The sequence below is a fragment of the Hyposmocoma kahamanoa genome, unplaced genomic scaffold, assembly GCF_003589595.1.
Source record: "Hyposmocoma kahamanoa isolate Upper Pololo Valley unplaced genomic scaffold, ASM358959v1 100021, whole genome shotgun sequence".
In the NCBI taxonomy this organism is placed as follows: domain Eukaryota; kingdom Metazoa; phylum Arthropoda; class Insecta; order Lepidoptera; family Cosmopterigidae; genus Hyposmocoma; species Hyposmocoma kahamanoa.
Genome location: NW_020653200.1, coordinates 4124099 through 4178061, shown reverse-complemented (window position 1 = coordinate 4178061; position 53963 = coordinate 4124099). Strand labels below are relative to the sequence as shown.

General features: G+C 35.5%; 1 protein-coding gene and 1 pseudogene across 1 annotated transcript in view; one reads left to right on the top strand and one right to left on the bottom strand.

Annotated features, from left to right (window-relative positions):
- Positions 1-32295: 32295 nt before the first annotated feature.
- LOC113237438 lies at positions 32296-34133 on the bottom strand (annotated as a pseudogene).
- A 9860-nt stretch (positions 34134-43993) lies between these two features.
- LOC113237518 (toll-like receptor 6) overlaps positions 43994-53963 on the top strand; it is a 59610-nt gene continuing 49640 nt past the window's right edge. Inside the window, exon 1 of the mRNA XM_026474072.1 lies at positions 43994-44153. Coding sequence (XP_026329857.1) covers positions 44104-44153 — 50 coding nt within the window. The 5' untranslated portion in view covers positions 43994-44103. The remainder of the gene's footprint in view (positions 44154-53963) is intronic.

The window sequence follows — 53963 nt, the reverse complement described above, 5'->3', positions numbered from 1 at the left end:
TTAAAAAGTAAACGTATTCTAGTTCATGCCACAGACGATTATGGAGTACTACGGGTGATCTGCCGTAGTCCGATATGGTTAAGAATGTATAAAATCTAAAAATCTAAATACAATATAAATAACACAATGCATAAAGCACAAATAAAAATAAATTATCCTGGCATTTCTAGTAAATCATTCATTTGACCATTTTCATCTCAATGTCGACAAAGATTGAAACGCATTAGGATCATCACACCTGGAACAGCAATGATAATGGCATAAATGGTGTGGAATGTTAAGTATTGGCCAGTTAGGCCATCGGCTACAGATTTCCATGCTACGCCATAATAAGGATGTATCTAGTTGGATAAAGCTCAAGTGAAGCCGCAGTTAATTTTCACTTAGGGCTATTAATTTCCGTGAGTTCGCGACAAGTTAAGCCCTCGCTGCCCGATAGTCGCCTACGAGACTTAATCACTTCTAAACTTTAAGTGTAAATTGTTGAGGTTAATCTTAGCCAGGTTGCAGTTAGTAAGATTATTATAATAGACCATAATGAAAATCCTCATGAACAAGCGAAATGAAGGATGTAATCCATATAGATTTCTAAGCATTATTATCCTGAAGCTTTAATTATTTTTCCTGCCTATGATGGCATTTTGAGATATACTTTTTATTTCTTCATTTACCTACTTTATGTCTTACCCTTACATTTTAACTATAAAACGAAGTAATTGCATATAAAGGAACAACGTGCACAATGCTATTTGCTGATTAAAGAAAGAAGATAGGATACCTATTCGAATAGTAATTAAGAATTATGGAGAAGAAAAAGTAATATACTAATGAACACGGTCCCGGAACACCTTTTTGTTAAATGGATTGCTTTCTTTATAAATGTGATTAACTTTTATAACATAGAGAGTTAGTTACCTCTTCGTAGACCTGCCTAGGTTTGGTATATACGTATACTTAAACCATCTAATCCTTAACAAGGCAATTGATTTACTTTATTACATTCATATACTTGTATGTATCAAAATCAGCAGTATTCACATCTTTTGTAAATTACTCTAATAGGTAAAATTGTCAAATATATTGTATATTGTAAAATCTAATTGCTCGGCGAGCTATACAAAACTTCACATTTCTTTTAATCCAAACTAATATTATAAATGCGAAAGTTACTCTGTGTCTATTACGTAATCATACCTAACCCGCTGAACCATATTTGATGAATTTTGGTATAGCGATAGATGGAACCTAGGAGAAGGACATAGGTTTTTGACTTTTTGTCACAAAAATAAATCTTAAAGGGGGCGAAATAGGATATGAAAGTTTGCGTGAAGTACCAATCATTTCGCTAGTAAGTAGTACACTCGAAGTATTTATTCTACGCAGATGAAGTCGCGGTCACCAGCTAGTTAATTATATGAATCGCCATCAAGCGAACACTATGATGTTCTACATACGAGTTCTAACAACAGTCAATTGTAGCCAGTACATAACCAGATTGTAGCACTATATGACTATAGAGCCATACAGTCGTGTGAAAACTTATCGTCCTGAAATTGAATAAAATGCGAAGCTAAACTTTATTTTATATTTTCTACTTTGATGACTTTATTCTACGGCTTACCTGCGCAGTCCACGTTCTGTGTCGGTCATTCCTTTTACGAAGGAATTAAATTGGAGTTTTTAGGGATTGCATCAGGAAATAACGTTATTCGTTTAATATAAAATTGATACAATATTTCACAGTATTGCGACCTGGGGTCTCTGGCTTTGTGCCTGCTGGCGTTCACACCACCTACAGCTGCCAGAAACCGCGAGACAATTGACACGGTGACGATTTTCCGACATCTTGCCAGGACAGAGTTCAGTTATAAAAACATCAAAATAGAAAATTTATAATGAATTCACAACCGGGCGTGCAGAGCCAACCCTTAATAAAAGCGTATTCTGCCAGCTGGACTCACCCTTAGTTTAATTTGTTCAAAGCATGAAGTTTCGGAAAGTGGAAATTTAAAACCAGGGAATTACTTGCACAAAGTACATTTTGGTGTACCTGCATAACCTGAACCAGTGTTTATTTTCATTGTCAGTCGTGACGTGAGTTATACGGAAAGGTATAAATACCTATTGGTCTAATTTGGGTCATCTTTCATAGCCCAAGTTCATTTACCTAAATAGGTACTCTATTTACTTCTTTTCAACTTTTTGTAGTTTTTTACTTGAACACTCCAGTAGTATCTACTGTGTAATAAATGGATACTCACCTCACTTAAATCGTTAGTAGTTTTTCACATCGTTTCAGTATGAAATAGGTTGTGTAAGCATGACAGATAGTGAACTCGACCGAAGTCCTAATCTAACAGCTTTGTCAAAGCGTACTTGAGTGGCTTAACCTTCCTCTCACCCATCCGTCTCAAGAAGGGGCCTTAACTCATCGGTACATAGAGTCGATCATATTAAGAGTTAGCGATTTTTATATAAGATCCGCAAAATAACCGATTCTATTTTTAGGGCAAGGTACAGTGCATTAAACCAAAACAACCTTTGTTATGAAGACATATCTGAAATGTAAAAAAAAAACATCTTTTGCTGTCTCTTTGGATAAAGATGTTGTATGGTTTTTTTTGTTAACTATTACATAATAGAAGTATTTATACCACTTTCATGAAAAAGATAGGATGTCAAATGCTTTAGACGAATATTCGTGATCAATATAACTGTCATGACATTCTATCGACAGCGATTAGTAGCGACAAAATTTGTTTGTTCTCTATATTTCTGTTCTCATTCTTACGAAAGACGATTTTACAAGTCACGAAGTTGGCATTAACGATATAAATTGAGTCTTCATTTGCTTCAAGAATTCGATTATTGAGAGATACGAAGGAGAAGCCATGCTGCTCGGTGTGTGGTAATGTTACCAAATTATGGTATGGTGACTAAACCTTGAGGATGGAAAAAACAGATATATGGTTTGACAGCAATATAACACTTACTATACAGAAAAAATATAGAATATAAATTACGAGAAAACTTTCTATATATTGAAAAGATCTTTAACGGGCCATTTATTCCAAATTTTTTTCTGTATATTGTGTAGGCATAAGAGTTATAATGTCAAAACAGATCTCTGAGAAACTGCGACATCAAGAACCCTTTGATCAGATGTGTAGTCATCCAAGACCGATTGGTCACTCAGGAAATCAGTAATCCGATTACAATGTTCAGGAGGGGTTCCATGCTGGAGAATTTTTCACGTAAGGCTGATACACCAGGCAATTGCATTACCGTGTTCCTTGATGGTCACAGTCCGTGGCACAAGCTGGTCTCCTGTAGACCGCACTCGGCTAAACTTTTTGAGAAAGTTATTGTCTTTGAGGTACGCGAGGTGGTATTTGTTTATTGACTATAATTTCCATAGTCTTGCAGAGTAGGGACACTTCCCAACTGTGCAAGGTTGGTCTTTAAGTGACAGTGACACCGATTGCTTTTCTTGGGCACAACGGGCACATTAGCAAGGTCCCATGGTATTAGATCAATAAGGTGGAGATATAAGAATATTAAAATCGGAGACAAATTAAGCTCGTTACGTATCAGTGTCATAGATCTAGGTTATTCAGAACCGGAAAATCTTGCAGTCGGTAGGTAGGTATTTCATATTTGTAAACGGTTGCCATAATGCAATCAACATGATGATGAAGTGGGTTACGTGGAGATTTGCCTTCAGTGTCCAGATGCTAACTCTCTGCAAATACAAAGGGCGAAGGGTCGAGTTCGTCTAATTTAACGCCTTTGGTAAGTATACCATCTGGTTTCAACAATACTGGTAAAGTAATTTAATTCATCTGCATTGGCAAGGGACCAGAATGTTCTACTACCACACTGGGTACTAGGCCAAGTTGGACTCAATCCAATGTATTTAAAACGAGCCCTACGTAACACTTTTTTTCGTGAACTTGGAGGTTTTCTTAAAAGTTCTCTCCCGTTGTTGACCGTGTCCCTTCGAGCGTCTCTGAACATCGATTGTTTTTGGTTAGCAGCGCGGTTTCCAAGGACCAGGTTGTTTTTCCTGTAGGAAGGTCAGAGTTTGGTATAAAATACTTCATATCCTAACATAAAATTTCCTTACTGCAATAGCGCAGATTAACGAGTATTCAGAAAATAGCAAAGATCAGATTGGGAGTAGTCATATGCAGCTTTTAGCTGAGGTACGGTAGGTTCTGCGTCTGAGTAAAGAAAACCTGCTAAGGCATGTCTGTCTCTAGATTATTTTTGATTTTGATTTTGATCTGTAAGACTAAATCGGCAAAACAATGGTGATTTAACAAGATGATTCTTCACTGCCGCACCTAAGGATAGAGAGACCGCGGGTATGCCCGAAAACCTTTTTTCTAGTACATATTTAGCAATAGAGCATTTCGCCATGTGTCGCTACCTCTAGCAGTGTACAGTAAAAGCGGCGTTTAGATCCTGTCGAGCAGTCTAGACCTATTCTCCCAAACAATGTACCGAAACATGGCGTAACCAGCTACAGCCGATCAACGTTAGTTTACTGATATTTTCTACTACCCGGGAGCCGTTTGTAGACTTAAGAGGATAAGCCTACAACCGTTGTAAATGTTTTGATTACGATACTAGTAAAGTAGATTAGGAAACTTATGTACCTTTCTAGTAATTCCAAAGCCTAATAAAAATGTACTACTACCTTTCCCTGGGTAATTATATTACGTTAGGTTCTATAAGAGATCAGCTCGTCTCACGATCATTCTTAACACAGAGTATTGTTTAATAAAGTTTTCCAATCAGCATCGAAATTCTGTGAGTCCAAATTTAATGCTTATGACCTACATAGCTCACAGAGAGTTGTATATTTAATTAATTCATTAAGTCCCTGCAAAATACGGGGTTACTAGAAATAGCTGTGATTTATTTAATCAAGCGCAAAGTAACGGCTGTCCAATGTAACGGCTCTAGTTGTCCCTTTTCTCAGGGGATCGCACGGAGTAAGTTCGGCATGACACAATGATCCCCTGGGTCGAAGTGTCGCGAGTTAGGCTTGTACTAATGGCAAAATTGATTACCCACCGACAGTTATGACAAATTCGCTGTCGATGACCTCAAATTAGCTGCGTAGGTAGGTACTCATATGTAATAAGTTTTTTTGTTTATTGATTTATATTATGTGTGTAAGACGGATGTGTTACTACGCTCTTTCTGTCTCGTAATCCATATACATTTGTTAGTACGACAATCTCATATACAAAACCATGTCTATATAAGATAATTATTAGAGTAGTATTTTTTGTACGAAGTAAAATCCCTACATCTATTTGAGTAAACGTAGATGCTTCTGTGTTCTATAAAGAAAATATAATTTGAATTGGATTTCACATCATTAAAGCTCTGTCCTATGAGGACTTCATTAATATAATTCTAAATTTTTCTTGGAAATTATTTATTGTATAATTAATTAGTATGTGATTTGCAAGGAAGATTATGTCACGATTAGAATAACTTCATACTTAAGTTGTGGATAGTACCTATTACAATATTTTTAGTTTTGGGATTTGTTACCTCTGCTAAGTAGATCCCAAACAATTGTGTTCACATTAAATTGTACATTGAAAATAGATAAATTTATTAAATAATTACAAAGCAGATACTATTATAATATTGAAACTGTTAGTAAGGGACCCAGAGGAGAATGTTTAATTTTCCGTTTTTGGAGAGGTGTATTTTTGTGCCAAGGCAATTGAAATGTGTACATACATGTTTGTTTTTTTCTAACAGGTGTATTCATTGTATCTTCGCATTTATAAAAGATCAGGCACGATCTTTTAATAGTGTTTTCTTTCCTGCAAGTTTTGTACTACTGTCCCTTTATGTCCTCAGAGCTTCAAAACGCAAAGATTTCAGGAGCACTGCTACTGCGCACTTCAACCTGAGACATGAGTTGAAAAGTCCCATATGCCTGTGCCTTATACCACCACCCTTCGAAACTCTTCAAAACTTAACCTGAAATTGTAATGAATGAAGAAGCAAAAGGAAAATAGTTATGTTGGCAGTACTTTCCTGGACGAACTCAATCACAAGGAGCTCTACTGCTACTATCTTTAATTGAAATTGCACAATGCCGGTTTCTTAATTCATTCCACTTTCAGGTTAAGTTTCTCTTTTTATTTTACGCTTTCATCTTCAGTGTTGAAGAAAAATAAAAGAATAGATCGTATTACATAATAATCTAAAATCTAGTGGTAGGTATTATATGTATATTTTTGCCGTATTTAATATTTTTTGTTACTCGTATTACGTATTCACGCGTAGAATGTAACCTTTTCGTAGAATCTTGGGTTCAACGATTAATGTATCTCAATCTATATATTCAGTTCCCTTTTGTAGGTTGTAGTCTTTAGCGGCTTATTTCCGTACCTACTTACTTTCAGTCCTTCGTTTATTTGTGCTTATTTCTCCCAAAGTCAAGACCTGGATTTTTAATTGGGAAACTTTAGAATTTACCAAGTAATTTTGTTTATTCAGCCCCCGTAGCATGGCTGCGCATATTAGTCGCGTCTCGCGCGATAAAATTGAAATAAGCGCGCGCTATTGTCTGTCTCAATCAGATCTAATTTGGATAGCGCGCTTTTGCGCGCTTATTTCAATTTTATCACGTTCTTCACGACTATCATGCGTAGTTATGCTACGGGGGCTGGTGTTTATAAATGTTACATCGTAGGTGTAGGTTGATTCAAGAATATAATTAATTATCTATCTCTTTAAAAAATACGTTGTGTACGGTGTAAAAGACTACACTAAAGTTTGCATGTCAAACTGTAACAATTACCGATACCTACTAAAATAAATAAGTGATACATTTGCAGAATGTGTTAGGTTTAATTCCCACAAATGTGTTTGCGGCATTAGCCGCTCTTATTAAATAGTAGGGACTGTCCAATGGGAACCGTATCCCAAAAATGTAGTGTGCTGATTATTTTTGTATTAATTTAGACAAACTGTTTAAGACTTTACTATGTTTTTGTTAATGTTTTATTAATATGTGAGAAAATAAGTTTGGGGTACATTAGACATTGGCCGACTTTCGGTCCTCGGTGCAAAGTCGGTAATTAAGAAAGAGGGGAGGGGTTAGAAGTACGAATGATGGAGGGAGGTCGATTTTCAATTTGCATTTGAATCGGGCGCTGAGGCCCATGCTGCCAACAAAGGCCACAGATTAATTTATATGCAATAGAAATACGCACACATACAAACATGGGAACATTTTTCGGTATCGCGTCTTTCTATCTAGTAATTATTATTCCATCAATAAATTTGCCGGCGTGTTTTGGTCTAGAACATAAGAGCTCTGTACAGTTTTTCAATTATGTTCCGTTATTGGTAGTTTAATTTTAGTTTTTTTAAATGTACGCAAATTAATAATCATGCCTGTATAAAAGAGCGGCAACTCGTATTTACCCGATCCTCGTAATAGTTCACTTTGTATAATCTAAAATCTTACAATTTATGCTATTCTAGTCGCTAACATTAGCAATGTTCGTCCGAGACTATAGTACGAGCGAAATATTTAGGATTTCGACCGAAACTTTCATATGCTACATAATTAGCTCTGATGTGGTGGTTGAGACAATAATGCCACAGAACAGACATTCATTTTCTTCGTTACCAATTTGACCGTACTATTTTCACACGATGCCCAATTTAGTGCCAAGGAAGAGATATCACGATAACGTTTAATGCGGATTCAAATGAGGCTTACTTACTTAATGAGTATTACTAGGCATCTGAAACAGGAGTTCGTTATTTCGATTATGTATGTTAAACGGATGCAAAAATTATGCTCAAGAATTAGTGAAGGAAATATCGCAGAGGGATAAGAAAGGAAAGGTACAGATGGCTATTTAGTTCGGGTGCAAGATCCATTGATATTCAAAGTAGCACTTAATCAAATCCGGTTTCAACGGCTTTCAACTTACCGATAGCTAAATTGAAAGCGATTGAGTTACTTTATACTACCTGCATTAAAAGTAGGTGTTAGTCAATCGCTCATGATAAATGAATCAAAACGTCAATAATGTTGTGTAATTATGTATTTGTTACACATAAATTAAATCAATAATTGAATCAATAAAGCAATATTGTTTTTTATTGAATATGAAGGACGTGTAGTAAATAGGTACATAGGTACATTTATTAACACAAGGAATATTACATTAGACCAGGGGTTCCCAAACTTATTTCGTCTACTACCCACTCTTAGAATAAATTATTTTTTCACCTCAGCAGCTCGAACAAGGCTATTTTGCTGTGTGAAATCAGTGAGCAAAATCTTATTTTGCTCACTCCGTGAGAAAAAGTAGCTTTTTGCTTTTTAAGTGGAGACTTGTCATTTAATGCGAAGGGGTCTAATACAAATTCGACATATTTCAAAATCAGTCGCTCCGTCCCTTTCACTTCATTACAAGAAAAAGGAAAAAGAAAATTATGGTTTATTCGTACTTCGATATTTAAGCTACATAGTAGACCCCCACAAAATGGCTGAACGAGTGCACGTTCGGAAACTCGTCAATTCATCTAAAAGATAAATTATGTGAGAAATACAAATACGATTTTATACTATGATAATTTAGTTTTTACAATTTTCATTAAAAATAAAGCAAGTGTTGCAATAAAAATATGCTAAATTTATAACGTCAATTAAAGATAACAATATTTACAATGTGTGATTTCAATGAATACAAGCGAGAACGTTCCGGAACGCAATAAATAAAAGCGCGCTTTCTTTTTTTTTAATTCAAAATTTCTTATTTGCTTGCGATAGGTACTTCTTTGATAGTTAATTGGATACCTACCTACGTAATAAAATAGAAAATATGAGCGATTCCAGTGAAGACGACAATTTTTTAACTCCTCCAGAGTTAGTTGAAACCATAGATTTAGTATATAGGTACCCATAGATTGGCAATGCAAGTGAAAGAGAGTTAGTATACACGTATGTTAGAACGAGATGGGTAGACGAGACCACTTCATTATAAGCTATGAGGCTATATGAACATAGGGTCAGCTGACAACGAAACAAATTTCGTTTATTTTTGAAAAATAATTGGTTTTAAAATGTGAAATAGTGTTAAACGGACGTTTATTAGTCATTGTAAAGTTTTCAGTGTCCGGATGTAACTTATCTAAAAAGGAAAACTCGCAGAATTGTACATTTCACATGTAAGTACTATTTAAATTTTTAGCTGTCTAAAAGCACTACCACAAAAGTTTTTTACTTAAATATATCCGTAAAATTATACCATTCAAGTGCATTAATAACCCAAATGTATACGAATTCAATTAAAAAATATATCAAATACGTGAATTTCTGAAATTCATAACCCCACTTTCATAGAGATTGACGCAATCGATAATATGTTATCGAGATGTCATTAACTGAAAAAAAGAAAGGCAAAGGCGTGACTTGCATACAGCCGAAATCATCTTCATACTTAATTTTTTTTTATTTATTGAATCAGAAATTTCTGGATTTAGTACTTTATATTTAATTAATATTGCATTAGTACATTATATTTTGTTCACATTAAAACGAAAATTTCTTTTAATAGCATAGTTGAGGCACCCATTTTTTATGTTAATTATTGTTGTTGATTCAGATTTCCTCAAAACATTGAAGTACGACAGAAATGGCTTATAAAGCTAAAGAAAGAAGACTTTTGTTAGCTTCGATGTCCACTGGTGGCGCCACCGCCATCCGCACATGAAGCCCTCGACCAATAGTGCATCATTTAATAAATTTAATAAATATAACTAGAAATTATTGTAAATAAAATGATAAATAATTATTAATTTCTCACAATCCTAGAATTACTAATTAGAAATGTATTATGTGAAATAATTATACAACGCCACTTAGTTCAAGATACTACTAGAATTAAATTAAAACTTCCTCTTAAAATTTACATTCTTGTTTAGAACTGATAGCTTGATAATAGTTTGATGCTGTGTTCGATTTATTATTAATTCCAAATAGCTTTTCAATACGTAGTTTCTCATCTATGTACAAAGATTTTGAATTCTAGTATCTAATTCATTTTTGGAGAGGAATAAGTATAAATACGAGTTGGCGCCATTGTAACAACACATTATCGTATCAATTATTAATAGGGTGAAACTCTGCCCGAATAAATACCAAAATAACGACATTTTATTTTCATTTCGCTTGTCCGCCATCCTGTACTGCTTTCGTTACACTTTCCAAAAAGTTTTCAAAAATATGCAGCAAACAAACACTGAGGAAAAATGCTTTTAAATAAAACGCCTTTAGAGGCAAGCAAAGAGTAAAGCTACGTTCTGGTTCTGTAACCACATTATTCATGCGGTATGTCTTACAATTAATTGATTTTTGTGTAGCACTACTCTCATCAACAAGAAATCAGCGATTTATTGTTGTTAGAGTTCTGTTCTGTTCCAAAATACGATACTGATTTTTTTCAAATTTGGTACACATATTCATTTGTGTGACCAAAACGTGCAACGTAAATAAATTAATTCTAAATTTTTAAGTCACTATTGGGAGGGAAAGTTCTTAAGAATATATATTTTTTGTAATTATGAAATATAAATATTTTTATGTTGTTTAAGAAAATAGACAAAAAATGATCATTCTACCCTTTATCTTCGAAACTACAGAGCCTAAAGTTTTGAAAAAATACAGAAATTGTCTTTAAATTTCCTACTATTGCGCGAATAAACCTATATTTGCTGTTGGAATCTATTGGAGAACATATTCTTCAACTACAATGTTAAGTTTGTACCGAAACCTCTCCGCGCGAGTTGAACTCGCACTTGGCCGGTTTTTTGGTTCTATTACTTATCTGCAAATTCACTGCTGTGATGCACTTCTATAATAATAATAATAATAACACACACACTCAACATAGCCCCGCACTAGGGAAACCCTGTGTCGCGGGTGCCATGGACACACATACATATAGACAACCACAAATTACACCCAAACTCACGAAAGAAACAAATGTAGGTCATACAAATATTTCTCCCGGCCCGGGAATCGAACCTGGGACCTCTGCGTGGCAGTCCGGCATGGTAACCGTTAGGCCACAGAGGCAGTTATCATATCATATCTATGTTATCATATCATACAATAATTATAATAGTTATATTTGTTTGTAGGTTGCGGTCGTCAGCTTGGTTCGTGGCCTCTATACTATCGCGCCGTAACTGATCATGGGTCTTATCACCATTTTGTAGAGCCATAGTGTTATCTTGGGTGAAAGTCCCCATTGTTTACCTACCATCCTGTGGCACTACCAGAAGGTGATAGTAGCTTTCTTAATTTTCTATTGAATCATTAATTAACTAGTTAATTAACGTCTCGGTATTTTGCGTTAAGACATTTTGGTGAATACAACGAAGTGAAATGCCGGTGTAATATGTTAATCGATATTAAAGTTAAATCAGTGGATGGCGCAACACTATTTATCTTGCACACATGCACATTATACGCACACAGATGTATTTTTGTTTTGGTCTCGTCTCCAATACGTCAGGGCCAATCTATGGATATACTAAATCTATGGTTGAAACTGTTAAAAATGCTGAACTAAGTTTCTTGCCTAGTAAATCTCGTGAAAAGTACCTGAAAGTCTACGAACATTTTGACAAATGGAGGCACGAAAAGGGCGCAGGAAACACTATGTCGGAAACTGTGCTTCTGTCTTATTTCATTGAAATGTCGCATACAAAACAGCCGTCAACGATGTGGAGTATATATTCGATGTTGAAAGCTACATTACAAACTAAAAATAACGTCCATATAAACACTTACGCAAAGCTGATTGCGTTTTTGAAAAGATCGGCCGTCGGCCACAAATCAAAAAAATCGAAAGTTTTCACGGCTGCTAATATTGAAAAATTTCTTAATGAAGCTCCAGATTGCACTTTCCTAGCCGCAAAAGTAAGTATTGAATATTATTACTGTTGTCGTAGCGTTATATTTTAATTGTTAATACAATTTTGACTTTGGTAGTTATGTTATCAATTTCTATCAACATAATTATACTTACCTACTTAAATGTGTTGTTTTGGCGACTTGTATTGGAACTTTATGGTTAAAAATAACGCTACATATTATGAGAAATCCACGTTTAAGACTGCTCTAAAAGACACAATACTTATTGACGTTTTATTTATGTTTCAGGTCATCCTTATCATTGGAATAAATGGAGCATGCCGCTCCAACGAGTTATTGAATCTAACTCCTAATGCCATTGAACAACATTCCAGCGACCTTCTTTTGATTAACCTGCCAAATACGAAAACAAATATAGACAGGTCGTTCGTCGTCCGTGAGGAATACGCACACGTTGTCCAGAAATATAAAGCATTGCGCCCTCCCAATACGATCACAGACCGCTTTTTCATACAATATCGTAATGGAAAATGTACGCGGCAACCGATGGGTATTAATAAAATAGGAGCGACTGCACGAGAAATCGCAACATTTTTAGATTTGAAAGAGCCGCAGCTATACACTGGCCACTGCTTCAGGCGAACATCAGCCACTCTTTTGGCAGATGGAGGAGCTGACCTCACAACGTTGAAGCGCCATGGCGGTTGGAGATCAAATGCAGTGGCTGAAGGATATATCGAAGATTCAATAGAAAATAAATCAAAAATCTGTAAGCGTATTATAGATTCGATAAACCTAAAACAGACTTCGCATTCTTGGGCACAACCTAGCACCTCCAGTGATGCGAATCATACCCAAACCCGCCCAGAATCACCAACTTTTACGGTGCGGGAAGGGTCACAATCCAGCTCAACTCATAATGAAACCTCGACCACTACTCAAGTAGCAAACACTACGACGATTACTGTTCCAAATAAAACAGTAACTTTTAATCTACAGAATTGTACAAACTTCACGTTCCACTTTTAATTTTTTGTAAATTCTGTATTTTTGTAAATATACAATGATGCATTTGCTTTCATGACGTGTTTTTATTACTTGTCCCTTTAGTATATATATATGTTCTCGCTGCTGAGGTGAAAAGTTGTATGTATCACGCGAGAGCAAAGTTATTTTGCAGCTCGTATTTTTGAGTCCCTCGCTTCGCTCAAGATTCTAATTCTGAATCACTCGCTACGCTCGTGATTCAACTATAGAATCTTTCGCTTGCTCAGGACTCAAAAACAGCACTCGCACCAAAAAACGACTTTGCTCTCTTGTTGAACAAATAACTATTTGCCGCCCCCATTGTTTACCTACTTAAAAACCACTACAAAATTAAATTAATTATTGTGAGTTAGTTATATTAGCGTAGATTAAACGCTCATTCTAAACGAGACTTTTACTAAAACCCGCAAGAGTTAACTTGAGACCTGAGCGCAGTAAGTAGTACACAACGGCGCTCAGGTCTCAAGTTAACTCTTACGGGCTACACCTGCCAATGAGAATGATTATTGAAACGCAACTTTGTAGTATTTTTTATAGATCTTTTATTCAAATTAAAACAAACATAATCGATTCTAATACTAATGTGAAGGATGAATCTGATGCTGTTTAATAAGTTTGTTGATAGCAAGTTCGGTAACATGTAAACGATTTCTCTTTTTAGTAAGCACCGTTGTCACAGCACTAAAGCCACGTTCACACAAATATAATGATGGGAATGCTATCAAGAATCGTTGAACGATTGACCACATTCCAGGGTACAATTGTGGGATCGGTTTTTGTAGCCAAAATTCTTGGTAGCCATTTTTGAACTTGATTTTTATTTCTTAGTTCGTTGTCAATTCTATAAGTTCTTCTTCCAGCTGAGGTGATATGGCTATGTTGACATTTGAAAACGGATCTAACACCCAGTCTGGTATTTCCAAGTTCAAAATGTCCTGGTATCGTTCGGTGCAATCAATGTGGACGTTTTCCAAATGTTGGCAGTAGACAAACAAGTCGTCTTTACTGCAGGATACTGATAAATTCGGAAAATTGTGAAACTCACGTCTGCCCATATTCTTTTTGTGTAGAAGCAGTTTGTTGTTGTAGCAGTTCTTTGATGTAATGAGCTTGTTGCGCAATTCTGTATCTTTAGTTTCCAAGAACTCTATCACAGAGTTAAACAGATTGTAAAATCGAGTCAGTAAATTGCCTCTTGATAGCCAATGAACTTCAGTATGAAACAACAAACGGTTCAAATTTTCGTCATTAGAAACACAAAGCTGATGTAATAATCTATCATTCAAAGAGCTGTTAGGGATTTTGTTGCCTGCTTTGATGACATATTGCAGTGATTGAAATAGTCGTTCACTTAAATTTCTAGCAACCAAATGTTATCTATGAATAACGCAATGTACAGCAAGCACATCTGGAATTTTATTTTTTCAGTACGCTATGAAGCTTTCATGGCACCCTGTCATAGCCGGAGCGCCATCCGTAGCAACTGATATAATATTTTTCAAGGGAATCTCTTTCTCATCACAAAACTTTTCCAATGTATTGGATATGGTTTCACCTTTTGTATAAGTCTCTAAATTTCTAGCAAACAATACGTCTTCACATATTTTCTCATCTTTAATAAACCTCACGTAAGACAGCAACAATGCTTCATTAGTTGGTAAAGTGGACTCATCGAGCTGAATTGAGAATTAACTAGTCCTCAGATGATTGCAATGATTCTTCAATGTTTTCAACCATTTCATCAATTCGTCTTTGCACAGAATTATTACTCAAAGGAATTTTTCGGATAATATCTGCGGCCGGTAAGTACAGTAGTTATTACCTCCTTTATCGCTGGCAAAATTAACTCTTCTCCGATGTTGTGTGATTTGCCTTTTTGACCAATTAACAAAGAGATATTGTACGAAACTTCGAACGGACTTCGGTCCGTCGTCATCTTGCTTAGCAGCCGCCGAAAAGAGTTTTGCTACACTTGGCTGAGTTGTATGCGTCTTCTCTAGGTCTTGAACATATGCTAAATTCTTGTCTTTCTTATCTGGGTGCATTTTATTCAAATGATCTTGCAGTCTTGAAGGCTTCATTGCTTCATTCAAAAATGTTTTTAGATAAAGAAGGCACAAAGGCGACGATGGGTTTGTGGGATTTTCAATGAATCCGAATTTAATATATTCCGCATAGTATTGTCGTCTCTTCTTTTTACTTCCGACATTGTTTTGTTTTGAGAAATACGTAAGTAAGTATTGAACTTAAATACTGCTTATCTATTACGCGCGAAACCGCATATGAAAATAAAATTACGTTGTTTAAATAGGATTGCATAAGCAGCACGCACCGAGAGGAATAAGACGAACATGCATAAACTCGTTTATCTCATTCGACGCTTAATCGTACTCAACAAGTAAGAACAAGTATTCTATGAACCAGCCGAGTGATACAGGAATGCACAAATCGGGTTATTTAACAAAAATTTGTTAAAACATGATTGCCCGCGGTCCATTACCTACGAAAATTACCTATCTAGGAATACTAATAACTATTAAAATGCGAAACTGTGTTTGTTGCCTTTTTATTTGTTTGTTTGTGTCTACTTTCATTTCGAAACGCAGCGACCGATTGACATGATTTTTATTTTATTTATTCAATAAAACATATGTCATAATAAGACATATGAACTACACGGAGAGAAATATCGAACCGAGTTAGTATGAGCAATCTCTTAATTAATATTAGTTGATGTTCGCAAGTTGTAGTCGAGAGTCGAGAGCTCAGTCGGTGTCTAAGTGTCTTCCTAGATGAAAATACAAATCTCCCTCTAAGCCTCTACACAACGCCCCCATTTTTTTCTGGGTCTCTTACCGCCCCCTTTAGGCCTGCAGCGCCCACAAAGGGGCGTTATCGCCCACTTTGGGAAAGGCTGCATTAGACAAATAGGTACTTACGAATACTCAATACCTACCTACTTACCTACATGTAAGAACAGCATGAAAGCACGCGACTTCTGTTAGAGACATAGAGGCGCTAGATATTGCCATTATCTGTGGGTGTGTGTTTCAATTTCAATTTTATTGAAATTTCAATTAATGTGCTGCACTCTAGCGGTTAATTGCTGAACGACGACGAATTGGAATTAAATATTTAGTTCTCTAAAAATGAAACGACCACATTGCAGGGGTATAAGCTTAAAACGGGGCATTCATTACCCTGCATTGCAAGTCCGCTTTGCCATCTGCCGCGTAATGCAGGATTATAAATGTAGTCGCAACGTGTAAACCATCCTGCAATCGTGCAATGCGACCTGTGAGACTCCGTACGTGGACCATACGCAGGATAGTGCAGCAGTCTCTTGCCTGCACGGGGTACCCACATGCAGGTAGTGAATGGGTCGCTTTACTTTCGTTTCTTGTAACAAAAAAAATGCTTTTTTCTATAAACAGGAAATCGAAAATTTAGTACAATAAAACTTGCCGATGTTACGAAATGCCACCACAGGTAATATTTTTGGTGCGGCTATCTTTTTTGCACTCCAAAACAGAACAGTAAGGCATTTTTCTACTATTTTAGAGAATTTACGTTAAAGAATTGACACAACCATACCGTACATGTGGCGGACTGAACTCAAATAGGTCTAAAGAACTCACTACAGTCACTTCGACTGTATTTATTGTTCTTTGGGAGTATAACAGTATCTCGCTTTATGTAGCTCCCGCGCAAGTAGCGCTTTACCGTGCTAGCCTCTGCTGGTGTTGTTTTTGATAACCATGTACTAACAATACATTTATCTATTTCACAAGGTGAGTAACTTCAATGCAATGTAATAAAGATCGTCGATAATCGGATTTGTTTTTATTAAGGTCAATACAGATCAGGCGAATGGCGAACACGTTTTCAGCTCGTGAGCCTTTCACAGATTTGTACACACCACGGAAGAATTTATGTGATCTGTGGTACACACCCTTAGAAATAATAAACTGACGTTTGGGTTGCTAGTTTTCCATCGTTACGGTAATCGTATCGTTCCGTCGCTATGGTCGCTACTCTCTTTTCGTTGAAGTTAATCGTTAGCGACATAAATATACATTATCGATTCGTCGTTTCGATCAATTTGTAAAGATGGATCGTGAAGACAAATTATCCGTATCTACCTACGATGAGCTGCAGAGACGGTGTTCGTCTGCTCCCGTGGTGTGTGGCCGGGGCGTCCTTCTCGTGCGTAGCAAGTCTTGGTAGCGGTCTAGACGAGGCCCTTTTTTATTACCCGAGGGAATTTTCTTATAGATAAAATGTATAAAATAAATTATTAAAATTATTAGAAACTAGTGAAGTATTCGATAAGTGAAGTATTGATTCATTTATTATTGAATTCTGAGTTCTTGAAGAGTTATTTATTACTCGTTCTGTTCGACTTGGATGATAGTACTAGGTACTTATGATAAAAGAGTACTACTTAATACATCTTCTGATCATTGTAAACGGAATTACATAAATAATACTTTGCTATGGGATCTGCAATACTAGAGATGTGCGCCGCGCTGCCGATGATTTGACCGGCGTAAAATCGGCGTGGCGAAAAATAATTTTGTTCTATAGAAGATCAGCTTTTTTCTTAATTGTTTACTACATTTCAATGCCAATTCCGTAGAATTAAAATGCGTTACGTTCCTATCTACGTATACGTAGCCTTACTTTCTCAAACTTGTATCTTAAAGAACAAAGTTACTGAAATACAAAAAATGGATTGTATATACAAATTTTACATGCATATTTTCTTCATATTCACATAGTTCATATTCACCTATTCTTAAAGTAATCCATTCAAAATAACATAAAAAGAAATTTAAAATAAACAGAATGTTTTGCCATCTCCTGAATAATCACTCTTTATAAGATACGAGTTTGAGAAAGTAAGGCAATCCTACTTGATTGAAATGGCGCTTTTGCTGCTGGACTGTCAAACTTCATGGTACATTACTTAGTATATTGCAATTTAATACTAACATGTGTTACGTTTTTTACGCAGATTACGCGGCCGCCGTCACACGCTTTTCGAAAAACCGTCCGATCTCACGATCGAAGCACAATACTAAGCTTATTACAATGCGAAGCTTACTGAGAACTCAATAGGAATATTCTATGCCATATTATTATCAAATTATGGATGTTTTGATTTGTCAGGTAGCAATTGGAACTGCTATAATACAAGTAAGTAGTATATAATAAAAAAAATATATAATATGTATTACGAGCAGTACGTATGTCTTCAGCACTTGTTGTCAACTGAAAACCAGGTATTAATTATTGATTGTCGGTTGTGTTCTGGAACAATTTGTGTAATTAATTCTAGCGTAATCTATCTGAAATCCACATGAGCTAACGATAGCTGTAGTTAACACGCAGATAATTAACTGCTTTATTTATTCGAAAGTACGTTTTCAGGCATCTACGGTGTATACTCTAAATTATAATATTAAATGATCGATAATTCGTGGGGCGCAGTATAAGTTTCCGGAATGAATAAGAAAAAAATACTATAAACGGTCAGAAATGAATTTGTTGTTTCTCAAAATATTCTCCGTAAGCCGTAATGCACTTTTTCATATGAGTGAACCTTAGAATAATAACGCATAGAATGATAGTTTCATATCAAACGAACTGTCACAAGTGAGGCAAAAACCAAATTCATGTAGGCGTAAGCAACTTGTAACTACGCTCGTCGGCACGCACACAAATATACAAATAATGATGCCATGGAATAACATTTCCCTCAAAAGTGTGGAAATTGTATCTTGCTTAACTCATCATTAAGTTAAAGGTGCCTACAGATTTGCCCGACATTGTCGATCAGGTGCCTACAGATGTGCTCGATTTTGTCGATCGTTACTGTCGATCGACAATGTCGATCAGGTGCCTACAGATATGCTCGGTTTTGTCGATGAAAAACGAATATAGCACTTATTTGTAAATCCAAGATGGCGGACACGATTTTTCAAAATATGCTATATGGGTGTCTTTTTGGAGGTATTTGGGGATGCTCATTACGAATATGGCACTCATTTCTAAATCCAAGATGGCGGACACGAGTTTTCAAATAAATGCAATATGGGTATCATTTTCGAGGTACTTGGGGGTGCTCATTACGAATATGGCACTCATTTCTAAATCCAAGATGGCGGGCACGATTTTTCAAAAAAATGCTATATGGGTATCATTTTCGAGGTATTTGGGGATGCTCATTACGAATATGGCACTCATTTCTAAATCCAAGATGGCGGACACGAGTTTTCAAATAAATGCAATATGGGTATCATTTTCGAGGTACTTGGGGGTATTCATTACGAATATGGCACTCATTTCTAAATTCAAGATGGCGGGCACGATTTTTTCAAAAAAATGCTATGTGGGTATCATTTTCGAGGTATTTGGGGATGCTCAATGTGAATATGGCACTATTTGTGAATCCAAGATGGCGGGCACGATTTTTCAAATAATGACAAGTTGAGTATCGTTTTTGAGGTATTTGGGGGTGCTCATTACGAATATTACTGTCGTGTTTGCCATCTTGCATTTAGAAATGAGTGCTATATTTGTATTGAACATTCCCAAACATCTCGAAAACGATACCCAACTTGCCATTATTCGAAAAATCGCGCCCGCCATCTTGGATTTAGAAATAAGTGCCATATTCGAAACCTAAAACCGAAAATGCCATAAGCAAACATTAAAGAAAATAACTGTTAAAATAGATTAAAAAATCGCTTAAGAATGCTCCCCTTTTAAGAAAATAAAATATTTCAATATAAAATATTTCGCTTGGGTTACGAAAAGAAAGACATATAATAAGCTATCAAAGTTGTACTGGTGGTGCCAACACTATAGTAGAAACAAATATATACTGTAAATTTGTTGCAATATGTGCTCCAATTCAAATAAATAATTATTCAATAAAGCATGAACGCAGAGCCGTTAAAAGTATTATAAAATAATTAAGTGTCCCAATCACTTACAGGAGTTAACGAAAACATTTAATGTTTATTCAAGTAAATATTAGTTCAAGATGCGCAAATAAATCGAAATTACTAATTACTAAAATTTACGTAATATAATAGCAAAATGGGGAGAAAAAAAATTTGTTACTTTGCAACACTTTCGTATCTTGTTGCCGCGAAATTATTTTTCTGTTTTAGTGAATAATTACATAAAAATATGAGTTGAAACGCATTACTTACTTGTGGAATGTGATGTTAGTGTCTATTTTATGTTTGTCTGTTCTATTTTTACACCCATTTACCGCACATTTCGTCATTTTTAGCAAAAAATTTTGGAGCTGTTCGCGGTGCAATTTGACCTTGAGCACTAACAGCCCGCGCGCTCCTGGGAGCCCGTTAGGAAGCCTTTAACTTGCCTCACTTAGCGTGTGCGGGCTAGGTTTCTATGCGTTATTATTCTAAGGAATGAACTAATTTTGACAACGTTTATGCCACTCCTTTGTAACAATCTCTGAAACATATTTTTCTTGCTCTTCACCCGAAGACAGGTGATGAAAATCGTTGACCGAGTAATTGGTTCTTAATTTTTGGAAATAAATATAAGTCACAAGGTGCCAGGTCGGGACTGTACGCGGGATGCTTCATAAGGTCAACGTCGTTCACCTTCAAAAATTCATTTGTCTGTCTGGCCATATGAGAACTGGCATTATCGTGATCCTAGATGATACGGCGCTTACGGTTATTTTTACGGAGTTTGTCAATAACTTCCGGCAAACAAATGATCGTGTACCAATCACTATTCACGATACAACAAAGAAGTAATCATCCGCTTAGAGGTACATTGCACGCGCGCACTTTGGATGGTTTCGGCTCATCTCGAAAGACCCATATACGCTCGATTGCTGCTTTGTTTTGGGATCGTAACTATAAATCCATGTTTCGTCACCTATTACTATGTCCCACACCAAATTTGACGCCTTTCGTTGAATCTGGTAAGCATGGCATTGCACCAAGAGACGCGACCCGTTTTTTGAGCCTCAGTCCATCGGATCCACCGAGAGCAGAGCTTTTTCACACTCAAATGTTTGTGTAGTATTTATTGATTGTATTTGACTCATGCCTATGCCTAAAGATGCCCGAATCTCATGGTATGTCACATGCCTGTCTGTTTTGGTCATACGGCGCACAGCATCGATGTTTTTGTTGTTCACAGCAGTGGACGGGCGACCATCACGAAATTCGTCAAAGAGAATCACACGACCGCGTTTGAATTCTGCAAACTGCTGTAAATAGTCGTCTTGCATGATGATTCATCGCCAAAAGCAGTTTGAAGCTCCGCTGAGCTGTTAAATTACACTTAAAGTCGTAGAAAATCATACTACGAAAACTTTCACGAGTTAAATCCATGGTGACATGTGTCTACATGTACCTACCAATTTTTAAAATGACGCCACAATGTAAAAACAAGTGACAGTCAGATGAAACAAAGTGTATTCTACAGCCAAAGAGTTCCATTTTCAAATGTTCTAATTACTTTTTAAATATTGTTTATGTAAGTGGCCAGTTCCGGAAATTTATAATGGGCCCTATAGTGTATACACTGGTTGTGTATGCAGAGCCTTCATACTCTGCGTTCTAACTATTACTATGAAGCCTCTATCCTATAAATATAAAACTATATAATACACGTACATGTAATATTAAAATAATTTATTTACTTAAAACTCATGTAGGAAGTGAAATGCCGGAGTTTTGCTTCTCAAATAAAGTTTCGTGCGGAACCTCCATGCGAAAGTAGCGCTTTGGATAAAAGTGAAGCAAAACCGTTTTTCGCAGTGCCGCCGCTGCCAGCAGGTGTAGATTTTTACTTTACTGTTCCTACTCTACATATCTTATAAAACGCAAGTTTCGTAAAAAGTTTTTTGGAATGCGAGCGAGATTGTAGTGTATCATTTAAACATGGTTTTTTTGCATGAGTTGGGCGTCAATGTATTCATTAAATGAGATAGTAAACTAGAATAAAGGAGCGGAATGCAGTTCCATTTAACGTAATATATTTACTAATGCTTCGATACAAGTATGTATTTAGCTGGCAAATCGTTTAGTTTTTATGATCTAGGAAAAGTAGTTCACCGTTTCCATTTGATTATACTTGTGAGGGAATCCATAGAACAAACATCCATACAAGGTAAATAAATAAACCTAAGAAATTAGAAGTCAAAACAAAACTGAACTTCATTTCTATTTAAGGTCCTGGAGAAAAGTTACTGTATTTAGCCTAATATCAACCCGCGCTCATGTAGTTGTATATTTTATTGACAGAGCTTTGGTATTTCAGAAGTCACTTCTTCCGCCTTCCGTTCTTCGATGAGTGCTGCCACTATACCAATAACTACATACAATATAAAATGAATGAGGGTATGGAGATACAATGAAGAAATTATTCAAGACGTAAACATGCGAAGAAACGTTGGTGTTGCTATTGAAGACATTCTGTCTACCGGCGTTTGTTTTTGAAGTCAATAGGGAACTCGAGGAATCGGATTTGTTGACTGCGAATCGTGAGAGGGTACCTAAATCATATTTGCCCTAAACGTGTCTCGGACAAGATTGTACGATAGCGAGGTACAGACGCTTTTTATTGAATAAATTAAATTTAGAACCCAATTCTTTAAAAAATTATGATATACCTTTTTAATACACAACACATAAAGCATTAAGCTTAGAATAATAACGCATAGAATGATAGTTTCATATCAAACGAACTGTCACAAGTGAGGCAAAAATCAAATTCATGTAGCCTAGTTTTAGTAGTAAGTTAATTTTCGGTTTTAGTGAATATTTATATAAAAATACAAGTTGAAACGCGTTAATTTCTTGTGGAATGTGATGTTAGTATCTATTTTATGTGTGTTTGACGTATTGTTACACTCATTTACCGCACATTTCGTCATTTTTAGCTAAAATTCTTGAGCTGTTCGCGGTGCAAGTTGACCTTGAGCACTGACGGCCCGCCCGCTCGTGTAGGCCCTTTGGGCGCGCTTCAATTTGCCTCACTTAGCGTGTGCGGACTAGGTTTCTATGCGTTATTATTCTAAGGCATTAAGTATACCTTAAATATTTTGTTTCAAAAACGTAGAGCGAGAATGTAAATAAATCTCCTGTGTTACAAAATAGTCCGATATTTCAGCTGGTGATCGTATTAGTGACGAAAGCAAAGAACTTGAATTAATCAATTCGCGATAAAAATTTTGGTTCCACGTACAAAACGCGCGTGGTTAATCTTACTCTGAAATTATATGGACTTTTTCGTTATAAACATGTTTATACACAGTAGTTTTGTTTTAGATATATTTATTTTCATCTTAAAAGTTATAATTAATAAGACAAAACTGTGTGCATATAATTATAGATTTGTTTTATACAAAAAACCAGACCTCATAAGTTTACTTATTCGATTTCGCTGTTTTATTTTGATTTGAATTACACCTTTGTGCCAAGTTTATTGAAATCCGTTAACGGAAAGTGGGTTAAATTTAATACTATGGATTCATCCTCTAATTTGCTGCCCTTAGGGAGCGGCTCAAGTTGGAAAGAAACTACTACTACTACGACTTTCCAACAAATAATCTCAGTACAGAGTACTAAAAAAACCGACCTCAAAAGTACGTGGAATTACGTCTATTTGCTAAGTTTCATTGAAATATCCCCTAGTTCGCCACTGTACTAGATAGTAAAATATAGGAGACAATAAAAATAGGTTCTCACTACGACACTACTCAAAGTATATCGAGAGAAAAACGCCTTGAATTGGAGAAATAGCAAAATCAACTAAATAATTGCTAAAAGTAATTGCTCCTAAATTAAAGTTAGGCGCTATTTAAAAAAATGAATCTTCATGCGTGAACAGCCACCCTTTGAGGTGGATGATTTTCTTCAAAATGAAATGTGACTACTATGGAAATACCCCCTTTGCAACAAAAAAAGAATCATGAAAATCGGTTCACAAATACCGGAGTTATCGCGTAACATACATACAAAAAACAAAACATACAGACGAATTGAGAACCTCCTCCTTTTTTGAAATCGGTTAAAAAGAATCATCGAAATCGGTTGACAAATGTCAGAATAATCACGTAACAAACACAAAAAATACCGACGAATTGATAACCGCCTCCTTTTTGAACTGCCTTCGTGGCCGAACGGGTACCGCGCCGGACTGCTGCGCAGAGATCCCGGGTTCTATTCCCGGATCGGGAGAAATATTTGTGTGGCCTAGATTTATTTATCTTGTGAGTTTGGCTATAATTTGTGGTTATCTATGTGTTCATGACACCCGCGAAGTAAGCTTTCCCTAGTGCGGGGCTATGAGAGTGTGTGTGTGTGTTATTATTATTCAAAGTTGGTTAAAAATGGTACAGATTTTTCGTACATTGTGCAGCTATTTATGCGTTATAAAAATTAGAATGTTAAGCTGAGAATAAAGGTAATTTAATATTCCTAGGGCACACGGTCAATACGCTAAACGTATTTAAAAACACGTATGGTTTAGGCGTGAATTTTTTGAAACGTTACGTAAACACGGGGGCTACGTATGTGTACAGTAAGAGAAAGCTACCTATACCTAACTAACCTATGAAGGTAGGATATATTCCAGTTGGCTGGTCTTTCTATCAGACGAGTTCTTAAGTAGGATTATGCATTTGTTGATAATTTCAAAGATTTTTACTACAACTGGGGTAAGTTTACTCTGCAATCCATTACGATTCTGGGAAGGCGCAAAATGTCAGCGAAATGGCGTTGACAAATGATATCGTACTTTGGCAATTTTCCACGGTTTGCGGTTACCGTACTGACTTGGTTTGTTTTTCAATATGTCTTTTAAGAAGATGATATTTGCCTCTGATTTGCTATGATTTGACAGATGAATCACGACATCAATTTGGAACATAAATCATAAATTTACTTTTTATTCGCACGGCCAACCTGTCTTACGCTCGTTAAAAGTTACAATAGCCATTAAAAATTTGAGTCGAATTTAAAGGACTAGCTTAGAAAGGTCAAAGTTGACAGGAAGTTGTACACAGTGAGCGAGTTCAGAATTTTGTCGGACGCGGCCGCCCTGACAATGAAAGTTTAATTGCAATTTAATGAGGTTTAACCCCCGTAACGGGTGTTATTTTAGATATCAAAAACTTAAAAGAAGTGTCACATTCATTCTATTGTGATAATTTCGTGACTGTTTGTTTAATAATAACAAAAAAATAAACACGAGATACTTTTATATTTTAGTTAGAATTAGATACTTATTTACTGTTAAACTTATTTAGTGTTTGTAAATGCGAAGTTTGTTGACTAATTCCGTATGGAGTAGTACCTACTTCTATTTCATATGCTGCCTTTTCATTTATTGCGACTTCACACGAAACGGTGTGCTACATTAACAACCCATTTGTTATAGTCAAATTTAGGCAAAACACGATATGGTTTTAGTTTTCTATCATGCGAATCTAATGTAAGACCGACCTACTTTTGAATTACAATTTCGATTTTCTGTTTCTCATTAAAAATTATTATTTGATTATTATTTTGGTTATTTCTTTATTATTATCTATTGTTATTTATATCTGTTCCAACAAAAAAGCTGAATTAAGGTCATTAAGAAAGGACAAAATTAAGAAATATCAAGCGACAAAACGAACAAGACGTGCGCCTGGTGGTAAGCAACACAAGTTGCGGTGCCATTCAGAGCTTTAAATCGCAAAGAACTGGGCACTGCCACTGCACCCGTCAACTCCCGTGACAAGTCCCATGCGCTGTAATTTCATCTAATTTAAACAATGTATCTAATATAAATTGTGTAAATGGTAATAATGGAAATAAAAAAATTTAATGGTATAAATGGTTGGTTATCGTTCAGTATTTTCTACGCAAGAAATAAAGACGCTAAATGTGTACTTGAAAGTAGAGAAACTCTATCAGTGAAGTTCGAAACAGTGATAGAAAAGCTTAATCGAATAAAGTTTTAAAGTATCTAATCTACCTAACAGATTTTCCTTTTGAAAGTCGCGCCGACACATACAAAGTCACTGTGAACTTGTTAAAGCGAATAAACGATGAAGTAGCCCAGCAAACAAGTGATTCAAGCTTTGCCAACGAGGTATTCGCAACCCAAAGAGTCAGCCAGTAATTTGATTACCCGTTTAGTCTGGTTTATTTGATTTATCTGATTTTCCACGCGCATTTTGCAAGTAAATACCTACGAGCCATTTTAGCAATATCATCATCATCATCAACCCATTTATACGTCTCACAGCTGGGTACGGATCTCCGTTTAGGGTTTACGACATAGTCCATGCCATGCTGACCCAATGCGGGTTGGGGACTTTACTCGTTTTCCGAGGGTTCTGAATCTTCTTCATCACGAAGTTTTCCTTCAATGTAAAGCTCATTTGAAACTAAATTACATAAATTCCGAGAAACTCAGACGTGTGAGGTCGGACTCGAATCCATGACTTGATAGCTCTGCTTGAAACCATTAGGTTTGTTGCCGTCACCATTTTTGCTACCTCATACATATACATATTGGCTACCACATCTTTTTAATAATATTCTCCAGCTTTATTAATTTAGACACTAGCTGCATAGAAATCTAGATAGAATAATGATAGTAATATAATAATAAAGAACTTTATTTATTTATATTTCCAAAGAATTTAGTCGTAAATAACATCACTTATAGATACTGTGTAGATAAAAAGGATAGAGTCTCAGCTTAAGCTGTTTTTCAGACCCTACCTTTTTGTAACTCGCTACATTTTAATCATAGTATTTGTCTGACGCGTCTCGAGTAGCTCCAAAAGATGTCAAAAAATAATAAATATTTATATATATACTCACTTAAAGTTATAATAAATCTATTGTCCTTATAGTACCTGAGATAGATAAAATATTCCACCTAAAAAAATACTCAAATTTGGGGTTTAGGTAGAGATGAACAGCACCCACACGTAAAAATATAATTACAAACTACATCCAATTACTTTCTGATCTTTGCCTCGAAAGTAACCAAAGCTTGCACTTTCTTTTAAAAGTATAAGATGACTTTGAGTTCCGTACTGGAGGAGGCAAATCATTCCAGCACATAGATGCAGCGAATTTGAAACTCCCGCGGTATGAACGGCGGGCAACGCGTGCTACAATCTTGTTAAATACACAAGATTCACCGAACAGGCAACGTTCGAGTACGCGTCGATTCTCGGTTGCTTGCACTTGCCATATTGTGATGTTAAATAAAGGTTAAGACATTTTCAATTATTTGAATCTAATTACACTTCGGTACTTGCTAGGTTTACCCATTGACGGCTGGTAAACGTTGGTTTTGGAAACAAAACAATGAGTACTTTTTAATAACTTACCAACTAACTACCTATCAGTTAAAACCTTACATATTTTATATATATATATGTGTGTGTGCGAGAATAGTAATTAATCACTTATATTATACTAATCAGGCAAATTCTTACCTATTTTAAATTGTTTTCATTTGGTATTTTTATTTATAAATTTTTACTAACTAGTCATTTTAAAACATCTTTGTGTTTGTATTTTTGTACAAAAGTAATAAAAACCAGTCCGATTGTACGGACAACGGCACATCAGACTATACATTTTTGATCGAAAATCGCCTCCAGTGCAACGGAACAAGATACGTCAATGTGTAGCTTGATGTGCTGGCGCGTGTACGTTTAAAGGAATTTTATTATTTTTATTAATAGGATATTATGTGTATGAATGTAACTGTTGATAATGGATGGAATACGTTTGTGAATGAATAGATTAAAATGTGGGTCTCATCATTGCAAACCGGAACGTAGTAATTGTAATTATGTTTATTCAGTTGCTCTGTTTTTATTACGATTCAAGATACTGTCACCGAAGAACTTATTGAAGTGGAGTCTTGACATAAAGTTGGGATTTTGAATTCTTAAGCTGTATCTGACATATCATAGAGTACCATTAAAGTTTGTCCGTGCAGCTTTAGCGAAATTGATTCTGAATTAATATTCAATAAAATTAAATAATATTCTGAAAACTGGATGTCAAATGCGAATCTTGTCATCAGACTACATCAGCGTTTATATACAATATTTAAACCGTGAAATGAAAGAGCTTTTGGGTCATAAGCCCATCGCTATAAGTTACTATACATAAGAAAAGAATAAGTAAGAAAAATCTGAAAATACATAAAAAGGTTAAATACTCTGATGATATAAAAGTACGTATTACAAGCATTTACAAGTATAAAGTTACTATGAAAGTCAAATTACAATCTTCTAAAGACCGTATAAAAAGATAAGGTGCTGCTGTGTGGGTTGTGTATTAAGTAACTGATCACGGCGTGTGTTAGGAACTGAAAGCTGAAAGAAGCTCGTAAAGCGCTTACACGTGATCCGGATTTTATTGGCACACGTTTATACGTCCCGCACGTGGTTTATAGCTCTTTGATTATTTTATTACTGGTTTATAACTTCTGCATAGCAACATCTTTCAGTAAAAGGAGGATCCAGCTAAAAACTTGATGAAACTTTTAATAGCCATTTGTATTTTTAGCTTTTAACAAAGAGGTATATATATATATATATATATCTATATAATACATATGTCCTTCCTTTCACTAAAACTGCGGTTGCGGAGCGTCAAAGGATTCGTAAAAAAGCTATCCTCTTATTGGAGTCGATTAAGGCTCAATTTCACTTCGCTGCGCGACAAGACGCGCGCGGTCGCTGAAATGCTCGAGCATTCGCGCGAGTGGGCCTTGAAGCCACTTCTCATAGATTCGCCAGACGTCACCGACGGCAGCCGCGGAACACTCGCGAATGCGCGAGCATTCTCGAGCATGCGCGAGAATCCCGCGGAAGACGTGTGATTTTTGCCTCGTATCTAGTTTTACGTTACACAATTATATAAAATAAAAAAAGTATTAATATAAAGTAAAATACCCTTACAAAAATTCGCTTCCATAGCGTTCCGCCGCAATATAAATTGAGCCTAATACACTTAAGGATACGTAATTAAGACAGCTACGACCTGCAGCTTGCAGTTTAATTTCTTTACAGACATTTGCGATGCGAACATGTCAGACTTTTGCAAATTTGTAAAAGTCAACTTTATAGCGTAGCCTTAAGGGCAAGCTTAACGTTCAATAGTTTATTGAAGGCTATACAACAATAGACCGGGTCGCTTTTAATTGGAACGATCAACTTCTAATAGCGCAAGTATGTACACGGTGTTAATAGACGTTTGGAGAGGAAACCGTATTTAATAGGGACCGCCACGTATATATAAAGGTTACACATATATAGCTATTCTATTAGGCGTTACAAGCTACTCGTATGTGAAATACGTTCCGGCGGAGACAAATGACTGGAATACGAAAACGCAGAGTGAAATTTAAGCGATGTAAATGAGGTAATGCGGTAGGCTTGGGAATTAGGTGATACTCAATAGAGAGTCTCAAAGTTAACTTCTTTATAATTTCCAATGGCCATATTTGCAAACGCTTTTTGTAGCCCGCTCATAGTTGTAAGTCAAGAGCACACCAATTTTTAACACTTTGGCATTTGGAGTGTTGTTACAGTAACCGGCGTATTGTTGAATTCATATCTTGTGTCAAGCTTGTCGTACTCTTGACTCTTTATGTACTTTGGTATAAACAATTTCATTTTCAGATGTATTTAGTTTTCAACAATATATCGTTGCCTTGGACGAACAGGGTATTAACTCAAAGATTTGGACTTTTTACTTTAAAATGCATCGTCCTTTTAAAAAATTGAGACCTTTCTAATGAACAAGGTCTTTTAATAATCGGACGTGAAATAGCGCGGGAGACAGGGTATAGTATCTCTGAACTCTTTGCACGTTTTGGCCCCAAACATTGAGCAACACAGTCTTACTCAGTATTACACAAGAAGCTGTAATCGTCAAGACGTCGTCATCGTTCGTTGAACAAGGTATTAAAACTAAAACCCAGCATGTGTTCATTATAAGGTACGAAGACGATTATTTTAAGATAACGCCTTTTTGGAATATTTTTTTCACTGAAGTGTCATGGTAATCTATATCGTAGATTAATTTTTTGATATAACTATGTTCCTCAAAGTTTTATCGACTTGAATATTATTCTTTCTTTCATTTAAAAGTATTAAGCAGGAATAGTTCAGTTAAAACTCTGAATAACAATTATTTTATCCTGAGAAATATGTTTTCGAGTTTTACCCTGCTCCTGGGAGGAGCAACACAAAAGTGAAATAAAAGATTTTTTTCTTATAGCAATTGTCAATTCCTTTAGTTAAGATCTCCTTATCGACTAATACTAAAAATTGTATTTACCTAGTCCTTTTTGTATACAATAGAAAGTAGCTCACAATAGAACTATTGCCGTTCGTTGAAGCATCAAAGCCATTAAATGGGTTTTGTTCGATCGAAATCTGTGACTAGCTAAAATGCCTTCTGAACTGAGACTTGCGTAGTATGTTATTTACAATTAAAGTTACTGCAAACGCTAACTTTGATTAGAAAAGGGGTCAGACTCAGATACCTCTTAACTGTTGACATCATATATGCACACAGACATCTACTGTTTCTGCCTCAGGCTATGTCTGTGGGCTTCTGCGTTTACATCGACTGTTAATGTATTTGGGTATGGTTGAATGGAGTGAAGCTTTGATCGTGTGTTTGAGAAATATACGATTGAATCTAAATTTGGGTACACAGGATGATTTATGTACAACTACATAACTACCCATTTGGGAACAAATTTCTCTAATTTAATTATGAATCACTTGACTTAGAACGACAATAAAGTCTAATAATTTTCGTTTGGTATTATCGTATCAATAAATCAAGAAAATTTAATTTGATGTATTTATTAATTTACTCAATTATTGTTGTCATTTCAGCAAATTACTAGCTAAAGAGAGTTTACATTAATATTTAAGTAAATATTATAATTGAGTGACGTGTAGTTGAACGTTCCATTAAGTACCTATTTCGTGGCGTAATATATTTTTCAACTATTAAAAAACACTAAAACATTGTATAAATCAAGCTTTATTTATATTTATTTTCAATTTCTTGAATTGTCGCTTTACCACGTAATGTACTATAGAGTTTGATAGTTGTAGTAGCAGTAGAGTTCCTTGTGAAAGAGTTCGTCCAGTACTGCCTTACCTATTTCTGCCGCCAAGCAGTAATGTGAGCATTACTGCGTTTCGGTTTTGAAGAGTAAGGATGCTGGTGAAATAAAGGGCACATGGGACTTTTCAACTTATGTTTCAGGGTGACGGGCGCAGCGGCAGTACCCCTAAGATCTTTAGGATTTAAGGTTCTGAGCTGCAGTGAATTTGTTATGGACAGGCGTGATGATTACCACCAGACACACGACTTGTTAGTGCCGTCACTTGGTATAAAAAAGTAAAACAGCACTTATGCGCCATCTAGAGGGAGAGCTATTAATTGTGTCTTCACATTTCACTTACTACTTAGCATGAATAAAATGTACGTAGACAGGAACGTAATCCGTTTTAATTGTACTGAACTACTGTAATGAAATATAACAAATAGTTAAAGAAGGAGAAGATACTTCATTTAAAGAAAATAAATTTACACCACGCCGATTTTAAGCCGGTTAAATTTGTCTGCTGCGGCGGCCTGGAAATATAGTCGTGGCGCAAATCTCTATGTGTGTAGTACACATTGTACAACAACGTTCTTTTTCACCCTCGCTGTTATATCTAAATGATGAAACGTTCTAGCGAAGGATATGAGTTGAAAATGTATTTTCAAGTTGTTCTACTTTCCATCTCTAAAGGGGTACGAGACACACTAACGACGATTGATTTATCTTTCAAGTTGAGTTAATTTGGTCTTGTTTGTGTGTATTGTTAGTTGTTATAATGTTTCTCTGTTAATAACATTTGTACTGACAGAAATATAAAGCCCAATTAAAAAATAATTTTAGTATAAATCTCTATATACTATAGCAGAATAAATATTTCTTGATATCGTTGTCTCATCAATATTGCATAAATAGAGTGGGCGCGGTTACTCTAAACCAGTAGTTCCCAAACTTATTTTTCCCGTGGACCACTTTCAAAATTTTACTGGTGTCGGTGGACCCCCTGCTGCTACATTTCTACCACAATCTTAAAGTCGCCAAAAAATAAAAATTGTGTCGTTTTTGAGTTCTGTCCCTATAATCCGATAGGTAAAATAAAAACGAAAAATGGTATATTTTATAACATTTTATTTATTAAAAGAATAGAATTACAAGAAAAAAATAATAAGGTAATATAGGTTCAGGTTATAATTTTAATTAATGGGAAGGATGTATTTGACGAAGTGTCAGCAAACGATCAATGTTTGGCTTTATTTTTGTGAGCAATAATCGCAAATCCCCCCGCTCTGTGATGTTTAATTTGCTCCTTTTTTTTGTTAAGAGGTTTGTAACGGCACTAAAACTCCTTTCGACAAGGTATGACGAGGGAAAAGCTATTAAAAATTTCTTTGCGATTTCCCACAGTCCAGGATATTTTTCGGGTATTTCTGCTTGCAGCCAAAATATTTGGTAGCCTTTTCTAAATTTCACCTTCAGCTCCTCATTGGTGCTTATCTCGAGCAGCTCCTCTTGTAATACAACATTGGCCACTTCCGTTTCATCAAATTCAAATGGATTTATGATCCATGGTGGTATATCCATCGTCAGCATATCTTCAAACCTGGTTTTAAAGTCACTGGTTTCAAAGTGCAGGGCACTTAAATGTTGACTGTAGGTATGGATATCCTCATCAATACATTCTACCTGCGACAAGTTTGGAAATTGAGAGAATTCGCGCCGACTAATGTTTTGCTTCATGAATTTCAATTTCCCAAGAAAAGCCGAAATTATCCCAATTGTTTTTATTGAATTCAGGCTGTCCCCTTGTAACTGCAAGTTGATATCATTAAATTTTTTAAACAAATCTGTCAAATACGCAATGTCTGCTTTGAATTTGATCAAGTTTTCTTTTAAATCTGGATCTCTACTTTCTAGGAACTCTAATACGGAATCGAAAACAGAGTAAAATCTCGTTAAGCATGCGCCTTTCGACAACCAGCGTACTTCAGTATGTAAGAGCAGTCGTTGGAAGTCTTCATCATTTTCATCGCACAATTGAGCAAATAAACGCGTATTCAATGCATTTTGCTTCTGATTTTGTTGACAGCTTTTATTACAAAATGAAGAGATCGGTTCAACCTGTCACTTAAATGTTTTGCCACAAGATGTTGTCGGTGGATTACGCAATGAATAGCTGTAAGTCCTGGTATAATTCTTTTGAGATGACTTATAAACCCACGATATCGCCCGACCATTGCAGGAGCTCCGTCTGTTGCCACTGAAATAATGTTTGTAAATGGAATCGATTTTTCCGTAAAAAAATTACTCAGAACATTAAATATTGATTCGCCTTTAGTGTCAGTCTCTAAAGTTCTGGCAAATAGCAATTCTTCGTGAATTTCTTCCTCCATAATAAATCGGACATATGCCAATAATAATGCTTCATTACCGGGTAACGTTGACTCGTCCAGTTGTATAGAAAAATGAGTTTTTTGCAGATGATCGCACAAAAAACTTTCGATATCAGAGCTCATTTCATCAATGCGTCTTTGAACAGTATTGTTACTTAATGGAATTCTTTTTAGTACGTCAAATGGAGATTTGTGCAAAACAGTTTTTAAAACCTCTTCAACAGCGGGTAAAATTAATTGTTCTCCGATAGTGTGCGGTTTTCCAGATTTTGCTATAAGTAATGAGATATTGTAAGATGCCCGCAAGCCGTCATCGTTACTTTGAGATGTTGAAGCGAACATACTGTGCATGGTGGGTCTCTTTTCATATTTTTCCTTTAATGTTTGAAAATATTTTAAATCTTTACCTATTTTGTCAGTATGACACCTTTTTAGATGATCTTCGAGCTTTGATGGTTTCATAGAGTCATTGCTCAAAACTTTGTTGCATAATAGGCACATGGGCAATTGTTTGTCTGCCTCTGATGGAACAAAACCATATTTCAAATAATCGACACTATATTGTCGACATTTTTTCTTTGCTGTAGCCATGTTTCGTGTCAGTTACCTTACTTGTAAAAAAGAATGTTTTAGTAACCAAGTTTTTTTCTGAATATAGGTATCACACCGCAGCCTTTGTCAGCATGCAGAAATAGAATTACGGCTTGTTAAGGGGCCAACTAATAACCGCTAAGACAAATACAGATGTTTTCACAAAACGGTATCAATTTTAAAGTACCTAAATTACCACTAATTTTTAATAGTACAAATAAAAATGGGTGTACTCAGTATCGAATACTGATCATATTTGTGTAGGAAAAAATAAAAGTCGAAATCCCAAAATTGTACATAAAAACGATAACTAACATTTCATCAAATCAATGATGTATTTGCGTATTTTTTGTCTGCGCCTTCATTGTTAAAACGTGACTTTTTTATACTGTTTTATAAAATTAGTAGTTATTTGCAAGAAAAATTGAAAAATTAATTGCTATTGCTTATTCGGCCTTTTTAGAGAGGCAGTGCTTCTCTCGCGAAAAAACAATTGAATAAAACGTGCTGTGTTTGTCTTCAAATCGAAAGAGGACAATTAAAATATCTGTAAGTTCCTAAGTTACCTATCTATACAAGCAGTTGTGATCAACCGACTAGTACACGTAAACAAAATACATAAGTACTATAACAAAAAAAAAAGGTATTTACTTACTTTTCTCCGGCACTAACAAACACTGATATAAATTATCTCAAACCTTTTTTTCGAAATTCCGGAAACAAATGAATGAGTTTGTCTTTGGCATCAAGTATTTATAGTGGTGATCAAGTTCATGTCTGAACAAGCATTAAGCATTGTCGGGCGGATAGCGCTTTGCAAGTCTGTACATGTACGTACACGAAATTGTACGTAATATCGAATACGCAAGTTTGGACAAGTAAAAGTCGCTTGCCTTATTAAAATATTATCTGCTTAGTTATGTACTTAAAACAATGTAGGTAGGCCCTTATAAAACTATGCTTACATTTTTGCTCTTTACTATCAAAAGCAGATAATTTTTCGTGGACCCCCATTAACATCTTATGGACCCCCATTTTTTGTTCACGCCTACGTAGACCCCCAGCAAGTCTCCCGTGGACCCCTGGGGGTCCACCTGGACCACTTTGGGAATCACTGCTCTAAACGAATTTCACCACGCTCACCGCGCGGAGACCGTGGAGCCGCCGCGCAGCGACCGTGTGCATTTGTCATGGCAAAATACGCTCTATTTATTTAGCTTTTACGTTTTAACTTAAATGAGCAGTTGTGTTATTCCGAGGAATTTAAATGTTGTTACCTAGTAAATATAATTAGGTTTCGCCATTAATGTACGTGAAAGCGGCGTAAGTGGGCTTTCGCGCGGCAGCCGCGCGGCGGCCAGCTTTATTTATCATAACATATACTTCACGCCTTTTTCCCATTGGGGTAGGCAGAGCTATTCTTTTATAAACGCTGTCAGAAAAGGATGCCTTCACTTTGCCGGTGGACGTTGGAATGAGCGTTAGATGTAATATACAGACATAAGTAAATAATGCGCTGTCTAACTTGAAAGAATCGTGAAAGAACTTTCAGTGGAGGGGCGGGGTGTCGCGGAGCTATTGTTGGTCTCCATTAGAAAAAACCTGGTGAAAACGAAACAGGTTCGGGCGGCAAGGGTTCTGTATTATTGTAAAAGGCCCAAAAGACGAAAGAACACGACGATAACTGTAGCGAATCGCAGCTGCCGCTATAATTCTCTTTTGTATATATTTTATACAGTCTTTTTAAGTTTAGTTTTATTTTTAAATTCTAAATTTAAATGTGATTGTTTTTGGCGCCTTTTCTTCACTATTGCTTTCTGTTTTGATTTGATACCTGTACGTGTTTATAATAAATTAATAAACTATAAGTAAATTTGCTTTGGCCTTGCTTACTCGTTGTTCGCACCCACCCAAACCCAATTGATACAGTCCGCTACAATAACATAAGAACAATAATTTGCTCGACACACGATAGAAACATGATTGGAACAAAAATGCCTATTCTTCAAAACAACTCGTTTAGTCCGTTCCATTTTGCTGTTAATTTATATTCATTAGAAAGGTCCGAAAACAACATCTATTTTATTTTTCTATCAGGTGTCTAATTTATATTGTGAATGATTTATTAGCCTGTTATATTTTACGGTTCTTAAGTTAACATGGCACATTAAATAAAGTATTTTTTGTTTTTGTTCGTGGGACCCTAAAAATGTATCCAACAATGGAATAAAAGATAATACATGAAAGGCCATTATGAGGACTCCACAGGTATAAATAAACTTATTGAACACAACCAATCGCCCATGAAATTATTACAGTTGCTATTATCATTTCCTATTAACAATGTTGGTTGAATATTAATTAGGTGATGTTGAGATTGCATATCTGTCTCTACATCTTGCGTTTCCGGTATCTCGCCGTATCTGCAAGCCTATTCTCGATTCAAATTCATATTACGTTCATATTACCTATCGTTTTTCACATAGTGTAAAATATAATAAGCTAATGACGTCACAGTCATTACTACAACTCAGTACCACAAATAATTATACTTTTAGTAGCCAACTTACACGGGGTGTTGTCGTTAAAAATTGCCTTTTATCTTGCTGACTGTACTATTTTTACAAAATCTGTGAATGCCAATCAAAATATCTTCGAAATTCATGGATAGTCTTCTAGAACCGTTTTCCTGTAACCACAACGACTAAGTGGCTGGCCTTACTGCCCCGTCTGAAATTTACACCCTATATAATCGATAGCATATATTTATAGGAAAAAACGATTAATTAATACTTTATATGCACTTATGCATGCAATTAATTATTTATTACAATAGAATCTCAGTACAGAGTACTAAAAAAACCGACCTCAAAAGTACGCGGGATTACGTCTATTTGCCACGTTTTATTGAAATATCCCCTAGTTCGCCCCTATACAGGACTTGACATAGGAGATAATGAAAAATCGATTCTCAGTACTCAAAGTATACTGAGAGAGAAAAACGCCTTGAATTGGAGAATAGCAAAACCCTTAAAATAATTGCTCCTTAAGTAAAATTTAGGCGCTATTTATAAAAATGAAGCTTCATGCGTGAACAGTCACCCTTAGAGGTGGATGAATTTTTTCTAAATGAAATGTGACTACTATGGAGTTACTCTCTAACAAAAAAGAATCATGAAAATCGGTTCACAAATACCGGAGTTATCGCGTAACATACATACAAAAAAAAACATAGTCGGATTGAGAACCGTCTCCTTTTTTTTAAAGTCTGTTAAAAACATTTAGAAAACTTAAACAAATTTTTTTTAGAATTTAAACGTTTGCTTTGTGTTAAAATAATTTTGCTTGTGGTTTGGAGATTTTGGTCCGTGAATAAAGTGGCATGATTTTGTGACAAGCTTATCGCTTTGGAGAACTTTGAAAACGTTTATACCAACATGACATGTCGGTTATCATCAGAGAGCTCGGCGTACGCTTGTACAGAGGTAGATCCTTTTACCGTTCAATTTACTGAGTTTTTATGACTACCTAGGTACTGGTTGAATATTTTGTCCCAGATTTGTTTGTAATACGTTTTAGCTCTGATTCTGTTTCAAAATTAATAAAACGTATTGAAAGTGGTCAGGAGCTTAAAGAAATTGTATAACGCCTGTGTATTGCGCATGTAATTAGATAAATATAGGGGCTTGAGGTTAAAATACGATGTTCATGTAGGTAATTAAAATATTATAATCTAATTATAATTTTACTCAGCAAATCATCCAAATTACTTAATTTTTATGAAAAAGCGACATAAAAGCGTCCTGTATCGCGATATTTTTTTCGTAACAGCAGAACTCCTTGTGAAAGAGTTCGTCCAGGGAAGTACTTTCCACCTTACCTATTTCTGCCGCCAAGCAGTAAGTAATGTGAGCATTACTGCGTTCCGGTTTTAGAGGGTAAGGAAGTTGGTGGAACTACAGCAATTAACAGGTTATGGTCCAGCTGGTACGCCCAGTAGCATTACCCCTCAGATTTTATCGAGTCGATGTCCTTGTAGAAAGTCTATAATTACCTCTTCATCCAGCAGGCAATCTATCGATTTAGTTTTAATCGTTCCAAATTGGTCCTTTCGAGATTGACTATAATATGGTTGAGACTCTTGTGATCTGAGGGGCACTGCCACTGCGCCCACCACCCCGAGACATTGAATAGTCCCATGTGCCTGTAATTTCACTAGCACTTTTACCCTTTTAAACTAGAACGAAATTATGGTCAAATTAATGTTTGGCGATGAAAATAAGTAAGGTGGTACACTTCTCTGGACGAACTCTATGACAAGAAGCTCTACTGCTACTTATAGTTTTAATTCGTAATTTTTATACTGCTAGCGGTTCCCTAATTGTATGTACGTTCACTCTGCTAAGTTAATCAAATACCTTGAAATTTAATATTACTATCTTAGTATATAATTACAACTTCGGTGAGATAGCTCCTACAACAATTCAAGCAGGTATATAAATGAGGAATGAATCAGTTATTGGAGTTCCATTTATTAGCTTCCGTTAATAAGCACGTAATAGGGAACGAAGTACTTATATATGATAATTACACTAATTTTTTTGATAACTATACATTAATAACATGCAATAAGTATTAAGTATTACACGTTACCTGATATTAATATACATACCGATACATTTAGGCGAACAAAACACAAAGAACATACAATAGTTTATAATATTAAGTTTCATTACCATGGTGTTCATTTGGCTGGATTCGAACCAGGGAACACTCTCCCAACTGAGCTACGGAACGAACCAGCAGACCTTACGGAGTTTTCTGTGTGCTTGTTGCAGATGTTTGTTTTTGGTTTTGAACGACTTTTTTGTCCTAGCGCTAAGTATAAGAAATATTTTAAGAATTGTATTGTAAGAATTGTAATATTAGGTTAATTGAGAATGAGAATTTTTTTATTTTCAGATTAAACCTAAACTAAAAAGTAAGAAGTAAATAGTTGACCAGACTTTCGAAAAAAATGTACATTATTTTGAAGATTTTACTAGTGTTCTGCTAAATGTACTGGTGTGTATAGTTGATGATCAAAGTGTGAAACTAACCAAATCAGTTCACAAAAATATAAATGTTATATTTTTGTAAGTCTTGGTGTCATAAAAAAAAATTGTCCCCATATTGTACGTCTAGCTAGGTTGTATATTGTAATAACCTTCACGGACAATCGAAAATACGTAAGTTTCCGCTGGGAAGGAAATGAATTTCTGAATAATCACGTCATTTCAATCATACATTGAAATCTTTGCAAGGACACGTCACGTTCTTCCTATTACATTTCCTTTTTTCAGGTGCAGATATTGCGTACAACCGATAGTATAAATATTTGTACCTATTACACTTACAAAGTCAGATGAAAATGTCCTGCAGTGTAATCTTGGAGGGATACTAAAGGCCATGGGGATTTATTCGGCTAAGAGGACTGAAAACGCCACAGGGGCTGTGAGGTACTCAACTTAAGGCGAAATGGTATCGTGGCTTTAAAGAGCGGAGTTATTCTTTGCATGATATTGAAACATATACCTACATTCTAGAAAAAAAAAAATTCTCTTACTGTAAAATAAGGTCATAGTCCACTGACCACGGAAGAAAGAAATATGTGGTCTGTACCACTGACGTATTTGTTACGGAACACGTATGAGAAATTTTCATTGAAGTTTGAAATAATAATAATACCAAATGAATGAATTTGATGTTTGAGTAGATAAAACTGAAAATTTTGATAAGCTGTGTGATTTTTTTTCGGGAGAAGTTTAGTCAATCGTGTTTCGAGCCCCATAACTCACTACCGGTATCTTCTGTTTTCATTATGAATAGAAAAAAACAAGTTAAATTTGTATTTAATGTCGAAAAACCGATTTACTGTGGTCTGTGGGTTCTGTGCATTTTTGTGGTCGAAATACGTCAAAACGCCTATTTTGGGTCTCGCTTCACCTTAAGTAGTTAAGACTGAGTGCCTGCTTGCTGCATTCAACCATCATGTTTCAATTTAACGTTGCTTTGAGAGGTATACGAATGGTACGTAATAATAATTTACGACTGGGAACGTAAGATTGATCTAATCTACAATTCAGTGCAAAGTAGCTCTTACCAATACAATGATTTTAGTGTGTTTAATATCAAATCAGACTATATCAAAACATAATATCAAACAGCTAGTGATTTGTATTCAGTTTAATCTTCGAGAGAACAATAGTAAAAAAAGTGAAAAATAAAAAAAAATATTTTTCATACGTAAGCAAATTACACTTGAAATCGTCATATTGATTAAACTCTACTGCTCATTCGTAAAGCAGATTCCTCTGAGAAGAATGTAAGAAACTGTAGAGGTTGGTCTTTGTAAATAAACTTTCGTACCCATTATATACATATCATATCATTTACAATATTTATTTCTAACATCATAGGTCGCAACAGCTAAACGGGTCGCCACTACAGATTTTTGTCAACAAATACGCAGAAGCTTTAGTATACATTTTTTGTTTCACTGTAGTTTTGAACCTCGTGAATGGCATATTTTGATACTCAGTGTTGACAATGTTCAGTTGAAATGTTTTAGAAGCTTGGAGATGGGCTACGTTAAAGTGAAGCATTTTGTTAACTAATATAAATATCGATTCAGCTACTATTTACGTTGAACAGTTTTAGTGTTGTGCAATTTTTGAAATCATCGACATCATCGTATGGGTGTACTCCACCCAATAACAACCAGCCAGCTACCCCAAACTATACCATGGACATAAGTACTCAATAAGAACATTGTTATCACTTTTCAAAAGTTAGTCTTTGTAAGGTTTCGTAAGGTTGCTATCGGGACGACTATTTGTCTCGAAGGCGCAGTTGCAGCAGTGCACTGATTAAAACTGTTGTCATTTTTGCGGGCATCGTTACCAACTGGGATTGGTTTTAAAACTTACACAAAAGACAGAACTCACTGAGCCAAACAGTCCTTAATTTGAATAGAGTCGTCTACTCCAAGCTCACGGTCACGGTTGACCAACGTTTCTGACCCTTTACAGGTCCCATGGTCACCCAAGTCAACCGTGACCACGGGACCTGTAAAGGGCCCGAAACGTTGGTTTGTTTGAAAAAACAAATATACGCGATTGAAATCCAGAAAAATAGTTTCATTTCCTATGTGTAACAATCGCGAAAACATAAGAACTCGATATCTTTTTAATCGTTTTTGTGGGTATGTTACGCGATTACTCCGATTTCGATTCTTTTTTGTTGGTAAAGGAATATTTTAGAAGTGGTCTCATTCAGATTTGCAGAAAATATTATTCCACTTCTAAAGGTGACATATCAGGGGATTGATCTATTTTTTTTTTGGATTTCACCCACTTTCTGTTAATCAATTTGAATGAAATTTGGCAAATAGACGTAATTCCATAAACTACTGAGGTCCGTAAAACTTTTTTTTTTTTAAAGTTATAATATGTTCCTGAATCTATTTTTTATTATTTTCCATTTTCTTTTATAGAAGCATAATATTCACATTAGGTTCGTAAAGATAAGGATTTATTGGACCCTTAGCCTAATATTATTTTTAAGTTCATAACTGACACAAAGTCAACAAATTACTGTCCAGCAGCACTAAAGCCGCTTGCTCTGTTTTTGTCGTTTGTCGCTGTGTTTTGTTCTTGCGTGCAATAAAGGGTATTCGAAATACATTGTATTGTACTACAAAGCACTACACTGCACTTTTTTATTCTAGTATACGTAACTTGAGTAGTTATTAGTTCAAAATGGGTGGACGCCGAAGTTGGGTAATTTATGTACGTGGTCTTCAAAATCTCCTCTCTTCTCTTAAAGGTGTAAACAATATACGAGAATCGCGAAAGACTCCACTTTTAGTTTGTTTCGGGTGATATTAAAATTACAAAATGTATTATAAAATAAATTAATAAATAATTAGAGGAAATTATGAACTCATCATAAAAATCAATATCTATTTTAAGAGAGTTAGCTTTATAATAGATAATATAATACATGAGTGAATACGGACGTACTAACGTTACGTTGGATGTTATCGCAAAAACATCCAGAATTCGGTTGACATCGCGCCTAGGTAGCGGTTTTACACCTGAGTTGTGACAGCAACTCGGTCATGGGTAGGTTACCTTTTTTTGCCTTTGTAACCACCGAGTAATAATTATTCTAAATATCCTGCCAAAGTCTTTCTACTTGTTAATAATAAGCTGATATGCAATTTTTCTTCATACTCTCAAGGACGTAACACCGTCGTAATACATAAGTTTTGTCAATATAGGAAGAAAATGTCACATTAAATTTAAATGTTACTTTATTGTATTCAGGCATACTTATGTAAAATTTTTTATTTGATTTATGTACTATAATACTTTACATAATTACAACAAAAATATTTAATACAACAAAAAACCACTTCAAAAATTATACAAAATTTGTAAAACTATTTTATTATGTAAATAGGTGTGTATTTAGGGGTCTTTGTAACCTGAGTATAAATAAATAAATAAAAAAAATAAACCTCAATTCATATACCTAGTCAGCAACACTTTAATAATTGTAATAATAATATCGCCATCTCTGAGGTCCCGGATTCGATCCCCGGCCGGGTCAGTGTAGAAAACTCACTTTTCTATACTGCCTCGGGTCTGGGTGTTTGTGGTACCGTCGTTGATTCCGGTTTCCATAATACAAGTGCTTTAGCTACTTTGGGATCAGAGCAACGTATGTGATGTTGTCTAATACGTTAAATTGCTGAAAGTACAGTCGATTATGTTCTCCTCATGTTAATAATATAGTTCCTAACCAGTCCTACTAGCACTGCACTGCCAATGCTTACAGCGCCAAATGCACTTGCAAGTTGTGTTTGCTTATAACTTGTCACAGTTTTGGGCTTCGTTAAAATAAATACGGCCGTTAATTTCGCCCCGTATCGTATTACGAACCCTTGGATTCACCAAGCATTGAATTCGGAAATGCTCACCACCTCGTAGGCTTTGAGATGCGTAGAGCTCACACCACGTCGATGTATACACGGCTCAACACGTAGTACTATTCCCAATTGAAATCCATTTTGGCGTTCACGGAACATAACGTAACGTAACACATGTATAAACTCGAATAATAAATCGCGCGTACATTAGACTGTAACCATCGGCGTTCGCGACGGTGTCTGTGGTGAAGTCTTTCCTTCTCACCCTTACATTTCGTAATTTGGACAATCAATAAAATTAAAAGCTTTTTTAATGAAGATTATTTGTGTTTCTAACTCATAAGAACAAAGAGACAGGATTCTTTAACACTCGACCGAATAAGGTCTAAAAATAATCATGAATAGCTTGATTATTGCTGAGTGCAATCGTAATTCATACTCCAAAATATTTCGAACTCTTTGATACCAATGTGCGTAGATTTCAATCGAAAACCTAACTTGTAATACAATGGTTTTTGGTCTGTGTGCTGAAATGTAAAATAAAAAGTATTTCCCAAAAAATTTTGGCTGAATCAACCGTGGCTACTTATCAATTTAAGAAGGCAACTTTGTCATAATATATATGATTTGACTTATAATTATGTGTACGGTATTAAATTTATTGTTGAAGCAACAGAAACTGAGGGAATAACTGTTATATTTCAAAGTTTTAAAGTTTAGTCTTTGGTGTTGCTGATCTAAACGTAAGCTGAAATCGGGAGTCAGCAAACGAGACGCCGGCAGAGGGCGGCCACTCGGCGAAAGAGGAGCGGTGCGGCGCGGGACGAGGGCAGTCTAGAGCCACCCTGCCGACGATATTCGCTTTGGTACGAGCCTCAGTCACGACCGCGGCCCTCGCGCAACTGCTACGTATTGTTCACTGTTCGTTCGTTACTTACAGACCTTGCCATGTGCACGCTCAAAGTTTATTCCGATCATTACTAACTCTTTAGTGCGCAATGCTGAGAGACGTTTGGCGTGTGTGGAGACCATCGCGCTGGCCGGGAAGGTTTGTATTTATTGTTTCTAACAATTTGTTTGTCGTGAAATTTCCATAAGTTGTTTTTTGTAAAGGCTTTGCGACTTACGCCTGCACGCGAATTGTTTGTTTACAATTAACACCTGCAAGTGATCCTTCTGCTGTGCGTTCTTCCGGAACTTTCCCTAAAGTTTCAAATAGCTACGTTGTATCAAAAAGTTGTTGTATATCCTATACACAAGCTACACCTGGTAGTTCATTGTAGAAAGACAAATCTCGGAGAATAACAATTAGACGTAATGACTTACTTAACGATCATATATTGAAGTAGAAGTTTGCCAATACGGAACCTGTATAAACAACTCAAACGACTATAGAAAAACAAAGTTCTCTTTACGACTTAGCCCTCCGCCGCCTACTTATCGCGATCATCTAACTGCAGAGCCACCGGTCTGGATCATAAATTCCAGGTTGTGGGCGAAAACTGTATTCAAATTGGCCGTTAAGTTCCGGCCGACATATTTACATAGTAACGTAATAATTCATTTCAATGAATTGACCTCCTTCCTTCTCTTGTTGTCTGTAGAAGGCGTACATGAAGAATAGGGTGTAGGAAGCCAAAATATTTCCAACTGGAAAATAAATCGAGTTCCCTGCCTGGGATGAATCCAATCACAGCTACAGATTGCTCGTAATAAAAATATTCTGAGGTCAGAATATGTAAGGGAATTGAATAGAGACCGGAAATGTGCGCTAAACAACTTAGGTATACATATTTTGTTTTATTGGGATACTCTTTGGAAAAGATGTCGGAGGAATGTGGATCGAAGAAAGGTTTTTTATTGAGTTCAGCATATTTTTATGCAATTATGTTATTTGACTAAAAGGCTTTTAGTATTTACAACTATTAAAATCGCCGCCTGTTTTCTTTGGAGAATATTGCCGTGAAAGTGAAGTAGGGTCGCCTTTTGCATTTTAAAAGGATGTTATAAAACTTTGTAGTAGCTGGTTGCAACAATGTTTCCTGTAAATGCCACCCAACACGGACAGTCTAGACACGTGCTCGGTACAATGTTGAATAAATTATCACTTCATGCTATCTTCGCTTATTGTTTCATTGAACAATTGCTAACGCCGGTTCACAATTTTTGCTGCAAAAATTCAAATGTACGAGTGTAAAGCACGAATTTGAGAAATTGACAGATCAAAACAATTTATAAATTACCAACGATTCGCAGAGATTTACATTCATGGTGCAAATGCGGACAAAATTAAATTTCTGAGAGGAAAACAATGTAGCGTTAATTACGGTCTTAAAGTAAACAGTCGTTTAGTAGATTAAAGGGCAGCAAATAAATAGGTCTTAAAATATTATGTTTGACCTTCGTAACTTGGGCTTGTAGTCATAACATAAAATCTGGTCGAAGATGTGCGTTTTACAGAAATACACGAAATAGCACAAGATCTAAACAACGCTTATTTGCAAAGGAAATTGATACAGTCAAAAAGCCGGTAAGCTCTGCGAGAGATAATTTATGGAACCGAGAGAGTACAAGAAGTCTACGTGGACATACGCAAGCAATAATATCATAACTGTAGGTAAATAACTTAAAAAACCGGCGAAAAGGTACTTGTGTGTTAGAATAAATACTCAGGCAGTTAATATTGGTTCCTAAGCTAGTTACTTTTAAAGTAACCTTGCATTCATAACCCAGTTTGGGCTAAATTAAAAAAAACTGTGTTCCACTTATGTGAATGCTTTTGTATTATTTACCGAATAATCTCAATACAGATTACTAAAAAAACCGACCTCAAAAGGCATTCTTCCCCTAGTTTGCCACCCCTAGAGGTAAAATATTTTCTTCAAATTTAAATGAGACAACTACTGAAGTACCCTATTTTCAACGAAAAAGGAATCATCAAAATCATCATAGTAATTATCGCGTAACAAACATACAAAACAACAGTCGAATTCGAAACTGGTCCTTTTTTTGAAGTCGGTTAAAAATAGTTGTCAGCTTTAGGTGAATTGCGATAAAAAACAAAAAAGACCAGACCAGACCAGAGCAGAAATTGTGTGTTTTATTTTACACATTAGCTCGGCTCTGGTGATTGCCAACGACAGAAAGAAAAGTTAATAATAAAAAAGTGACCATTACCCACTGTTTAGTATAGTGATATATTATTTAACTATTACATAAACACGATTTTAAGATTTTAAAGCGAATGGCAATTTCAGCAAACCAAGTCTTGGTATTTATTTGCTTATTTTGGAGCCTGTCGTCAGTTTGGTGTGTTGAGATTAATTTTTCATAGAATAGGGTTTGAAAAGACGCCACAGGCCTTCCCTCGAAAGTAATAATAGTATACGTAGGTATCGAAAAGGTTCCATTTTAAGCCGTTAACCACAATGGTTTTATTATATTTCTTAACAATTTGTGCAATTCCATACATCGTGATATGAAATAAAGCAATCAGGATCATGCTATACAATAAAGGAAGCATGTTATCGTGATTTTGCTTTGTGTTATTCATGCTATTCTATTTCCATCTATTTTCCGTTGTAATACAGTCAGTGCGGGCATAAGTTTTCTTTTATACCTGCTATAATATTATATAATATATAATCTTAAGAAGAATTGAGAATAAAAATTATGCGCGATAAATGACAACACGTACTTTTATTTAATTCATGATTGCTATGAAAATGTATGAAACATGTCAATGATTCTTGTAGATAAATGGTAGCTATACGAAATGCCATCTATGTGTTGCTCATTGTTTTGTAAACGCTAATTTCATGACACGCCAAATTCTTCTCTCAGATTTCTGTAGCTTAATACAAATACGACAGTAAAACACCGGTGAAACAAATAAGTAGTTTCAGAGCATTGACTTGTTACACAATGTTTCAGAGTTTATTTTTTGATAACTTCGGTACAGGGTACTGAAAAACCGACCTCAAAAGTCATTAATCTTCTAGGTTGCCACCCTTGGAGGTGGAATATTTTCTTCAAATTTAAATGGGAGCACTATAGTGAGGTACTCTCTTTCCAACAAAAAAGAATCCGCAAATTCGGTTCACAACTCATCGAGTAACATATATACAAAAAAAACATACATTCAGTTGAATTGAGAACCTTCTACTTTTTTTGAAGTCGCTTTAAAAATTGCGTAATTTTCGTCTGGCTAAACGTGAAAAAAAAAAACAATTTATAATTTTTGAAAATGATTAGCTAACCGATTAGTCGTTCGATAAAACCATAAATGACACACAGTTTAAGGTAATCTAGCTTCATTCGTTACAAAGTTATTTAAATTTTTTCACTTCAATAATTCACAGTAATACCGCGGATTATGGGAGTTTTACTCAGCTTTAGCTGTCATCTACACACCATAAACTTATCATAAACTAGAACCGTGGATTGCGTCGTATTGATTTTTATTTTTTAGTCAGGGTTATCACTTGACAATTGGAAATACTTATTTGTTCGTACAAAGTATGAGTCTAAATAATGGCAGGTTTCAAAATCGGGGTTTTTAAAACACTGTATGCTGTATTGCCGACCTTATCATAAACAATGTAATCGACATTTTTAGCCAAATTCAGTTATCAATATCTCTGGAATCAGTGAAACAAGATCATAACCCCCTAAAAGCAGATTTTTTATATCTTATTTAGTTTCATTTTTATTGTTAAGAAATAACATTTTAGGTAGTAATTGTCGAGTCCGACTCAGTTGGGCAGCTTTCGGGATGCTTCGGGATGTCTTCTAGTCCACAATATCGCAGTCCTTGAAAACAAAAGTCTTCGAGCAGTGCTTGTTCCCAGAGATGACCTACGGCTCTGAGACGTGGTCACTTACTACGCCTCATAAAAAAGTTCAAAGTCACTCAACGAGCTGTGGAGCGAGCAATGCTCGACATTTTTCTACGTGATCGAATCAGAAATAAGGAGATCCGTAGAAGAACGCAAGTCACCGACATAGCGTATAGGATTAGCAAGTTGAAATGGCAGTGGGCAGTGTACATAGGTCGTAGAACTGACGGCCGTTGGGGCAGAAGTTCTTGAATGGAAACTACGACCCGGAAGGCGTTCAGTGGGACGGCGCCCTACTACATGGACGGATGACCTGGTAAGGGCGGCGGGTAACTGATGGATGCACGTCGCGTCCGACCGGCTAGTCTGGTAATCTTTTAGGAAGGCCTATTTTCAGCAGTGGACGTCTTCTGGCTGATATAATGAACATTTTAGGTACATCGAAATTTACCAAAGTGAAAATGCGTTGTTTATGACAAGGTGGGAGTGTAGTTGTCTTTAGTATTGTTATATTCATTAATTATCAAGTAAGAAGTAGAGCTCCTTGTGAAAGAGTTCGTCCAGGGAAGTACTTGCCAACTTACCTATTTCTGCCGCCAAGCAGTAATGTTAGCATTACTGTGTTCCGGTTTTGAAGGGTAAGGGTTTTGGTGAAATTACATGGGACTTGTCAACTTATGTCTCAGGGTGACGGGCTCTTTCTTTCTGAGATCTTTGCGGTTTGAAGCTCTGAGTGGCACTGCAACTGTTATGAACAGGCGTGTAGCTTACCATCAGACGCACGACTTGTTCGTCCCGTCACATGATATTATAAAAATAATAATAATAAAAAAATAATAAAAAAAAATAATAAAAAAAAATTAGGTAAATTTTTGAATCCAATGTATTTTCATATATTCGCGTACTTTTAATGACTATATCAATATTTTACAAAAGATACTATATACCTACGATAGGTAACATGTATATAACCGTCATATGACAGAGTGGAAAATATTAGCTTCTTAAAGTCGATTAATATCGTACGACTTATTAGTACTTAACGTACTTAACAATAATGACGTCCGATCTGCCGTCCGCTAAATTGCGGTTAAGTGACAAAATATTTTTTTGAGGTATCATAAAAAAACATAACCCATTTTTAGAACAGAATTTTGTGCTCATCTTTTGCTATTTAAAACAGATACAGATAGCCGCGTTTTAACGCGTGGTTAACGGATGGCAGCGGTACAAACGATACAATACAATACGAACCTTTAGCAAGGAGAGTGTCCATATCTCACTGCGATTAAAGTAAAAAAAAATTTCAAGACACATTGTATGATTGATATCTCAACTCTAGCAAAAGAGCTGATGATCTTAACGGTGGAGTATATTCATTAAACAAAGCTAACCAACCTTCAACCAAATAAAAACTGGTTTGAGATCAGTCCGTTGGCTTAGGAGCTACGATCCCACAGGCACAATCAGACATCATCATCAACATTTCATCTTGTTTGCACCCACTGCTGAGTATAGGCCTCCTTTCAATTGCGCCATTCTTTCCGGTCCCTTGCGAGCCGTGTCCAGTGGTTTCCAGTTATTGCCTTGATATCATCAGCCAAGGTGAAGGTAGTTTGGCAGCTGGGAATATTCCGCACAATCAGACACAAGGCTTAAAATGTATATATAACTCCTCACTGTTTGGCGTCAGGGGTTAAAAATCGAATTGCCCCTAAAATTTAATACACTAATCTCAAAAGCAGTCTGTACCCCAACGATATCAATGTACTAACTATACCCACATAAATTTTAAGGTCACGTAAAGGAAAATAGTTTTGAAGATTTTGTTGTTTTCATTCAATAATACATTTTTGGATGTCCACTTTTGCAAGAAAAACAAAATGGCGTTGATCACCTAAGGCATCGGCAAACTCGTAAAGCTTTTTATTACTTACATTGGATGAACATTTTCTTTGTTTATCGAATACCAAGGTATTTACTGTGACAAAGAAGGTAAACAAAACGATACCTCCAATGAACACTATGCCAAGGTATTACTTTAATTTATTTTTTGGATATAGTCTGTTATTTTTGTAAATAGCCATATTTATTTACTAATATTAGACTCCCCGAATTTTGTGAAAAAAAAGGAACAAAAAACTAAATAAAAAAAATCAAAAAACAAATTTTGTGAAAAAAAAAAATACAGAAACAAAAAACAAAATAAAAACGGAACAGGCCTAAAAATTCGCGTAGTGTTCATTGGAGGTATTGAAACAAGATTCGAAAGGAAATCGACCATCGTCGTGTTTTTGGTAGTTCGTCGATCAAGTACAATTCATATAGTGAGCATTATCCCTCACCCTTTAGTGTGGGACCCTCGTAGTATCACGGTCCGACCCCTCGGCATTCGGGCCCTAAATACCTATTACAAAGAGGGGTCACGGTGCTCGTCGGGGTTGCATTCACAGCAAAATATATCTACGCACTTTTTGTGTACAACACGCTCACAGCTGCTGCGTATTATTACCAAGCATCGATTTTCCGTCTTTTATTAAAGTAGGTATAAAGCAATACAGGGCATTCTGCAAGTAGTTTCGTATCGTTGGATAGGTGCATTGAATACTAAGTGTAAATGGCTGGTGTCCCCAAAACAATGATCTTATTTGAAGTAATAACTTTATGAACAAATTAATTATATTCTTCTTCTTATATAAGTGTATGATAGGTATCAAAAAATGTAAAAACAGATTTAATTGTTAGCTGTAGTGGCCTTGTCTTCGTGTTCTAGTTTTAGAATATATTAGTTTCGATTTTGAATCATTGCATTCCTAACACTTCTTTAATTTTTTTACTTAATGTTTAATATTTGAGCTTTCTATTGTGTAACAATTATTTGTTTAGCCTCTGGGTACAATCGATATGATATCCAAGTACGTAGTTTATTAAGGACACTATTATATAATAATTATTATTGTACTTCCCTGACTATAAAGTTAATCTTTGATCGTTTGACAATAAATAAACTAATGCTAATTTATTTCGCACTAAAATTACTAGAAAATATAGGTAACTAGACTAATCTACTATTGCAAAATTAGTATTAAATATACCTACCGTACATACATGAACGTACATATTTACATACCGTATAATATTTATGACAGAAACATAGAAAGAATAGTTTCATCATACTTCCACAAAAAACGAATCATGCAAGTGGCGAATGCGACTCTGTTGTTTGGGTCGGAGGGAGCGGAGTATTTTCTTACCCTCTTGTGTTTATTACTAACAATATGATAAGCAGCGGTGTACAAAGAAATCTGTAATAGGTTTATGCGACACCGTTTTTTTACTAATTATAGCAATGTTATAAAAAAATCAAAAAATTGGAATTTTTATAATACTATATAGTGACTACCGAATTTTGTAATAATAATAATAATAACGCACACATTCAACGTAGCCCCGCACTAGGAACACCCTGTGTCGCGGGTGCCATGGACACACACATAGACAATAACAAAATTTGATTATGTGGGACAGACATCGGTACTATCGATTTGTCGATAGCAGTCGAGTCCCGGACCTATCTGATAGTTTTATTAAACCTTGTGAAACCAGAACCGCAGTTATACTTAGCCTCGTTCTTAGTAAACTTTTTAAAATAAACTTTAAAGTAACAATCGACTCCAAGTAGTGAATTTGGTAACGTTATTCAGACATCAAAAATCACCTGCGTACATATTTTATGTAATAAGAAATTATAACTATAAATAAAATAATCAGTTTTTCCAACATAGGTATCTATAACCAACTTTGGGTTGTAGTAAGATATGCTTGAAAATCGCTACTGAAAACTGCTGAAAGATTTATAAGTTAGAAAGACAATTGATTAGGCACAAACCACATAGTTACTGTTTAAACTGTTTACGAAGAATTACAGATTAATAGCGAGAGGAGTTGGGTACTTACCAGAATTGTAGCCAAAGGTCTAATCAAACTAATGGGAGTCTAGCATAAAGGATTTGTACCAAAGATTGTGGTGTGATGGAGGCAAACATGTTAATGACACATATAATATCGTCGTACCCTTGAAATAAAAAACCCACATGTGATCGTAATAATCGATCACATGTAAGAATAGATCGTCAAAACGATATCTCCAATGACCACTACGCCTACTTGATTTCTGGACCTTTGTTCTGTTTTTATTTTGTTTTCAGTTCCTTTAATTTTTTTCACACAAAATTCGTTCATTGTTTTTTCCAATTTTGTTTTTGTTTCTTTTTTTTTCATAAAATTCGGGGAGCATAATATTAGTAAATAAATATAGCTGTTTACAAAAATAACATAAAATGACTAAATATAAAGTAGGCGCAGTGTTCATTGGAGGTATTAAAAAGTGCTTTCGTAAAAGTCGTAAAAATAATACAAAATATATGAAACAAATTATAGTGTTGTAACTAAATATGTGAATTTCAGAATTAAATCATTGCTGAAACTGAAATTTGGTTCTCAACACGTCAATAAAACCGTCGTTAGAATATTGTAAGGAACAATTAAAAGATATCTACTTAATTAAAAATGATACACACTTTACGTGAGCTAGTTCTCACATACAGTTTTTACAGTCCTCAAACAAAGATAATCTTGGATCTATACATAAATTTTAATCATCTTTCATGGGAAGTGAGTATTCGTTTTTCATCGATTCAGAAAAAATACACTTTTTGAGTTAATATACTATTGCATTAACAGTGTGATGTGTGCAATTTGGAACTCTCCTATTTAAGTATAAAAGAACTGACCTGAAAAGTTGTCAATTTCCAGATGTGGATTCATTACACAAAGGGTGCGTATGTAGGTACCTGTAGTAGTACTGTTGTAGTATTTGTTCTATGTGCGCAAAATTGGGCCACAAATGTTTTACTACATGTATATAAATATGATCTCCGTCGTTATGAATCTTGTTCCATTATGAATGTAATAATTCGTTGCGCAAAAGCTAAGCGTCCAAATAGCTTCATCTTGTAAAAGCTTATTAGCACTTCTTAATCCTAAAATGCATTTCAAGCTCTCTCAGCTTTATGGCTCCTAATGCGAGAGCCACTCACTGTGGTTCTTTTGTTTCATAAAATATGAACGGACCCAATTTTTCAGTCTCTGGTTAGAATAAAAAGCGCGTATACCAAAAATAACTTGCGATAATATATTTAAGTATGTCTTATCTACGCAATTTTGGGAATTGCGTAATGGTGCATATTCCAGTTTTGCAAAAATCAACCCGACAGTGCACCGCTGCTATCTATCACAATTACGGACCTTTGTGATCTTTTTTTGGCTAGAATTTGTTCTTTCGCATTAGAAAATCGAAATAAAATTAATGAAGTGCATTCAATACTTTCCACGGCCACACAAGTTCACAAATATAAAAGTTTTTGAATTTCCAGAGAAAAATTGTAAAATCAAAGTAGGTATACTTCGAGAATCGTGAAACTGCAAAAACTTTCTTACGTAACCAAGATAGATCAAAGACAGACGAAGCTATTCTTCGATCAAGTAACATCTCAAATAAAATTTCTGAACGAATTTAAAGAAAAGCTAGCTCACCAGCGGAATAGCTGTGAGAATAATCCTACAATTAATTATGTAAAAGGTTTTATGAAAATTGTATTCCTTGACACAGAAAACTCCAATAACCTGCAATCGCTACTTCGAATCTTCTAAGAAAACAGGTATAAGATGGATTTAATAGAAATAATTATTATAATATTATAAAAATAATGCAAATGCTTGATTTTTATTTCTTTTTAAAGTACTGCGTAACCACATAAATTGCCCTCAGTTGCTAGCTCCTTTCAATTACCGTGTCCAGTCGAGACTACCCCATCACCTCATCGCACCTCTCTGTCCTCCGTCAATATGCACTGTGTTAGGCGCAAACTCGCTTGTACCCAGGTTGTCCAATCTGCATAACCAAATCAGTCACCATTGTGATATATACTATATTTCACTTAGGTATCAAGTTGCGCGCT